At 39.1% G+C, this 53304-nt stretch overlaps 2 protein-coding genes and 1 non-coding gene across 5 annotated transcripts; 1 reads left to right on the top strand and 2 right to left on the bottom strand.

The window, feature by feature from the left end:
• Window positions 1-8846: 8846 nt before the first annotated feature.
• LOC131244591 (uncharacterized) lies at window positions 8847-10436 on the bottom strand. Its single transcript, XM_058244101.1, has one exon. The coding sequence runs from the start codon at window positions 10362-10364 to the stop codon at window positions 9795-9797; it is 570 nt and encodes a 189-aa protein (XP_058100084.1). The 5' UTR covers window positions 10365-10436; the 3' UTR covers window positions 8847-9794.
• An 8261-nt stretch (window positions 10437-18697) lies between these two features.
• Window positions 18698-18769, top strand: TRNAP-CGG (transfer RNA proline (anticodon CGG)). The gene has a single exon. It is a non-coding gene; the product is annotated as a tRNA-Pro (tRNA).
• A 3090-nt stretch (window positions 18770-21859) lies between these two features.
• LOC131243386 (coatomer subunit alpha-1-like) lies at window positions 21860-37816 on the bottom strand. Of its 3 annotated transcripts, XR_009170040.1 has the most exons (5): window positions 37629-37816; window positions 37231-37480; window positions 25522-26016; window positions 22180-25265; window positions 21860-22053 (listed from the first exon to the last, which is right to left on the bottom strand). XR_009170040.1 is itself a non-coding variant. In XM_058242716.1 (4 exons), exons 2-4 carry the CDS (start codon window positions 37436-37438, stop codon window positions 22315-22317), a joined length of 3654 nt encoding a protein of 1217 aa, XP_058098699.1. In that variant the 5' UTR covers window positions 37439-37480; window positions 37629-37816; the 3' UTR covers window positions 21860-22314. The 3 variants fall into 3 exon arrangements, 2 of the variants coding, with proteins under 2 accessions (XP_058098699.1, XP_058098700.1); XM_058242716.1 differs by having other exon boundaries at window positions 21860-25265; XM_058242717.1 differs by lacking the exons at window positions 37231-37480; window positions 37629-37816 and adding an exon at window positions 28244-28393 and having other exon boundaries at window positions 21860-25265.
• Between the last annotated feature and the right edge of the window lie 15488 nt (window positions 37817-53304).

Raw genomic sequence — 53304 nt, 5'->3', positions numbered from 1 at the left:
AGTGAACTTATTATTTATAATAAGTCATGTTTTTAGGGAATTTGAGTGTAAAGTTTCGTCTTACATTTGAGCTCATTATTTAAATGATTCTAATTTTGTTTTTTTTAATCATCAATCAATTTAATTTAAATTTATTAAAAATTATTTTTATTTTTATTTATCGTGAATTTGAGAAGCTCTGCGAGAAATGCAAAGAGCTCTATCGATTCGGAGTAGTTATTCATTGAGAAAGACAGTGATCAACCTCATCATATCCTTCCCTGCATAGACGTAAACCATTGGTTTCATTCTTCTAAGATGTCTATTTCTTTTGTGCATGTGTGGTCCACTTGATAAATGAATATATTAGTAAACTTCAAATGGCAAATAGGAATTTTATCAATAGGTAGGGTCAGGTCAGCCCAAGCCGAGGGGCAACTGATTGTTTTCCCAAGACCATAGCTCGGCTTGTTATGCTAGGCCCATGCCCGGCTCGGGTCGTAGCTCTGGAGTGTTGGGCAGGCCTTGGCGTATCCTTGGCTACCTCAAAATCAGTCCATTGACACCCCGACCTGTGAAGAAGCATGCCATGTCCTATACACATGCAATGGTGAATTATCCATTGGGTCCATCCTTCTACAATGCGAATAAAGACTACTATATTTTCGGAGCCTATCAGACAAATCGATCTACCCTTCTTCTGACCATAGGCTACTTTTATTTTCTTCCTTTGCTTTCGTAGGCATCCATGAGATGGATAATAAAATCTTTAAATCTGTAACTTTTAAACATATGGCATAATACCAGTGCCAACATATAGACGAACCAGGTTATTTAAATAATGCTACCGTACTAAAGATGGATGGCTTTAAAATATTCTCACCTGGCCGTGTGCTATTTCGTAATTCTTTTTTTTTGGGAATTTTAAAAAATAGTACCTCATTAGTATGGTATTTATTTCTTGGTATTAATTTTAATTAAGTTTTCATTAAACTACCTCATTAATCAAGTTTCCTTTCAAATGAGCACCTTCCGTTAGTTTTCTCTAACATCTGTTAGTTTAAGGAATGATTTTTCCTAAAATGATGAAAATGTGCATTAATTAATGAGATTGCTTAATAAGAATTAAAAGAAATCGGATTGCTTAGTGAGTAACTCAGTATGCTCTTATCATATTGAGTAAATTCAGTTGGGCCCACCTTAAAAGTATGTAGTTTATCCACACTGTACATTCATTTTTTCCATCTAATATAATGGATTGAGCCAAAAATTGAAGTATATCCAAAGATCAAGTGAATCATACCATAGGAAACAGTGGGGATAATGATTTCCACCGTTGAAACTTTGGCAGGCCCCATAGTGACATTTATTTGTCATCCAAACTTTTGATAAGATCATACAGACATGGATGAAGGTAAAAAACAAATATAGGCTTGATCCAAAACTTCTGTGGCCCCCAAGAAGTTTTCAACAGTAGATATTCAATTCACCTTTTTCCTGTGGTGTGGTCCATTTGAACATTGTATATGCTTCAATTTTGGTCTCAAGATCTAAAATTATCTGTTAAAATGGATGGACAGAGTGGATAAAATACATAAATCATGGTGGACCTCACAGAGTTTACTCAATACGCTAGGCCTAGTGGGCTATTACGCAATCCGCTTCCGAATTAAAAAGGTACGTGGATGTAAATATGTGTTACAATAAAAGAAAAAAATATTTTTCCTAAATTGATGAAAATGCTCACTAATTAATGTGATTACTTAATAAGAGTTAAACAGGTACCCAGATGTAAATATGTGTTATTATAGAAAAAAAAAAAAAATCATCCTTCCTAAAAGTGACAAAAATGCCCACTAATTAATGAGATTGCTTAATAGGAATTCAACAGGCACCTAGACATAAATATGTGTTAATATATGTAAAAAATTGCATAGTATTAGCGATGCAGTTGCTCATTTCCATGATGTATCCTGGCAGGTCATCCATTTCCCTAGCATATTCAAAATCTCAGGTGGACCACGTCATAGGAAACACTTCCTATGACATACCTTAGTGCCCATCATAATGTTTATTTTCCATCTAACCCATTGATTACGACGCAAACCTGGACAAAAGGAAAAAAGAAGAAAAAAACAAATATCAGCTTGATCCAAAACTTTTGTAGCCTGCAAGAGGTTTTTAATGATGGGTGTTGCCTCATTTTTTGGATCATACCCTAAAATGATCTTGGAAATAGATAGACAGTGTGGATCAAACCCATACATGCCCATAGAGTACCGTATGCAATTTAGGTTGAAGGCATCACTATTAGGCAAATCTTTGCAAATCACGGAATCTTTATATATTAAGAAATATTTTTTACTCACACTGTAACTCCTTTGTTAATGATTTGATAAGGGGATTTGATTCCCTCTCCTCTCTTTATGTACATCACAATGTAAAGAATTTAGATATATAAAAAGTTAAATTTTTTCCTCAAAATACGCCTCTAGCCTTGATTTTGTCATGGTATTAGAGTAGAATGTTGTGTTCGAATTTCGGGAGCAGCAAATATACCTCCCTTATATATTCTCTCACAAGGGGCGTTTATGGTGTTAGTTATGAGTGTCCCTTTACCCTTACATAGTATGTTCATGTGTGGAGTTTCACCCCGCGTGTGCGAGGGAGTGTTAAAGTCCCTTGATATACATTGATACACTATCCTGTAAACAATTTGAGCTTTTTGAGCAAGCAATTATTTGGCACGGTATCAGATTATCCCTCCACATGTATTCTTTATCCCTTATCAAAGTATCCTTCATACAGTCGTTTCTCCACTAATTACCTTACTTTACTTTCTGCCTTATCATTTCATGATGAGCCATCTTCTTTCTCCCAAGCTGTTAAATTTCTCCATTGGCATGAAGCAATGGCAGCAGAAATTTGTGCCTTAGAAGAGAACAACAGTTGTACATTGTAATCTTTGCCACTGGATATACGACTGATTGGCTGCAAATGGGTATATAAAGTCAAACATCATTCAAATGGTACCGTGGAATGCTGCAAAAGGCTACAATCAAAGTGAGAGATTAGATTACCATAAGAATTTGCACCTGTTGCAAAGCTTGTCACTGTTCATTGTCTCTTAACTATGGCAGTTATTCGCCAATGGCCCATCCATCAATTTGACGTACATAATGGCATTCTCCATGGCGATCTTCATGAAGAAGTGTTCATGTCCATTCCTCTTAGTTTTGCTAAACAGGAGGAGAATCATGTTTATCACCTCAACAAATCCCTTTATGGTATCAAACAAGCCTCCATAAATTAGTTTGACAAGTTTCCCCACGAGAAGGTGGATATCATTTATTCAAGGCAGATTATTCTCTTTTCATTCTCTTCGACGATGGTATCTATACTCAGTTCTTGTCTACATTGACGATATCATTTTAACTGGAAATGATACATCTATCATTACTACCTTGAAAATTTTTCTTTATGCCAAGTTTTACATCAAATATCTTAACCCTTTAAAATATTTTTTTGGCATTGAAGTGGTCCGTTCACCTTCTGGAATTTTTCTAAGTCAACGCAAATATACTCTAAACATTATGAATGACAACAGCCATCTTAGAACTCGATCCACGTCTTTCTCTATTGAACAAAATTTGCATTTGACTGATAGTCAGAAGAGATTGTTTCTCAACGACTTGTTGGTTGTCTCATATATTTAATCATCATTAGACCCGACATTGTTTAATCAATTAATATTCTCAATTAATTCATGCACCAGCATAGTCAACTTCATTACGATGTTGCTATTCGAGTATTGCGTTATCTCAAGTCTTCTCCCATCAAAAGCATTCTCCTATCTTCTACTAGTTCTCTTGAATTGTCAGCATACTTCGACTCTAATTGAGCTACTTGTCTTAAAACACGATGATCCATTACAGGTTATTTCACCATGCTTGGCCATATCCTTTTGTATTGGAAAATAAAGAAATAATCAATAACCATGCTTTGCTATATCCTTTTGTATTGGAAAATAAAGAAATAATTCACTGCTTCATGGTCATCCGCTAATGTTGAATACCGCGTAATAACCAATGCTACTTGTGAACTCATTTAGTTAAAAATCTTTCATAATCTGGGAGTGCTACACCTTCAACCCATATGGCTTTATTGTGAGAATAAAGGATTCTTAGTCTTGCTCAGGTGTTAGAGTACTCCCGGGAGTTTCAACACCCGGTAAAGGGTTCGAGTATCCATAGGTGGTGAAATTCCACTAGCGTGAGTGTATGGGGGTGTGTGTATGTGCGCGTGATTTTAAAAAAAAAAAAAAGCTGCTCTCCACATTTTTACAAAGGCTCTTGGCGGAGATCGGTTTCATCTTCGCCTCGACAAGTTAGGCGTTATTGATCCTCAGGCACCAGTATTAGGCAAATCTTTACAAATCACGGAATCCTTGTATATTAGGAAAATATATTTTATTCACACCATAAATTCCTTTGTTAAGGATTTAATTAGGGGAGTTGATTCTAACTCCTCTGTTTATATGCATCACATCCTAAAGATTTTAGATACATAAAAAAATCAAGGAATTTTCCAAAATACGCCTCTGGCCTTGATTTTGTCAATGACCTTGGTGTTTTGACGGCGGATTGCCTGTACCGTGGCATAGTAAGTTCATGTAATTGGAAATGATGTGGGGGCCATGTGGGGCTCATAGAGATTCCCGTTACAAATCCACTCCGTCCATCAGTTTTGCAGGACTACGATAGGACATTATTCTAAAGATGGGGCAGAACGAAAGCTCATGTGGGCCACACACCATTAAAGAGTGGTAACGCAAATGTCCACGTTGAAACCTGCCTGGAGAAAACCAAGATGTTTATATCCAAACAGTTGATAAATCCAGATACAGAACTTCTGTGTCCCCACAAAGTGTCCATTGGTGGGCATACGATCCCTGCTCTTTCGTGTGAGGTAGCCCACATGAGTTTTGGATCTGCTTGATTTTTCGGTTCCTGCCCTTTTGTTATCTTGCAAAACTGATGAACGGAGTGGATTTGTTACGAAAATCTATGTGGGCCCCACACAGCTTCCCACTACCCGAAGTCTCGGGAGCACAGGCAATCTATGTCCTTCGCCACAGCCCACGGGTTAAAGGTTCCCGGAATAGATGCGGCCTAGGCTTTATCCAACAGGGTGCGGCCTTGACTGTGGGGCCCACCTTGATGTATGTATTGTATATCCATTCCGTCTATCCGTTTTATACGTTCGTTTTAGGCCATGAACCCAAAAATTAAGCAATCCAAATCTCAGCTCGACCATATGATAGGAAACGGTGTTGATTGAACGCCCACCGTTAAAAAGTTCCTGGGGCCCAATGCCCACCACAATCTTTGTTTGTCATCCAACTGATTAGGACACACAGATCTGGATGAAGGTAAAAGAAAATATCAGCTTGTTCCAGCCCACACGAAGTTTTAATGGTGACCGTTCATCACCACTGTTTCCTGTGGTGTGGTCCATTTGGGACTTGGATCTGCCTTAGTTTTTGGATTCACCCCTAAAATGATTCGGCAAATTGGATGGACGACGTGGATTAAACACATACATCATAATGGGCCCACGTTGCGTCTAAGTTAAATGGTCCATGGGCATTTTTGTTATTTTTAAAAAAATCTTTAGACGTACGGACGTTAGAGAAAACTAAATGAAGATAAAGTTATCTGCTTTATAGTAACTTGAAAAAAAATATTGCATTACAGTAACTTAATTAAAAAGGTACTTAGGCCGTGTTTGTTAACGCTGAATTTTTGCACTTAACAGGGAATGGGGAAAATTTTTCATGTTTAATGGTGTTTGTTAACGCGGAAGACGGAAAGCGCTAAGTGGTTTTTCACTGAATTCTTTCAGTGATAGGAGTCTAGCTTAATGGTGAACGCGGAATGCGCTCCGTGATTTTTCATTAAACAAAATTTTTTTGCTTCCAAAAGTACCCCTTTTCAAATTACTATGGAAATTTTTTCTTTTAAATTGTTTGCGCAATACAAATTCAACTTTTAACTTGTGAAACTTCTTTATGCCCCACCATGATTTATGTGTTTGATCCACACCATCCATCAACTTTTTCAGATAATTTAAGGTGTGATCCAATAAAAGAAGCAGGTCCAATGATTAATTGGACCATAAGGTGGGGATTGAACATCCACCGTTAAAAACTTCTTGAGAGCTGGAGAAGTTTCAGATCAAGTCGATATTTGTGTTTTCACTTCATCCACGTCTACATGACCTGATGAATAGGTTTGATGGTAAAAAAAAACATCACAGTGGCCCTTAGAAATGTTTCAACGATGGATGTCATTATCACTGTAGCATCCTTTTAATGTGGCTCACTAAAGCTGTGGACTTGCTTCATCTTTCATATCATATATTAAAATAATATAAAAATAATAATAAACGGCTTACATAAAACACTTACATCATGGTGGGCCATACAGATCTCTGCCCGGACCGTCCAGGCGGGGGTAGGACGCGTTCCGTGTTTGAAGCGGATCTGGGAGCCCGCAAAGGATTGAGATTTGGGTCCCATCATGACTTATTTGTTATATCCAAAACGTCCATCCATTTTTCAAGCTCATTGTAAGGCTTGAGCCGAAAAATAAGACAGATCTAAAGAAAAACTGGACCACACTGCAAAAAGCAGAGGGGGATTGAACGTCTACCATTGAAACCCTTTTGGGGTCACAGAAGTTTCAGATCAATATGAAATTTGTTTTTTCTCTTCATATAGATATTTTTGACCTTATGAATAGATTAGATGGAAAATAAACGTTACAGTGGGACCTGTGAATTTTTTAATGGTGAAAATCATTATCCCGCTGCTATTTTTGGTAAGTCCATTTAAGCGTTGGATCTGCCTCGTTTTTGGGGTCATGCCTTAGAATAATTTGAGAAAAGGGATTGATGGTTTGGATGTACAAATACATCACGGTGGGCCACCCATGGAACTACCCATTCGGAGCTAGGGACGGGCGGGGGTAGTACGCAACCCGCATCCTCGTAGAACACTGCAGCCTGCGAAAGCCTTTCGCAGGAAGTTCCTGCGCAAGTATGCTGGCTGGGTGGGGCTCACTACAATGTATGATAGAAATTCATTCCGTCCATCGGTTTTGAGAGCCCATTTTAATACATGGGACCAAAAATTAGGTGAATACAAAACTCAAGTGGGTCACACCAGATGGAAAACTAGGGAAAGAAATTCCCATCGTTGAAACCTTCCTGGACTCCATCTTAATGTTTATACGCGATCCAAACTGTTTATAATGTCATTCCAAATGGGATGAAGTGAAAACACTAAAAATATAGCGTGATACAGAACTTTTATGGACAAAAGAGTTATTCAACGGTTCTCACTAAAAACCTAATGTTTCCTCTCGTGTGGCCCACATGAGTGTTATATACACCTATTGTTTGATCTCACGTCCTAAAATGAGCTTTCAAAACATCTCAGTGGGTCCCACTCAGCATCCTTGCGGAGGAACTTTCTGCGAAAGGCTTTGGCAGGAAATCCGCGTGCGAACTCTGCACTCGTCCAAGACGGTAATGGATTGGCTACTCCCGTTGCCACCGGCTAATGGCCGGTGGTTGATGCTCTGTGAGCCCTACCATGATGTATGTGTTTCATCCATGCCATCCATCTATTTTTTCAGATCATTTCATATATGAAATAAAAAATTAGGTACATCAAAATCTCAAGTGGGCCACATTACAGGAAATAGTGTTGAATGAGCATCGACCATTAAAAACCTTTTGGGGGCCATAAAAGTTGTGGATCAAGCTGATCTTTGTTTTTTCCCTTCTTCTGGGCCTGTATGACCTAATAAAAAGATTGGATTTCAAATAAACAGTACAGTGGGCCTTAGGAGGATTTTAATGATGCATATCCAATCATTATTATTTTCCTATGGTGTGGTCCACTTGAGATTTATATCCCTCTAATTTTTGGTGTGAAGCAGTAAAATGATCTGTAAAAATGGATGAACGGAATGGATGAAACACATACATCATGGAGGAGCTAACAGAGCACCGACCACGGTGGCTGGGGAGTAGCCAATCCGTCTCCGTCTTGGACGGATCTCCTGCGATAGCCTTTCGCGGGAAGTTCCTGCGCTGGGAACGCAGTTGGGGCCATTGGGATGTTTGTGAGAAATCCTCACCGTCCATCTGTTTTGTGAGTTCATTTTAACACATGAGGCCAAAGATGAACCATATTCAATGCTCAGGTGGGCCTAAAACGTGAGTTCTTTCTAGTATGCCTATCTATTTCCTTTCACTCTTTCCATGCCCAAAATCTGTTATCATTAAAATAGACAAGCTCAAAAGAAATTTCCTCTAGCAAGGTGGTTCTAATGGGGAAAAGTTCCCTCTTTTAAAATGGAGGGACGTTTGTACTTTGAAGGGGGCGGGTGGGGGGGGGGGGGGGGGGTGGCGTGGGGAGCATATTAAAGACCTCTAGAAAGTTAATGAAGCCCTTCTGGGAAAGTGGATCTGGGGGTTTGGTAGTGAGAAAGACAGTCTATGGCGCCAAATTGTAGCTGCCAAGTATGGTACCACACCCTCTAGGTGGTGGACAAAAAGCTTTTCTCTTTACCGTGCCTCCTTGCGGAAAAGAATCGTCTCCACGGCCCCAGATATGCATGAAAAAATCGCCTTCAACTTGGGAAATGGTACTAGAATCAGATTCTGGCTTGATTTGTGGTGCGGAGATTGCTTGTTAGTTGAATCATATCCAGTGTTGTTTGCCATTACCTCCGACCCCAACATAGTGGTCAGAGACTGTTTTTCTTCTGATGGGAACCAACGAACCTGGATGCCTCCCTTTCGTAGGAACCTTTCAAATTCATAATTAGAGGAGTTCCTAATGTTGTTATCTTTCCTGCAGGATACTCGCTTCCATCCTTCTTTGACCTCGGATGACTCTCCTTGCTGGAAGTTAGCTTCCTCCAGAAAGTTCACAGTCCAATCCATCTACAGATATCTTTCAAACTCCTCTTGCTTGCATACTGGATCCATTTGGAATTACGGAGTGCCACCAAAAGTTGCAGCGTTTGGTTGGCTCCTAGGAAGGAATATAGTACTCACTATCAACAACCTTAGGACGAGAGGCATGCAACTCCCAAATGTTAGCCTTCTATGCCTAAATGCAAAAGAAACAGTGGATCATCTTTTCTTGCACTATACCTTCACTACAGATATTTGGTGGAGTGTCCTGAGGTTGGCAGGGATTAAGTGGGTCTTCCCTAAATACGTGGACGATATGTTTTGCACTTGGCACCAAGGCACTGGAGGAGCCCTTGGAAAAAAGAAGTGGAGAACTATCCATATGGCTGTTCTTTGGGCAGTTTGGGCAGAAAGAAACAACCGTTGCCAACCATAGTGTCTCCAAGGAGGGGCTTTTCCGAGGGTTTTGGTTTTGTTAGAGATTGTGCTCCTTAGCTCCTCTTTTCTTTGGGGCTTTCTACCTGCTAAGGAGGGGCTTTCTTCTTCTTTTTTTTAAGGTTGTGTTTCATGCCCTTTGGTGGCCTTCAATAAAATTCTCATCTTCAAAAAAAAAAAAAAAAACAATACATGGTAAACGAAATTTCCAGGCCATCCAAATTCCCCCAATCCAAACAGCCCCTAAACGAGTTTTTCAGTAACCATGATGGAAGCATGCCCCATTCCATATGGGACCCATCATACCAAGATAACCAAAAACCCACTTGTACAACAACGAAAACTCGAGGGCACTATCGATATCCACCACTAGAAATTCACATAAATCCTCAAATACATGAATGCATGACACTCAAATTAGTGAGAGGGTTTACCTTCAAGAGCTCGTTGGACTCAAGGTTCTCGACGAAAGCCGCTGCAACTGACGGAGTGATGCCGGACTTGCCGACCTGTTGGCATTTGAGCTTCTTCCCGAGGCTGTGGGCGTACGAGGCCAGTTCTTTCTTTTCCTTAATGCTAAGGTTCGGCAGTGGCAACGACGAAGAAGAAGAAGAAGAAGCGGCAACGGGCACTACTATAGTTCTTCTGATGGAATCTGTGATCGCTGCTGCTGCTGCTGCTGTTGTTTCCTCTTCTTGTGGTTGTGGTTGTTCGGTGTCCGCGTCCTCGTACTCGGCCTCGACTTGAAAGTCATCAACGACGGAAGAAGAGATGTGAGGGTGAGTGAGAGAAGAGCGAGTGCAGAAGAAACGGCGACGGAATGAGGTGGGGAGAGTAAGTAAGAAAGAGGAAGACTGATGGAGAAGCTTGGGAAGGAAGGGAAATGCAGGTCTCAGGAGATGATGATGGTGGTGGTGGGCCATCATCAGAGCTGCTGCTGTTGCTGCTGCTGCTGCCATTGACGAATGGGTGTGGTGATGGATGGATGAAGATGACGCCCAACCCTTCGCTTGTTTATCAATTCATCGATGAAGAAAAGACGGGGATTTCTATTTTTATTTGTTTTTTTTTGACGAAGGGGGACAATGGGCTGGGTAGCCCGACCCGACTTTTGGTGGGCTTGGGCCCACATGAATTGCCCGATTAAGCATCCTACAAGTATCCATCTTAAATGTATGATGTAGAGCGGGCCAAAGACACTTTCACGGCAAGGATGGACAATAGAAGGCCCATTCAGATGCAGAAATATTCTGAATAGTCAGAACCTTCAAACAATTGCAGCTCCCAAATTGAGATGAGTTTTTTGAGATATCATATATAATTTTGGGTAGAAGAAAGTACTTCCCCTTACATCAGGTTACCCATGCGATTTGTAAGATTCCATGGCATTGAGGTCAAAAGTTCTTTTTATTTTCATTTTTATTATAAATAGTAAGTTTTAGTTTAATTTTTAATCCTTTGAGTCGCAAGGGTCCTGTCTAACATGAAACATTACTTGGAAAATTTAGAAAAATAACATAGTTTGGCTAAAGTGGACATTTACTATTTTTGGCCGAAAACCATGAAGTCTAGTAGGAATGGAGATCAATTATAAATAGTGAACTTATTATTTATAGTAAGTCATGTCTTTAGGGAGTTTGAGTGTAAAGTTTTGTCTTACATTTGAGCTCATTATTTAAATGATTCTAATTTTGTTTTTTTTTAATCATCAATCAATTTAATTTGAATTTATTAAAAATTATTTTTATTTTTATTTATCGTGAATTTGAGAAGCTCTACAAGGAATGGAAAGAGCTCTATCAATTCGGAGTAGTTATTCCTTGAGAAAGAAAGTGATCAACCTCATCATATCCTTCTCTGCATCGATGTAAACCGTTGGTTTCATTCTTCAAAGATGCCTATTTCTTTTGTGCATGTGTGGTTGAGAAAGAAAGTGATCAACCTCATCATATCCTTCCCTGCATCGACATAAACTGTTGGTTTCATTCTTCTAAGATGCCTATTTCTTTTGTGCATGTGTGGTTGAGAAAGAAAGTGATCAACCTCATCATATCCTTCCCTCCATTGACGTAAACCGTTGGTTTCATTCTTCTAAGATGCCTATTTCTTTTGTGCATGTGTGGTCCACTTGATAAATGAATATATTAGTAAACTTCAAATGGCAAATAGGGATTTTATCAATAGGTAGGGTCAGGTCAGCCCAAGCCGAGGGGCAACTGATTGTTTTCCCAAGACCATAGCTCGGCTTGTTATGCTAGGCCCATGCCGGGCTCGGGTCGTAGCTCTGGAGTGTTGGGCAGACCTTGGCGTATCCTTGGCTACCTCAAAATCAGTCCATTGACACCCCGACCTGTGAAGAAGCATGCCATGTCCTATACACATGCAATGGTGAATTATCCATTGGGTCCATCCTTCTACAATGCGAATAAAGACTACTATATTTTCGGAGCCTATCAGACAAATCGATCTACCCTTCTTCTGACCATAGGCTACTTTTATTTTCTTCCTTTGCTTTCGTAGGCATCCATAAGATGGATAATAAAATCTTTATATCTGTAACTTTTAAACATATGGCATAATACCAGTGCCAACATATAGACGAACCAGGTTTATTTAAATAATGCTACCGTACTAAAGATGGATGGCTTTAAAATTTTCTCACCTGGCCGTGTGCTATTTCGTAATTCTTTTTTTTTTGGGAATTTTAAAAAATAGTACCTCATTAGTATGGTATTTATTTCTTGGTATCATTTTTAATTAAGTTTTCATTAAGCTACCTCATTAATCAAGTTTCCTTTCAAATGAGCACCTTCCGTTAGTTTTCTCTAACATCTGTTAGTTTAAGGAATGATTTTTCCTAAAATGATGAAAATGTGCATTAATTAATGAGATTGCTTAATAAGAATTAAAAGAAATCGGATTGCATACTGAGTTACTGACGCTCTTCCCGTATTGAGTAAATTCAGTTGGGCCCACCTTGAAAGTATGTAGTCTATCCACACCGTACATTCATTTTTTCCATCTAATTTAATGGGTTGAGCCAAAAATTGAAGTATATCCAAAGATCAAGTGGATCATACCATAGGAAACAGTGGGAATAATGATTTCCACCGTTGAAACTTTGCTAGGCCCCATAGTGACGTTTATTTGTCATCCAAACTTTTGATAAGATCATACAGACATGGATGAAGGGAAAAAACAAATATAGGCTTGATCCAAAACTTCTGTGGCCCCCAAGAAGTTTTCAACAGTAGACATTCAATTCACCTTTTTCCTGTGGTGTGGTCCATTTGAACATTGCATATGCTTCAATTTTGGTCTCAAGATCTAAAATTATCTGTTAAAATGGATGGACAGAGTGGATAAAATACATAAATCATGGTGGACCTCACAGAGTTTACTCAGTACGCTAGGCCTAGTGAGTTATTAAGCAATTCGCTTCCGAATTAAAAAGGTACGTGGATGTAAATATGTGTTACAATAAAAGAAAAAAATATTTTTCCTAAATTGATGAAAATGCTCACTAATTAATGTGATTACTTAATAAGAGTTAAACAGGTACCTAGATGTAAATATGTGTTATTATAGAAAAAAAAAAAAAAAAAAATCATTCTTCCTAAAAGTGATAAAAATGCCCACTAATTAATGAGATTGCTTAATAGGAATTCAACAGGCACCTAGACATAAATATGTGTTATTATATATAAAAAATTGCATAGTATTAGGGACGCAATTGCTCATTTCCATGATGTATCCTGGCAGGTCATCCATTTCCCTAGCATATTCAAAATCTCAGGTGGACCACGTCATAGGAAACACTTCCCATGACATACCTTAGTGCCCACCATAATGTTTATTTTCCATCTAACCCGTTGATTAGGACGCTAAACCTGGACAAAAGGAAAAAAAGAAGAAAAAAGCAAATATCAGCTTGATCCAAAACTTTTGTAGCCCGCAAGAAGTTTTTAATGATGGGTGTTGTCTCATTTTTTGGATCATACCCTAAAATGATCTTGGAAATAGATAGACGGTGTGGATCAAACCCATACATGCCCATAGAGCACCGTATGCAATTTAGGTTGAAGGCATCGCTATTAGGCAAATCTTTGCAAATCACGGAATCTTCATATATTAAGAAATATTTTTTACTCACACTGTAAACTCCTTTGTTAATGATTTGATCAGGGGATTTGATTCCCTCTCCTCTCTTTATATACATCACATTGTAAAGAATTTAGATATATAAAAAATTAAATTTTTTCCTCAAAATACACCTCTAGCCTTTGATTTTGTCATGGTATTAGAGTAGAATGTCGTGTTCGAATTTCGAGAGCAGCAAATATACCTTCCTTATATATTCTCTCACAAGGGGCGTCTATGGTGTTAGTTATGAGTGTCCCTTTACCCTTACATAGTATGTTCATGTGTGGAGTTTCACCCCGCGCGTGCGAGGGAGTGTTAAAGTCCCTTGATATACATTGATACACTATCCTGTAAACAGTTTGAGCTTTTAGAGCAAGCGATTATTTGGCACGGTATCAGATTATCCCTCCACTTGTATTCTTTATCCCTTATCAAAGTATCTTTCATACAGTTGTTTCTCCACTAATTCCCTTACTTTCTGCCTTATCATTTCATGATGAGCCATCTTCTTTCTCCCAAGCTGTTAAATTTCTCCATTGGCATGAAGCAATGGCAGCAGAAATTTGTGCCTTAGAAGAGAACAACAGTTGTACATTGTAATCTTTGCCACTGGATATACGACTGATTGGCTGCAAATGGGTATATAAAGTCAAACATCATTCAAATGGTACCGTGGAATGCTGCAAAAGGCTACAATCAAAGTGAGAGATTAGATTACCATAAGAATTTGCACCTGTTGCAAAGCTTGTCACTGTTCATTGTCTCCTAACTATGGCGGTTATTCACCAATGGCCCATCCATCAATTTGATGTACATAACGGCATTCTCCATGGCGATCTGCATGAAGAAGTGTTCATGTCCATTCCTCTTAGTTTTGCTAAACAGGAGGAGAATCATGTTTATCACCTCAACAAATCCCTTTATGGTATCAAACAAGCCTCCATAAATTAGTTTGACAAGTTTCCCTGTGAGAAGCTGGATATCATTTATCCAAGGCAGATTATTTTCTTTTCATTCTCTTCGACAATGGTATCTATACTCGGTTCTTGTCTACATTGATGATATCATTTTAACTGGAAATGATACATCTATCATTACTACCTTGAAAATTTTTCTTTATGCCAAGTTTCATATCAAATATCTTAACCCTTTAAAATATTTTTTTGGCATTGAAGTGGTCCGTTCACCTTCTGGAATTTTTCTAAGTCAACGCAAATATACTCTGAACATTATGAATGACAACGGCCATCTTAGAACTCGATCCACGTCTTTCTCTATTGAACAAAATTTGCATTTGACTGATAGTCAGAAGAGATTGTTTCTCGATGACTTGTGGGTTGTCTCGTATATTTAATCATCATTAGACCCGACATTGTTTAATCAATTAATATTCTCAATTAGTTCATGCACCAGCATAGTCAACTTCATTACGATGTTGCTATTCAAGTATTGCGTTATCTCGAGTCTTCTCCCATCAAAGGCATTCTCCTATCTTCTACTAGTTCTCTTGAATTGTCAGCATACTTGGACTCTAATTGAGCTACTTGTCTTAGAACACGATGATCCATTACAGGTTATTTCACAATGCTTGGCCATATCCTTTTGTATTGGAAAATAAAGAAATAATCAATAACCATGCTTTGCTATATCCTTTTGTATTGGAAAATAAAGAAATAATTCACTGCTTCATGGTCATCCGCTAATGTTGAATACCAGTAATAACCAATGTTACTTGTGAACTCATTTAGTTAAAAATCTTTCATAATCTGGGAATGCTACACCTTCAACCCATATGGCTTTATTGTGAAAATAAAGGATCCTTACTCTTGCTCGGGTGGTAGAGTACTCTCGGGAGTTTCAACACCCGGTAAAGGGTTCGAGTATCATTTGGGGAAGTTGTGTGTGCGCGTGTTTAAAAAAAAAAAAAAAAAAAAAAAGCTGCTCTCCACATTTTTACAAAGGCTCTTGGCAGAGATCGGTTTCATCTTCGCCTCGACGAGTTAGGCGTTATTGATCCTCAGGCACCACTAAAAGTAGAGTATTAGGCAAATCTTTACAAATCACGGAATCCTCGTATATTAGGAAAATATTTTTTATTCACACCATAAATTCCTTTGTTAAGGATTTAATTAGGGGAGTTGATTCTATCTCCTCTATTTACATACATCACATCCTAAAGATTTTAGATATATAAAAAAATCAAGGAATTTTCCAAAATATGCCTCTGGCCTTGATTTTGTCAATGGCCTTGGTGTTTTCAAGGGACGCGGATTGCCTGTACCGTGGCATAGTAAGTTCATGTAATTGGAAATGATGTGGGGGCCATGTGGGGCTCATAGAGATTCCCGTCACAAATCCACTCCGTCCATCAGTTTTGCATGACTACGATAGGACATTATTCTAAAGATCGGGCAGAACGAAAGCTCATGTGTACCACACTCCATTAAAGAGTGGTAACGGAAATGTCCACGTTGAAACCTTCCTGGAGAAAACAAGATGTTTATATCCAAACAGTTGATAAATCCAGATACAGAACTTCTGTGTCCCCACAAAGTTTCCATTGGTGGGCATGCGATCCCCGCTCTTTCGAGTGAGGTAGCCCACATGAGTTTTGGATCTGCTTGATTTTTCGGTTCCTGTCCTTTTGTTATCTTGCAAAACTGATGAACGGAGTGGATTTGTTACGAAAAGCTCTTTGGGCCCCACACAGCTTCCCACTACCCGAAGTCTCGGGAGCACAGGCAATCTATGACCGTCTTCGCCGCGGCCCACACGGGTTAAAGGTTCCCGGGATAGATGCGGCCTAGGCTTTATCCAACAGGGTGCGGCCTTGACTGTGGGGCCCACTGTGATGTATGTATTGTATATCCATTCCGTCTATCCGTTTTATCCGTTCCTTTTAGGCCATGAACCCAAAAATTAAGCAATCCAAATCTCAGCTCGACCATATGATAGGAAACGGTGTTGATTGAACGCCCACCGTTAAAAAGTTCCTGGGGCCCAATGCCCACCACAATCTTTGTTTGTCATCCAATTGATTAGGACACACAGACCTGGATGAAGGTAAAAGCAAATATCAGCTTGATCCAGCCCACACGAAGTTTTAATGGTGACCGTTCATCACCACTGTTTCCTGTGGTGTGGTTCACTTGGGATTTGGATCTGCCTTAGTTTTTGGACTCACGCCCTAAAATGATTCGGCAAATTGGATGGACGACGTGGATTAAACACATACATCATAATGGGCCCACGTTGCGTTTAGGTTAAATGCTCCGTGGGCATTTTTGTCATTTAAAAAAATCATTCCTTAGACGTACGGACGTTAGAGAAAACTAAATGAAGATAAAGTTATCTGCTTTATAATAACTTGAAAAAAAATACTGCCTTACAGTAACTTAATTAAAAAGGTACTTAGTATATAAATATTATATTAATGAGATATTATTTTGTAAAATTTTCTCTCTCCTTTAGTAAGGGATGCAAATGGAATAAAATCCTCTACCATAATGTTGCAGTACCATATTGTAGCACATAAGTCCGACGCCGTAAAGGAATTGTCATTTGAAGTGAGAATTGTAAATTAATTATAACTTTTGATTCCATTATTGTTTTGGGACACTGGATCTATCTATCAATCCATATCATAACGGGCCATCGAGGTTAATTGACATTCATCCATTTGATGAGAAACACATGCTTTCAATTCAACAAAGAAATTTTAGTAAAAATTTACTATTTTTAGTCATTTCAATCTTTGTTTTATTTTCTTATTTCTAGGGTTTTAGGATTCTCTCATTTTTATTTTTTTTTAATAAAAATTACTTGTAATCAAGCTATAACTCACCTCGTAAATTTTGTCTACTTAACAAATTACACTTTAAATAGTTTTAATATTTTGAGTTACTTCTATTAGGTTAGAATTTTACTATTTTTTATGATTACGAATTAAGGTTTGTTTTTTTTACTTTTATTTATTAATGGTGTAATCGAAATATCATTAGACATTGTTTAATAAAAACTATCCGACTTTTATTTATTTATTCTTATGAATTCAATATTTCAATCACTTGAGGAAGACGGTAATCATCATTTTCACTTTTTCATACTCTTCCCTGCATAAGTAAGGCATTATGAAGCCAGCCATGTTGTGCGTATGACATCCATACTGTTAATCATGAGATGAGATCCTCATTTCTATGACATCGAGAAAAAAAGTCATTCAAATCCATAACTCAGGTGGGCAACCATATTTAACAGTGGGAATGGTGAATACACCATAGAAATTTTCTAGATGTTGTGTTAGGCTGGAGCTGTCAACCTAATAGGCTTGGGCCAGGATTTTGTAGTGTTCAGGGCAATGTAGGGCCTACCATAGAGTGTATACTTCATCCAACCTGTTAATTAGGTGAAATACCATGGAATGAAGGGACACTTAAAACATTAGCCTAGCTTGATACGCTGGTGAGTTAAATTCAGGTCAGAATTTTGAGCCTAGACCTGCTCAACCAGTTCAAATTTTAAAACCAAACCCACTTATTATTTGGTCAGAATTTTGGACCTAGACCTGCTCAATGAGTTCAAATTTTAGACCCAGACCCACTTATGGTTGGGTCAGATCAGACCCACTTTTAATCATTGGAATATTTTCTTTTAAATATGAACTATCTGTGAATAATTCAAGGGTTGAAACAGTCTCATTTTAGAGTTTTTTTTTTTTTACCTGCAGTTACTGCACAGGACCATCACATAACGGTTTTTGGCTCAATGAAAAGATCTTGATCAAATGGCTAATGTCTCAAGGTATCGGATTGGAATACGTTGAGACATGTTCTAGCAAACCTCCTCATCTAAAATTTTGTAGGGCCCCACATAGCTTCACATTTGCAGGATAAGATGTGCAGAGTGGCACATAAGCATCAGATCCAAGCCACACATCAGGTGGGTCACATTGTTTTGATGGTCCAGCACAAAAACTGGGTTATCCAGATTAACAGGCGTCCCACAATTCGCAAAAGAAATAAGAAAATGAGAAAACGTTTCTAAATCTAGCAACTGACGAGTGGGACGGCCTGATTTCTGGAAAGAGGAATAATTTGGTGGGGCCCACAATTACAAGATATAGTAATTTAATCGCATACAAGATCCTCCAGGGCGTTTGGTCTAGTGGTACGATTCTCGCTTCGGGTGCGAGAGGTCGCGAGTTCGATTCTCGCAACGCCCCTTCGAGTTCCCTTTTAATCATCTTTTTGTTCTCTCAACAAGATCATGCTCATCAGGTGGGCCCCACATATATCCTCAGCAATAACAACGATAATCTTGCATGGGCTTTTTGAAGAGAGGTTTTTCCGACCGTTCATTGGAAACAATCACCAAGGCCACACAAGCACTCTAAATAATAGACCGTCCATCATTCATATTTGATCCTGCATCCCTTCAAACCAGAAGATCCAGAAATTGATGCATGCTAGCCCCACGATACACCTCAACATGTGGACCTTGCATAAGGTATGCCCCGATGTGAAGAAGATCATATGCTAAAATAATGCCCATCCATTTATGAGTGGGGCTGTTATACGTTGAAAGTGGTCCATAGGCAACTCGTAGAAACAGTCCATTTTTTGGGTGCATATGAAGACTATAGTCCCCCGTTGATACCTTGATGTACCTTAGTGTGTAATATTATCCCAAACTCTCACACATATAAGGATTTTTTTGGGTGCATATGAAGACTACAGTCCCTCATGGATACCTTGATGTACCTTAGTGTGTAATATCATCCCGAACTCTCACACATTTGAGGGTTGGTTGAGGATCGAATCCTCTATAATCTTTCGGAACTAGAGATTAGTCATGATGGTCGTTAACTGGGAAAATTGTGGACTATGAATTTCAATATCCGGTATATGCCATGACTATCACAAATACATAGAACACATGTGTGGACATTCTATTTTGAGATATATAGTCATTTTGTATGGGAAAATTAGTTTCTATCAAGATGGACAGTCTCCACCATTAGAGATTTGATTTGGTGTCGATGTGCCTTGCCTTCTCCCTTAACCCCACATAGGAGTATGTGTCATGGATATAGGATGCAGGGTTTGGAAATCTTTGAGACATGTACATTGATTAAATCGAGATTAAGTTATTAATATAGGGGCCAATTAGTTCTAATCAAATAATCATTGTGATTGTGACTTAATATTGCATGAATTTACTTAATCATTGGATTGGAGAATGTGTTGGAGTCACAACCCTGACTAGTAGGTTTTGGCTCTTATTATGAGACTATCTAGAAGTTATTGAAAGTAAACGGGGCTCAATACTTTCAAAAAGAAGTGTTGATTCTTGCACTAGCCAATAAAAAACCACTGAATTTTACCTATGAATTGTTTAATGGCTAGATTTATTAGACTAGGGACTCATCAAGTGTTTTATCCATCGGGCTCAGCTGTTGAAATGTTTTAATTGCTCAAAGGTTTTCGACCGTTAAAACTACTTTAATTGCACTGGATAATGATCTAATGGTGCAGATCGGATGATCAATTATATGATTAGCATGAGATATGGATGTCTGGTAAATAAGCATGACAATTAGAGAATTAGATCATATTTACACGTACAAGGCATATTAACACGCTTCCCTCACAGTAGATTACAATGTTCTGCATAAGGTAGCGAAGCACCATACTAGATACTCCCATGAAACTAAGCCCCTCATTTATATGATTTTATCTTAAAGGAGATGAAGTAAAGAACTAGCCCTGGACATCCCCACCACTTCGAACAGGTCAGGAGGAGAAAAAAGAGAGATTTTGAGAGGAGAGGAGATCCACTTCATTTCCTCATGCATCCTCACATGAGGTCCATCTTTATGGACCATGTAGGTCCACGTATCAAAGGATTAGATATTGGGCTACCTCAACTCTCTAGTAGTAGAATAGATGGGAAAGACCTTGAAATGGAGGACCTACATCAACTCTAAACATTCTACACCTTTGTTTTGTCTTCACAGGTAAGATAGTAAATCCGATATGATTGTCAATGAAAGGTCCTAAATGGGCAGGCTTTAATTCGTATGGGGTAAAGAAAAATAAACACATCAGACCATAGGAAACACTGGTCATTGAATCTGGGACCCACTTGAGCTTTAAATCTGCCTCATTTTTGGCATACATCCTAACATGAGCCAGCAGCCAGCACAAGAGAGACGGTTAGGATGTTGCATATTCATTGCGGTGAGCTCCATTGGGCGTTTACTGCACAGGCCCCAAATGCTACCCTTACGTAGGAGCACATAAAAGTTATATATATATATATATATATATATATATATATAGAGAGAGAGAGAGAGAGAGAGAGAGAGAGAGAGGGAGAGAGAGAGAGAGAGTAATGGTCTCCTGTGCACACTACCACAAAGAGTTTATATGCAAGCCTTCTTGTAAGCCCTGAGATGAGGAAAATGGCTGGGATTCAGCTTCATTGAGAGAGAGAGAGAGAGAGAGAGAGAGAGAGAGAGAGTCTTCCCATGAGGTCGCTGTTTAAGCACCCACCGTGATGTATGTCGACCATCAAGACCATGCATTTGATGGGTCCCCTTTAAATTATGGGATATCCCAAAAATCAGCCGTATACAGAACTCAGGTGGGCCATACCATCTAAAATCATGTTAAGACATGCCTAAAACACATAAAAGCATTTGGTGGGGCCCATCTGAAATTTGGATAGGTCTGAAACTTGGTATTACCCTTCATCCAAGTGGGACACACATAATGGATAGGCTGGATTTGTGAATCACATCTCGGTGGGCCCAAAAAATGATTATGAATGTTTTAATGGAAGGCTAACCCCTCTCAACTTTTGTATGTGGTGTGGCCCACACAAGTCATGGATGCCCACCATGGAATGGTGCATCTGACTGACGGTGTCAATGTTCAACACGCATCACAGTGGTGCCCACCTAATTGCACGGGCAAAATGTTGAAAATTTGCTCAGCATTATACATAGTCGCATAAATTCACCCTTCATATTTCCGCAAGGCATCCATTTGCATTAGGTGACTGAGGCAGCGACTCACAGCAGATGTGGCTGGTGTGTGAGAGAACCAGGCCACAAGTCAGATTGCCCCCACTGAACCACCAGGATAGGTTCAACGCTGGCTCCATGATGAATGACCATCCAATCTCTCCTCATCCAGATAACCTAGTGATCATCGACAACACCCAAAATCTACCCACATTTGTTTCCATTAGATTGACTACCAATAACAGGATGATGGAAATGCAAATTAGGACCAGATGCACAGATACAAAATAAAAAGCGAGAGTACAATCTCTACTAAGATAACCAACATAGACAGAGTTTCAGGGTATCTACTACCATATTGAAATGCATCCGAGGTTTTACATACAAGCTGTCTTTTTTACTTATCACCTGACTGGAAATGGTGCTTTCCATTCTTGTCCACAACAATAACTAAAACAAGAACAGGCGGCCAAAATTCTCTGCCAGAAACAAGTTGTTTATTACGAGAGACGAACCCAAAAATCATAATCAAAATTAAAAGCACGAAGAAGAAACCAAGAAAGTACCCAACAATTCAACCAAACTGAAAGCATGGAAACTCCTACCTGGTCTGCAAAGGCCAAACCAGCAGCAGCGTCTCTGGAAAGCTTGAATTTGTCCGGACAGCTCTCACCTTTTCCACAGTTTCAAGTACACCTTCCTCTACACAGCCCACAAGGCATTAGAAGATTCTTTTTCGATCATCTCATCTGGGCCTGGGAACAGAGGAGACCCGATGCATCTGCTCCAACTACTGCAAGATCACAAATGGTACAAAGCTGGCCCTCAATGGCTGGCACAAAACGTGCACCGCAATATGGGCATGAGACATCTTTCTGCCCACGGTATATTGGCACAAATGTCGACCCACAGACCACAAATGGGTTCCTGAAGTCGTAATTCAGTTGAGTTGCATCTTTCATGTTTTTCTCACAAGCCTGCAACACTTTCCTGGCCACCGCTGCCTGGGCCTCCTTAGGTGGGTCCGTATCCAGAAGCCGCCTAGCGAAATTGGCTGCTGTAATATAGTTTCCTCCCCTGTAGCAAATGTTCATGGCACTTGCCAGCGCAAGCCTCAGATGGATCCTCTGAAGGTTGCAGTGTGTGAAGTAGGCTGCCAACTCCTGTTGATGCACTGTATCATCTTTGATTTCCTTTCTTCTGACCTCCATACGCAAGCCCAGCACGTACTCTTTTGCAATGCTGATCAGCTCCTTGACCTCATCCACGTCTCTCCTTGACCCGACAACAATCAGAGGAATTGTGTGCAAGATATTGAGGAAGAGCTTCAAAGCATCACCGAACTTCCCCTCAGTGGTGGCCTTGTAAGCAGTTTTGAGTTTCTCATCCAGCTGATAAAACTGGTAGATGAGTGCCGGTGGGCACCTCACATTTGGGCTAGCAGAATCGCTCCACCCTCTCTCAATTGCCAGAGGGATCACAGGCGCTGAAGGTAAGGCCCGCAGATAGGTATGGCTGCCTATGTGTAGATCAAGAAACATGGGCTTCAAAGGAATGAAGTTCTTTATACCCAACTGACGGCTCAGTAGGCGCATGGCAGTATCGAAATTGCCTGCCGCTGCATGCTCGGCAGCAAGAGATGATTTCTGTGTCCAGATTTGGCTCACAGGAATACCTGGGGTTGGGGCAACGAAAACTGAGCGTGCGTTAGCAGCAGCTCTTGGAGTATCAACCTCAGGGGGTAGCTCTAGATCTTCAAGGTCCCATCCTCCCTCCTCATCATCATTGCCTTCATTAACGTCCCCATCCTCAACTACTACAACATCTCCATTCTGCATGGCATCTACATCAACAATATCCAAGTCCTCACCCCAATCAGCGGCAGCAGCCTCTTCATCTTCCTCCTGCCCCGCCCTGCCCACACTATCCAACCCGCCTTCAAGTATTCCTTTCATGACCCTCAGCAAGGGCCAATCCCCACCGCAGAGGATGGGGGCAGGGGGCATCAGAAGTGAAGGCGATTTGCCCTCGGGCAGAGCAGGTACATTGTCTCCCAACTCGGCTGCAAGCCTATCAGTGACTTCCGTAAGCCCATGAACAGAAGCCGTGACATACGCAAGAGGCAAATGACCACAATTCTCCAAGATCTTGACACGCTCACGGATGTCACCCAGATACATGGAATTATGGAACTGACCCATTACATCGTTTTTAATCTCGGCGATCCTCAACATTTTGGACAGCTTCTCCATATTCCCCGTTATAAGATACAGAAAGGAGAGCCTCTCAAAGTTCTTTGTCCTCTGGTAGGCATATTCTACAATGCTCGCATTGCCTTGCCGAAGGGCCTCAATGCCCAACCTATACCAGTGATCTTTCTCATCAATCTCCTTAGCTGAAGCAACCGCAATCTGGATGTTACCACTCTCTAGCGCCAAGTTGAAGCGGGTCCGCTCATCTTTGACAAAATGCAGAGCAACTTCTGGGAAGCCTTTCTGTTGCAGATAGGCAATCATAGCCTGCCCACAAAGCTGTGAGCTTCGGATCATGCTCATGACATGGTCATATCTCTTCTTTATAAGGGCAAGTTTGAAAAGATACTCTGTTGCATCAATAGCAATTGCACGGTTCTTTCCATCCCGATCCAAGCAATAGATGATATTCCCAGAAACCTTTGTGATGTATATTGGGACATCAAGGGTCTTGATAATCCCGTTGTCCCCGTTTGGAAGGCAGTACTTGATGTGGTTCAAGGTTGTATATATGAAGACACCATTGTCGTCCCAGGCACCGCTCTTAACACGAATTGTCTCATGAAGTGTGCATCGGTGCACAAGTTTCTTACTTGCAATGATAATCGCATGTTTGCTGAGCAAAGCTACCGACTCCATATCATTCGACCAAACCACATATTTAATGAAAGGGGTCTGGAGATCTCCGAGGATGGTCCTCTGCTGGAGATCAAAGATGACCACCCTATCCTCAGCCCTGCATAGCAAATTGCCTGTCCCAGCGTAGAATATTGCATCAGCAGCAACAGGGAGGCTGCTTTTCTTAACAATCTCATTCTTAAGGTTTTTGACCAACACTTGATTGCTACTCTTGTCAAGCACAGCAAATCTATTGCGGGCAACAAAAACCGCCGATCCACCTACTCCTCTCTTTGCTTCTTGCACTGTATCACTCCTGCTAGCACTGTCCTTGGGCACAATATACAGTTCATAGGCTCCTCCATCCACATCAGAACAAATCAAGATAGCATTCTCTGTAGGGCTATAAGACAGTGTTCTTGGTCCCTGATTCAAGTTAGTGGAACCGGGTCGACGAATTGAGATCACTTGGTTGTCTTTTTGAGATGAGAACTCATAGAAGCGTAGAAAACGGTCTTTGACATAGTATAGTGAATCACTGCTAACGGAAAAGGCTGGCCGTTCCCTCTCCAACTTGAAGACAATCATGCCACTATCATGACCAGCTGCCAGAAGGTTCATTTCTGGATGTGCTGCCAGAATCCAGAAACGATCGTGCTCCCTACGGAATGTCTGAATACCAGTCCGTTTTGTGACATCCCATACACGGATGCTTTTGTCCTCTGAGTTGGACACAATGATGTCCTGTCTTGCATGGAACATTACACAAGACACATTATTCATGTGTCCTCTCAATGTGTCAACTTCCCAAGCCTTTGTATCTGAAAACAAAAGGCATTGGCTGGTGTTAGCTGTCGCTGCTAAAATTCCATAAAACTGAGGAAGAATTTTTTAAAAAAAAACTGACAGGTATTAACTGATCACCTATAGCTGGTTGTATGTCACGACCTGTTTTTAATCTTTTGAAATTTTTGCTTCCACTAAAATCATCATATATTTACAAGGGAAGATGCTTGTAAAAATGGGATGTATGGTTAGTTAAATTACAGAAGGTTATAGCATATCAGTCTAGCTTACCATTCATTCGCCACAGTTTTACTTGGCGATCGTCTGCTCCCGACACGATCAGAGGCAAGCTGGGATGAAATGCAGCCCAGTTGACTCCACGATCATGACCTTCCAAGACATACTTGACAACAGCATCGACTCCCCCAAATAAGTCCGTGTTCATCTGACTGAGTCGCAGAATGTCTTCTGCAGGAGACACAGTCTTCTTCCTCAGAGCACCTATATCCCAGACACGCACTGTCTGATCCAAAGATGCTGATACAACCAGGTCTTCTTTAGGATGAAAAGAAGCACACATGACATAATGGTTATGTCCAGTTAAAACAGAGATACAAGTCCGGGACTGCCAGTTCCATATTCTAATAGTTTGATCATCGCTAGCACTCACAATCCATGGGTACTCATTGTGGAACTGAACTGTGCGGATGTAATCAAGGTGACCAAGAAGTGTAAATAGGCACCGGTGCATCTTATAATTCCAGACTTTGATCTTGTAATCATCTCCTGCAAAACCCAGTGTTATCATGAAACAAGTACCATTAACACCAGATCTCTATATGATTCATGTTATTTGGCATTTGGAATATGACAACCATATACAATAATATAATGATGATTCATGCCATGCATGGCAATATGTGAAACAGCATTCGAAAGTAGCACCAAGAATTTTCTAGGTCATATTAAGCATAAATTCAGTCTTAGTACTTGGATCTTTGACCTGGAAATTGGTTCCCCCATCTTACGACCATAAAAGATGCAGCAGTTGAACATCCAAGAGTTAATCTTTATCTCTCTGAAAAAAACCCATAACAAATAAAACCCCATTTCATGGCCGCAACCAATGATGAACCTGATGCAACCAACTTGGTGAAGTACATTGTGGGGAAAAAAAGCCACACAAGCATGCATGAGCACACTAGGAAGGATTCCCAGTCCATGTATTATAAACCACCAAAGTGGTAAGCAAAACTTTTCCTTGACACTTAGTTAAGATTAAACCAATACTTGGGCACTACATCCAACAGAACAGATGCAAGTTCTAGGGAATATCCCCAATTCTATACAAACCATGGACTTGAGGTTAGCACCCAAATTCTTATCACCCTCAACTTTATAATGAAAAAAAAAAAAAAAACCAAGTGTTCCTTTTGAGGGGCCACACACACACACACAAAAAGTGTGTATTAAAGTGAAACCCAAGTCACAGCAGAATTTATCCAGTCATGTCAAAAGTTTTTTCTGTCTGTAGGTCTGTCCTTGGTACCCATCAATCTAACAACTTTTTTCTTGGTACATGTACATAATATGTTCATCTGGTGGCCCACCATGGATGGGTAGCATAGCACCAAAATCGTTGCAAATGGTCACATTAACTGCCCAACAGAGGTCTGCAAGGGATGGCTACAAGACTGAGAAAGGTTCAACATTCAACATGAAACATTCCTTTGACTGGATGGTGAGGATCATCCAGTTGGTATGGCCCACTAAAGGCAGGGCCTGCCAGAAGAATGGTCTATGTCACATACTCATGGACACAATGTGTGGTTTTAGATTGATGATACCAATTGGGCCCAACTTCAGTGTACGTGGTCTGAGATTCTTCATTTGGTGGACCACCATGGGCGGGCATCATAGCACAAAAATTGTTGCAAATGGTCATCCAGTCAGGATGAAGGCCTATGAAATATTTTCCAGTTAGAGCTCACACAATAATCCTTTCTCCAGTCCTCCCACTACTCTTTTGCACTATGTTCGTAAGCTGCAAGAAACTCTCTGCTCAAATTAGAGTGTGCCTTGGGGATTAAGAAATCAACTCCCTATTATGGTGCAATGCATTGCCATCAAAGGATGTCCTCACACTAAAAAACACCGGTGTCAGGTTGCCAAACATTGCTTGATGGATGATCAAGTCAAACTTGCATTAAACAATCTTGAACAGAAAACAATCAAACAGGGACATCATTACAAAAATTGCACAAGAGTGGAAACTAAGGAAATAGGGTACTTTGGGACTTTAGACTTTGATTGTGTGGTCATGCACACGCATTGCATTTACATATACATTCACATTCCCTACAATACATGCATAAGTGCATATGTTCAAATTGCTTAAAACAACTAGAGTTCTATTTAAAAATTAAAAAAATCATATGAATATTAATCAGAGTTCTATACATCCCCAAAAAAAAAAGCCTGAAATTTTCAAAAATATTTCAAATTGATGGCTTAGATGCTAGATCTATGTCGACACACTTTGAACAACCATTCCCCCAAATTGATTTGACAAAAAAATAAATAAATAAATAAAATTAAAAATTAGACACATAGTAATCCATCTAAAAAAATGGCCCGAAATGGCCAAAAACACCAAATAGTTCAAAAAAGTATAAAACAGCCAATTGCATGCATGAATCTATATATCAAGACTACACACATGTTATTCGTGCATCACTGCAAGAAACACGGGGGAAAAAAAAAAAAAAATCTTTGAAAAAAAATCAAAACGAGAAAAATGCTGGAAATTTTATGAAAAATGGTAAAACACGGCAAAAAAAAAAAAAGAAAAAGATGCAAACATGCCCAAATTGAACATAATGAAGCGGTCAACTTAGTCATATTATGTTCAAATGACACAAACTCAGCAACAAAAAGTAACAAAATGATTTTTTTAATGTATTTTTCAATTTTCTCCAAAACCAGCACCAGAGCTATGATTCGTCAAATTTACCTCAAATATTGTGCTGTGATCCTGCAAATCCCCCTAGATGTGGTTTGAAATGGCTTAGAAATCATCCCCAAGCTCCAACACTCGAAAGAAACAGAAGAAAAGTGGAAGAAATGAAAAAAGGACTAAGGGAAATCTTGTGATGACCATATCAGTGCTAATATGCATATGAGCCAATATCGTAATTTTCTTAACTGAGGCGAATAAAACCTGCATCACTCATCGTATCAAGCTGATACGGATATAATACACCTGTGACGGCCAATATAGTACAGATATTCAATCCCATGCTCACTATAATTTGATTTATACAATAGTTGACATATAATATGATACTCTCCATGCAGTGACATTCATTTATAAATTGAAATGTCATTTTGAGTATACAACTCCATTTCACATACCGTGTATTTGGCTCACATTTTTTTTGCTGTAATTCTATCTTAACCAAACACCCTGAAAAGATGGCTCATTTACTTTGAATTACATCACCAGAAATTGGAAAACCAAACAGGCCCTTAGTAAAATGTACTGGAGCAACCCACATGATCCTACTTAGTAAAATGTACTGGAGCAACCCACATGATCCTACTTAGTAAAATGTACTGGAGCAACCCGCAAGATCCTACCACTAGCGTACCGCATTTCAAAGAAAGTATCATACCATGTACTCATCAAGCTTACCTAGATCACTGGTCACTCTGGTTCGTGGTGTGAGAACAGTATGCAGTAGGCTACTTTCTCCAACATTCAGTATGCCATGGTAGGATCATGTGGGTAGAGCTCCACTTCATACACCATGTACATGCAATATGCAGTCTTACATATGAATTAGTAATTAACTTTAGGTGCGCTCCAGTGGTACTGGTACCACTGTGAGCTTCGGTGGTGATATCCAATCTGTCCAGTAGATGAGTTAGCATATATTACCTCCAAGGTCCAAAATTCAAGTTGATGAATCAGGTGGGCCACGCTATAGCAAACAAGTTAAGAGGGGATGCCCAACCTTGATTAATGTGAGGGTCCGCTGTACTGTTTAAATGCAGTCTTACATATGAATTAGTAATTAAATTTAGGTGTGCTCCAGTGGTACTGGTACCACTGTAAGCTTCAGTTGTGGTATCCAATCTGTCCAGAAGATGAGTTGGCACATATTACCTCCAAGGTCCAAAATTCAAGCTGATGAATCAGGTGGGCCACAGCACAGCAAACAAGTTAATAGGGATGCCCACCCTTGATTAATGTGATGGTCCGCTGTACTGTTTAAATGGAATTGAGGCCATTCGCATCCTTCATCTGGTATGGATGAAGGGTTTTTTTTTTTTTTAATGGCCTCCTTCATCTGGTATGGATGAAGGGTTTTTTTTATTTTATATTTTATTTTTAAGGTTGCTTTACAACTCAAGTGGCCTCAATGAAAATCAAGTGTGGACGTTCCCTCCAAACTCATTCCCTTTGTTTTGGCCCACCCGAGTCTTGAATCGGTCTGATTCTCGGGGCCTGGGTGTAGCATGACGTCACGCATCTAATGGACAGGTTGGATGCTCTGCATACATTGCATGGGGCCCACATCAGCTGGTACCACCATAAGCTTACAGTCACTGATACCACTACAACGCACCCCTTAAGTTTATATACCAAATGATTTTTTTTTTTGAAAGGTGCCGATAATTTTATCCATAAGAGAGCCAAAGCTCAAAGAATTACAAACTAAAGCCCAAATAGAAAAGGCCAAACATCTTGGCCAAAGTCCCTAAAACAAGATGCCCAACTAATCACATCAATCCGGGATCTATTATATACATCAATTTCCCACCCACACTTGTCCCGGAAGTTACAGTTGTTCCCTTCCCCAAATTACCGCCAATAAGGCTAATCTCCATACCACTTTCTCCCTCTTTCAGGAATTGTCCCCCATGCCATGAAAGGAAGAGATTATCAATGGTTCCTAGCACCACCCAAGACGATCCAAAGGAGCCTAAAATTTTCTCCAACACCTTCCGAGAGAAGGGGCAATGAATAAATAAATGATCCACCGTCTCCATGCTCCGCATGCACATCAGACAACAATCAGAAAGCACCATTGATCTCTTATGGAGATTGTTGATTGTTTATATATGAAAATGAGGAAATGTTACTATTATAGACCTCACATTTTATAATAGTACTTTTTTCTTTTTCTTTTTTTTTTTTCGAGAATTAACAAAGACTTTTATTAAAAGAGCACCAAAATGCTCAAAATAGCATACAACCACTTTGGTCCAAAGAAAAATGACCGATCACTTATTAAAGGAAAACCACCTCGTCACATCCAACTTAGCCTCATAATAGACCACCCCTATCCTGCTTCTACTTTGAAAGCTTTGATTGTCTCTCCCCTCAAATAGACCAAATTACAGCCATCAAAACTAACCTCCACACAACATTTTTCTTTCTTCCCACTCCCTCCCCTGAGCCAAGCCAAAAAAAAAAAAAATGCCCTCAATGGACCCTGGCATTACCAAAGACATTATAAAGAATGCGAGAAATTTCTCCCACACCATCCGAATAAACAGAAAATGGATAAACAAATTATATAATGACTCTGCATCCCTCAAACACATCACACAACAATTGGGGATTGCTAGAAATCTTTGCTGGAGGTGATCAATTGTAAGAATCTTGTTCCAACCCACCAACCAAGCAAAAGTTGCAACCAGTGGGGGGCAAGGAGTGCTGGCAAACAACCTTTACTCTCTTCCAAAGGGAGAGGGCTCAAAACTCATAGAAGGAGCGGATCGAGAAACAACTCGACGTCTCCAACAACCATACCATAGAATCCCTCTCACCCAAGGAAGGTTTGAGACAATGGAGCCACTGCAAAAGTCAATCAAAATCATCCACTTCCACGTCCAACAAATTCCTTCGACATGAGGGGGGACCAACAAAGCATCACCAGGGAACGAGAATCTATAGTCAATAGTCACATCCAAATTCGAAGCAATTCTAGCTAACCTTGGAAAAATGATATGGAGCTTACTCTCCCAGATTCACAAATCCTTCCGGAATCGAATCCTCTTCCCATCACCTCATGAGAACCGGATCCCTTAAACTTATTTGCCAAACTAAGAACACCCTCTCCACAACCCTGACGCCTTGTAAAGAGACATTCTTCACCCACCATACCCCTTCCCAAAAACCATATTTGCTAACAATTACCTCTCTCTTCTTTCCTCCAAGACAAACCTCCACAACCATTTACCTAGCAACATGAGATCCATTTGCTCTAGATTCCTTATGCTAGCCCTCCTTTCCTATACTGCTTGCACACACTTGTTCCCATTTTAAGAGGTAAAGCTTATGCTTCACCTCAGCACCTCACCATAGGAAATTCTATCTCAGCCTTTCCAACTTGTCCACCACCGATGTCGGAGATTTCAAAAGCGACATGAAATATATTGGGAAATTCGACATAGCTGCTTTGATCAATGGCCAGCCTTCCACCTAGCAAGAGATGTCCATTCAAACAGATTCCTTTCGACCCTTTCAATTACCTTATCCCACAAGGGTTTGGCAGGCTTGCCAATACACAAGGGGAGAGCCCAAGGTACATCGATAGGAGTGACCCAGCCCAACACCCAAAGACCTCTAACAAGGCGGCTACCTCCTCACCAGTAAAACAAACACCAAGTATTTCACTCTTAAATATGTTGACTTTTAGGCATAACACACCTTCAAAGCATCTCACCAATTTCCTTAGATTATCCATCATTTCAACATCTGCATCACAAACCACCCCCCCCCCCGGAAGCATCCAATTAACATCTATCCAGCATCTTGCTCAGCACTTCAGCCACTACCACAAAGGAGAGGAAAAAAGCAAACCCCCCTGCTTAAGGCCTTCTTATTCCTCGAAAAAGCCTTTGGGAAAGCCATTAACTATCAGCAAGAATCTCACCAAGTGGCTACACTCTTACATCCACCTCCTCCACCTTTGCCCGCATCCCAATCTCTCCAACATACAATCAAGGAATCCCCAATTAGTGATCATACACCTTTTTGTACTCCTAGCTTGTAAACGACACCCTTCTTCCCTTCCCTATGCCTCAAATCGAGGCACTCGTCAGCAATAAGAGCACAATCCAAGATTTGCCCACTAGCCACAAACACACCTTGAGCTTTAGAGAAAACCTTCTCTAATATGGCATGAAACCTAGTAACAAATATTTTTGCAAGAATCTTGTTTGGACTCCCAATCAAACTAATAGGCAAAAGTCATGTAGGCATTCCACTGAATCCACTCCTTCAACTTTCGGAATGATAAATATGAATAATACCCTTAATTTTGATGATAAGAGACCCCACTCCTAAAATTCAGCTTAAAAACTTAGCAAGTCACCTTTAAGTAGATCCCAAAAGACCTAGAGAAAAGCTAAAGGAAAGCCATCTAGACTTGGGGCCCTATCCCCAACCAAATAATCCACTACCACTTTAATATCCTCCTCTTCTCCTTTAGCACCTCCGCCTTCCAAGAGTTGATCTTGCCTTTGAGAAGCTTCGTCTTCTTGTGTAATTTAAAACCTGCATATCCCTTAGCTTGGAAGGAATTCAACCATTGCTTTACAAGATTTGAAAAATAATCAACTTTAAGCCACATCCACTCGAATCTAAACAACTAAGGCCCTAATTCTCCTACTCCATTTCCAAGACAATCGAATAGTGGTCAAAGACAAGCCTAGGGAGACCTCTTTGTCGCATAAGAGGGTAGTCATCAAGGTATTCCGTATCGGTAATGGTGGTCATAATGGTCACCACCATTACCGATACGGGGGCGTAACGGTTGAAAATTTAGATTTGTCCAAAAAATTCTGAAAAAATATCTTAAAAATCTAGGATAATGTAAACATTCCAAATATGTATTCAATTTTTGTTTTGAACATGTTTATGGTAGTGTAACAGTCCACTCTTTGGTGGGAGTGTTGAATCGAGCTGTCTAGTGAATTTATGGACATGATTATAAGTCTCTAATATTCACACATCACAATCAAGCACTAGAACTAGAAACCAGAAAAGGCATAAATACTACTTTTTCAATTATTTTTTTTTTTAAAAATGGCCCTTAGAGGTTCTATTCACTCAAATCACTTCAATCTACAGTTTTAATATTAAAAACTATAGTAATAGTAGTCGAAATCAGTTGTAAAATGACCTAGGAGAGTTTTTGGAATGAGAAAAGTGAAAAACTAAAAGAAAAAAAAATTATTTAAATAGGAAAAAAAAAGTGGTCGTTTTTCGACCTTTACAGGAGTAATGGTCATTATGCCCCGTAACAGCTGATACAATTTTTTAAAAAACAATTGTCCCGTTTCACCCTTGTATCGCGTAACGATCATGGCTGTTACCTATACCTATCGGCCTTTACGGGTGTATCGTAACGGATACAAAACACATTGGTAGTCATCAATCCCAATTTAAAAAAAACCAAGAACCTATCGAGCTTTCAACATCATAGGACTTTCCAACCTATTAGACCCCCCGAGTAGAGTTGACAGAGCCCATTAGAATATCCACCCAACTCATTCCTCTCCACCCAATTTGAAAAATCCCACAAACTTATGAAATACGACCACCATTCAACTTTTTTAACATGAATTTGGCCGCATTGAAGTGGCCACCGACACACCACGAGATGCCACCTACACCAAACAGAGCTTTCTCCCAAACCGTTGACCACTGCGTTGTGCTGCATAATTTGACCCATAAATAGTATCACGACACAATGCTTGCCAACAACACTGAAAGCTCATGTCCATGACTGAAATGCCAGAGAGAGCACGAAAAATTCTTGCTCCATGACTCCATCCAAACCTTAGGATCCCAGATAATCACAAACCCCCCAACAACACCCACAGCATCCAGCACCACCCACTCTTTCTCCTTTCCACCCCAGACATAGTCAACCATCTTCCTATCAACAACTTGAAGCTTTGTCTCCCGCCCCACTAATTGAACTTTGGCTTGATTGTACAAGTCTCTAATATGAATCCGCTTCTCTCGACACCCCAGTCCCCTTGAGTTCCAACTGAGGATTTTCATTTATGCATCGATCAAACACTTTTGCCCTTTTTCCCACTTCTAAAGGAAGCACCAGAGTTGCAGTTAATTAAAGACTCGAGTCTCGCCAACTCTCCCCTTCCCTTGGGAGATTTATAAAATTTCCCCTAATTCTTAGCATGAGATTTCTGAGTTTGTCATTCGTCTATGAACTAGAAAAAAAGCTATAAAGTCCTCTTCACAGCACAAAACGACACTTTGACCATCTTTCCAACATGGTCGATCACCTCCTTGATCCACCTCATCCCCCTCGCCATGGGCAAATGCCCCCCCCCCCCCCCCCCCCCATCTCTCTCTGCAAGAGGGATGTCACAGTACCAAGGTATTCCGTAATGGTAACGATGGTCATAACGGTCACCATTGTTACCTTTATAATACGGGTTGTAATGACTGCTACAGTCCCCATAACGGTAGTTATGGTCTCTTTTTTATTTGAAAAAAACAAAACAAAACAAAGAACCTATATTGACCCCGTAATGGACCATTATAGCCTTTACAGGTCTTTTTTTCGTAACGGTCGTTACGGCCTTTATGACCCCGTAACATGTAACAGTTGCTACTATTATTTTTACATAACAGCCTTACAATCCCATAACACCCTTTACAACACACCATGCGTCACACTCCAATAGACATTGACGGTCATATAGAACCACATCATTGCTCCTAGCCTCTTGAATCGGAGGAATGTCCAAGGCAACAAGAAGAGGTCCACATGTCACTCTAACCATCCCCTACCCTCTGTTCTTTAAAGCTTGAAACCTCTAGGAGCCTTTCTTCACGAAGCACTATCACCATTGCTTGCTCTATCAGCTCAACTTTAAATAATGACCCTTCAGCAAATACACGACCAGGAGGCAAGACCATCTCCATTGCGAAGATAAAACAAATCCATAGCCACCAGAGGAAGAAGCCAGAAGAGTGATCACGAATGGAGGAGAGAGTGAAGGAGCTTCGATGATTCAACCTCCCCCAATCCACGTCCTCCGCCTACAAACAGAAAACGGGCCAAAGCTCAAAAGTCACCCGATTAAAACATGAGCCCTCACATGAACAAGGAGAGGAGAGTAATATCACATGCATGATGCACCCTGACTTGAAATTTCCACAAGCACAGGAAGACTCGCATGCATCAGTGACTCAAAACATGCCCATTCAGGGCACGTGGGTGATCCTCCATCATTGGCTTGCCACTTAATCCACTATCACTTTCCTCTCTCTCTCTCTCTCTCTCTCTCTCTCTCTCTCTCTCTCTCTCTCTCTCCATATGCTCTCTCTTGATCCTCCTTTCCCTTGCACCCACCTTTGCAAGATCCAAGAATATGCTCCCACACACCTCTCTTCTCCCTTCGCAAGCTCTTCCTCTTAATCTTCTCCTCAGTCCTCCTCTCGATTTTCCTCTCATTCCTACTCACCTCCAAGTGCATTATATAATGCATAACATTGCACAAATCAAAGTATAAATCCCTACATTATAAATATAAATTTAGACTACCATTTTGTCAACACCAAGGGTATAGAACCACAATTTCGCGGTAGTGAAAATGGTGATTTGGATCATATTGACCCAAAATCTAGATCATTGGATTCAGATTGGAAAATGTAGAAGGTTTGGCAATTGAGGCAACATTGGTACTCATTCCTATCCTTTATACCAAAGCGACCGTAATCCAAGTAACCTTGATCCAAACCGTTGATATTATGTACCCATAGTTTAAAATATTGGTTTCATGCCCCAATTACCAATACAATACAGGCCAATATGGCCTCATAAAGGCATGTTTCGGTCCCTCGTATTGCATATGAAGGTGGCCCAATATGGCAAATACGTAAGAAACATTTAAAACCATGGATGAACCTAACAATGGATTGTCCATGCACAAAACATCCACCATGTTAGAAGATCGTAACCATAGATAATTTGGCCCTTCTATTGGTTGAAAGCAAACCATAGCTGTATTTCCTTTCTTAACCTTCCTGGCCAGCTGTTGAAGGGTCAGGAGTCTTCCAATCCAGTTTTTTTTTCCCTTCCTTTTGTGTGCGCGTGCATGGGCATCCACAGTCAGGGCTTGAGTACCATTGATTGAATTATCATGGTATAGGCACTAGCAATACAAACTGCAAACACTGACAGTACTTTACAACATTTTTGCCCAAGCATTGTGTAATAACTTTCCCAGGATAGATCGATCACTCCACAAAAGATGTTAGCAGGTTTTATCACCACTTAGAACCTACCCTTCTTATTATGCCCAGGGAACAAGCAGATCAACCTCCTGAACCTTGAATCAAGCTCAAGAGAGTATTGATTTGAGAGATACCAGGAAAAAATTAAAAAAATTAAAAATTAAAACACTTGGAAATGAAAAGTAAAACATATACATTATTAGCCACCACACATGATAGCATCATCATTGCTTGGATATAAACATTTTAGATCAAATTATAAGAGAGAAAGAGGAGTTCTAAGGCAACAATCTGTGCAAGGGATTGAAAAGGCACTTTGCAGGCAATGCTCTAAAATGCACATGAGTGCGAAATAGGGGCCATTCATCAGGTGGAACATGCACCGGCCCAAAAATTATGGTGACCAATTCATCAGGAGGGACCAGAAATGTACAAGAAAGCAAATGGATAGAAAAATAATAATTACAACAAGATGACCAATGGTCTACATTTAGTATACTTATGGTCCACATGAAAGGTGGACCATCTAGGTCTCTGGTCCAGGGAACGTCCACGTGATCATGACATGACGGTGGCCCAAATATCCCATCTGTGCCACAAATTCTCTTAGCATTGTTCATCAGGAAATGACCTCCAGAAAACATGAAATGAAGCGCTGAGTAAAAAGGAAAAGAGCAGCACAGAGAGAGTGCAAGAGGGGATTGATATACCTCCGGAGACGAATAGTGGCTGAGATTTGTGGAAGTGGACCCCACGTACAGGGCCATCGTGCTCGTCGAATCTGTCGATGAGGGTCCCCATCCTGTAATCCCAGAGCTGGATGACACCACTGTGGAGGCTCGCTAGGATCCATGGCCTCTTGCTGTGGAAGCTCAGCCCTTTTACCCTATTACTCTTTGTCTCGAATTTCGTCAGCATTCTTCGTCTCTCTCGCTCTCTCAAACCCTAACAAATTGCAAACTGCATCCAAACATCAAAAACCGATTATCCCATTTCACGAACCAGCGAATTCCAATTACGAAGCGTAGAATCGGCTCTAGGGTTCTGATCTAGAGATCCAAGGACACGGATCTGTAGAGATCAAGGGTCGACAGAGAGAGAGACTTACTACAGATCTGAGAAGTAGAAGGGCAGATCAGACAGATTCCATCGTCTTCGTTGTCTGTGTAAGAGCCAACATCAACAGAGAGAGAAAGAGAGAGAGAGAGAGAGAGAGAGAGAGAGGGTTTTGGGCTGTGCAGATCTGAGCCCGTGACGCGACGACTGCGTGTATCGACGAAAGAGAGTGGGGAAATGCGACACGAATTTTTCACACCAGTAACAGGGAAACCATGCAACCGAAAAAAAAGGCTCCGTGGGTCCCACTGTAACGTGTCTGTGGCATCTACTCCGTCCATCGTCTGCGTCAGCGCCTGTTAGGACGTGAGCCGATCCAAAACTAACTGGGAAGCGGATTGGGCTCTGTGGGGCCCATAGAAATGTCAGTGACAAATCCACTCCGTCCATCTGTTTTGAAAGACGACAATAGGACAGTATTCTAAAATCAGGCAATCCAAAACTCATGTGGGCCATACCACGCGAAACACTGGGGATTGAATGCTTGGCGGTGACAGAAGTTTTGTATCTTGATGATATTTGTTCCTGCAGTTTGTCTGAGTGGTAATAATTCTATGAACGGTTTGGATGGCACATAAACATCATGGTCAGCTCCATAGGTTCCAACGGTGGACGTTGCTGTTTCCAATGTTTTGTTGGTGTGGACCACCTGAGTTTTGGATCTGCCTGATTTTTACGATCCTGTACTATCGTGGTCTTTCAAAAAAGATGGACTGAGTGGATTTACTGCGGACATCTCTGTAGACCCCACATAGCCCCGGTTACAGGTATATCTCTATGGCAGGGTCACAGGCAATCCGCGAAATTGGATTGCGTACTGATTTGCTAAGTACGCTCTTATCGTACTGAGTAAACTCTGTTGTACCCACCGTTGAATGCATGTGGTTCATCCACGCCGTTCATCCGTTTTTAAAGTTTATTGTAAGCGTTGAGACCAAAATTGAAGTATATCCGCACCTCAAATGGACAACATCACATGAAACAGTGGAAATATTGATTTCCACCGTTGAACCCTTTCTCAGGCACGCAGTGATGTTTATTTTTCATCCAACCTGTTCATAAGATCAAACAGATATGGATGAAGAGAAAAAAACAAATATCAGCTTGATCTAAAACTTCTGTGGCCCCCAAAAACTTTTCAACGGTAGAAGTTCAATTCACACTTTTTACGTTGGTGTGGTCCATTGATCTTTTATAGGCTTTATTGTTTGGTTAAAGCACTAAAATTATCTGTTAAAATAGATGAACGGGTTGGATGAAATGTATGAATGAAGGTGGCCCCACAGAGTTTACTCAGTACGCAATCCGAATCCGCAATCCGCTCCCGGCGTGGCCCACATTAGTGGACCGGAATCATCTACACCTGTTTTAAACACCCAAGCTCTCGGAGTCATATCAAGTTGTATGTGTAAAATCCACTCCGTCCATCATGTTCTACTCTCAAGTCTAGCCACTGGATCAAACATTCATCCAGAATTAGGACTCAGGTGGGCCACACTAATAAGGGATGGGATTTCAATCATAGGTTTATGTGTGGGGCCACCATGGTGAGTATCTTTCATCAAACCCGTTAATCAGGTGTAGCTCAACGGGATGAAGCTGAGATAGAAAAGTCATAAAGTGATTAAAAACTCATGCAGCCCACACCACTTAAACTTTGTTCCCATTGGTGTGGCCCATCAGATTTTCTTTTTTATCGGGCTGACCTTTTGTCTGTACGGTTCAGATAAGGGTTCTCGCCTGATGATCGATCGGTCTGATTTACAAATACAACATGGTGATCCCCACGGAACTGTGATGTGTTTACCTGCTGCCTAAAGCGGGTGTTGTAGACAACACGGGTCCCACATGAGTTTTTGATCGGCATGGTTTTGGGTTCAGTAGGTGGCATCAATGATGACTGGAGTAGATATCACGCACATTACGGTGGGCCACACATCCTTTTGCCCAACCGGCTCGTGGGACAACCGATATGGAAACGTCATTTCGTCCGAGTAAATGGAGTGGTATTATTAACTTAGTTATCAGCGGTTTAAAAAATGGTGGTGATTCTTCAAACATACACATGGCTTGTTTGTGTCCAATCCTAGCCGCCTAAAGCACTGACAGAGCTGTTGATGTATGATCGCACAAAGTTTGCATGGAGAAGATTGTTTGGGCGTTGTTTTTTGCACTAGGTTGCCAAAACTGAAATTGCGCTTCAATTCAAACCGAACAACAAATGACACAAGCGTCAAGATAGGCAGACACGTAGACTTAAAGACATTCTTCACTTATTTAGCCACTCGTTCAATATATAAAATTAGATTAGCTGATATTCAGAGGGTTGGGTTCATCCTTTGATGATGAGTTGTGCATTTGTCTTCCATACAAAAGGACTTTTCGATACAAACAATATAGAATGGAAAAGATATTCTTATACTCGTTCGTGAATAACAGTTGCAGAACACTCTTTCGATTGAAGAACTGAGTCCAATATGCATGCATAAACTCAAATTACAGCTAAAGATTATCAGTTACTTAGCTATCACTATGGATTACAGTATAAAATGTGAAATATAGCAGGCTTGGAAAGTAAATATTACACTAGAGAATATAATTTGCTCAAAAAGATTACACTATGGAATGTAAATTGACATAATAATTGAAAGATAAGTTTCGTTTGGTTGAATTGGTATGATACGATTTTACTTATTGCTTTGCTTTATTATTTATAACTTTGATCCAACTATTATGGATTCTTCTCACGCCTCGATGGTTACCATAATTGTTTTCCATTATTACTCTCTGGATGTTTCCCACGTTCTTTGTTTTCTTTGCTTTTACTCTTGCTCCCCGTCATGTAATCATTCGACTATGATCGCTTCTTCATTAACTGCTTAAGCAGCACACGGCATTCCCTAATACATCCTAGCTACACTCATCGAGAAATTTCCTTCGTATATATCTGCATATATCTAAGTGCACCATACGTATCCGTACAGATCACACGCAACTCCCTTTGATTGGTCGTGACAAGGTATGATGATAATGGGGATGAACATCTGCCCCCCATGGAACATCTGCCCCCCATGTCACATTGCCTTTGGCTGAAAGGCGATAGTGACATACGACCCTTCATTAATTACACATTTATTGCGTATAGAGGTGGGCATTGAGCCGAGTCGAGTTGAGGTGGGCCAAGCTTGGCTTGGCTTGTCCATGATGTACTCAAGTTCGAGCTCGAGCTCGAGCTTGGCCTCGAGCTCAACATTGAAGCTTGGCTTGTTTGCCAAAGCTGTCGAGTCGAGTTCGAGTTAAGCTAGTGGTTCGAGTCGAGTCAAGTTTACCTCGAGTCGAGCTCGAGCTTGTTGGGTGAGAGAGTAATAGATTCTGTTCTTGATCCTCCTCCATTGATGAAAAATTCAAAAATCTTAAGAGAATCAAAGCAAAACCCGATGAAAAAACCAAACAAAGCTTCGAATTGGATGAGGAAACTTATAAGAATCGATCTGTTCTTAATCTTCTTCCACCAGCAAAAATCCAAGTACTAGAAAAGAAACAAGGCAGAACACAGATCAAAAATCCAAGTAAATAGCTCTAGCCAATCAGATCATTAGATTTCCTTGAAGCTCTAATAAATCTGAGAAGAACTCATCTCGAATTTCTTAAGTTTTTCGCCTAAGAAGTAAATCTCAAGAGATTGAAATCATACTACTATGGAGCCGAAATGAAAAGTGGTGGTGGTGGTTGGGGCGGGCGTGCGGTTGGCAGTGGGTAGAGAAAGAAAAAAAAGGGAAAGGGAAGGGGGTGCGTGCGGTCGAGTAAAGATTCTAAGGTTTGTTTTTTATTTTTTTATTTTTAAGTTTAAACTTAAAACTTATATTAATATAATATTATATAATATAATATAATATATAATATATAATATATTTATTAATCGAGCCGAGTCAAGCTCGAGTTCGAGCTTCGAGTCGAGTCGAGTTGAAATGCCCCCTGGTCGAACTTGGCTTGAACTCAACTCGAGCTTCAAATAATTAGCTTGGCTTGGCTCGAATCGGCCATTCAAGCCGAGTCAATCTGAACTAACTCGAGCCGAGTCGAGCGAGCTTTTCGAGCTAGCTTGACTCATGAACAGCCCTAATTGCGTACATGTATCGTTCGGAGATCAACCCCCTTTCATTGACTCGTTGCAACGCATCAGTGACATGCCATTTTGAATTTCATTCTCACACTCTCACTTCGTCTTCCTCTTCTTTGAAAATCTTGCTTCCTTATTCTGAAATCTTACAATTTATCGTTGTAGACAATGATCGATTCACAAGATAATAAGTCGTGTTAAGGGCATCTGTTCATAATTTATTGCCCAAGGCAGCATTACTTAGCATGCTTCAGCTTTTCTCCGATAGAGTTTGATTCATCCATTATGTCACACTATTCTACTTAGGTGTGTGTCTCACTATATTATATCTTCCAATCCCCTCATCTTTGCAAAGTTAGGTGAATTTCTTTGAAATGAATTCACCGCCATTGTCTGTCATTCTTTCTACTTCTCAAGCACCATCTTCTACACCTTGAATATGACGAATACATCAAATTTATTTTTCAAAAAATAAATACATACTTTCTTGAAGTGGTCATCTATGAACTAGATAAAAAATGATGACCCTCAACAAAAATAATGGATGATGGGCCGTATACATCTAAATGCACATACTCTAGTACACACATACATGCTTTCTAGTCTTAAAAGTTAATTGTGATTATTTACCATATATATGATGTTCACATACATTAAAATCAACATTTTGACAGTTATGAATCAAGCAACGATTAGAAAGTACCTTCATACTATGGTCGCTCATGTGGCTTAGGCACACATGCACAATCATGCCAATGTAGATTTAACTACAGATGATACAGCTCCACCCGATACGTTATTCCCGATCAACTTGTAAAGGTTACTACTTCACTGTGCCTTCATAACTATGATTGCCCACTTTGAAACTTTAAAGACGTGATCAAACCTAGTAAACTTGCACCCAGGTGCCTCTAGTGCTCCTAGAGAGACCAGATTTTTCCTAAGGTCAGAAACGTGTCTCACCTCTGTCAAGATACACTCTACCACATCAAATATCTTGATGCACACCAAACCGACACCAACAACCTTTTAGGCAATATCATTGCCCATAAATACCCATTCACCATCACACTCAATATAACTAGTAAACCAATCTCACTAAAAAGTCATGTAGTATGAGGCCCTTGTATCCAAAACCCATTTGTTATTAGGATACCCGGATTTGGATGCAATCGAAACATCACCACCATCAACTTCTTCGTTGGAATCCATTGTATTGGCTTCCTTCAATGTATTATCATATTTCTCTCCCTTTTGAGTTTTATGATTCTAACAATCATTCTTTATGTCCTGTCATCCCACAATTTCAACACTTCATCTTGCATTTCCCATTCGACTTAGACCTTAATTGAGAATTTATTTCCCGCGCAACCAAAGCATCAGTAAAATACCCCTCGCCACTCTCCTTCTTTCTCAACTACTTCACATGAAGGGCTGAGATAACAGTTTCGACGTCTATGGTCTCTCTACATAACACATAGTGTCTACGAGATTCTCGTAAGATAGTGGAAGAGAATTCAACAGAACTAGGGCTTGATCTTCCTCTTCGATCTTCACATCTGCATTCATCAGTTTGTAAAACAATTCACTAAATGTACTAATGAGTTCATTGATATCAAACCATTTTGTTATCTTAAGATTGTAAAACTGTTTCTTAAGATATATGTTATTTCCCGTGAATTTTTTCAAGTACAAACTATTAAATTTTGTCCATACCATTGAGGCGGTCTTTTCAACCAAGATATTATGGAGAACATTATCCACTAGACATAATTGGGTTGAGGTAGTAACCTTCTCATTAAGTTCATCTCACTATTCGTTGTACATAGATGCAGAACGCTTCGCCTTACTAAGGAGAGCGCGTTGCAATCCTTATTGAACTATAAAGCCTTTCATGGTTTAAAGTTATTTTTACCGGTGAATTTTGAAAAAGGCAAGCTTAACAGTCCTAGAGGGGGGGATGAATAGGACAATGCTAAATAAAAATTAAAATGCTGAAATAATAAATAAATCAAAAAACTCAATCATACTAGTATTAAAAAATTGATTCAAACTAGTTCGTAGGACAACCTACACCCAAAATAAAGTTTAGGTAGGACAACTTTATTTCACAAATGATCGTAAGAATCAAGATCTCAAACTAAGCAAGAGAAAATAAAGTTATTTATTACAAACATTCACCACTTTTGTATAAATAAAATTATAGCCATCCTCCACAAATGCAAAAAGTAAACATTCACCACAACACTAAGAGTTATAATAGTTCGATGTGTACAATAACTGTTCTCAAATAGCCACACCTACTCCACTCCCAACAATCACTATCCACGTGATATTGGCTTTCACTATAAACGAGGTTTTCACAAGGTCACCTTAAAACCTGATGCAGTTGTAATTTTAAAGGGCCATCACAAACAAAAACCCCCTCATTGAGATTTTTTGGCTATCTCAGAAAAACCAACAAATGAGATTTTCTAGTTATCTCAATAAAACCAAAAAACAAAAGACAGAATATACTTATCTTCACCTTGAAGACGTATCTGTTGATATAGCCTGTAGAACCGCTTCTCTTGTAGTAGATTGTTCAATGTCCGGTCATATAAACAAGGGTTCTAGATTCTATATTGATTTTAAATAGATTCAAACCAATGGCTACTTGTTTGAATTCCTCAAGATATCAAAGGAGCGTATCTACTCTTTTTATAGAATAAGATTCATAAAATAGGAGATCTAGGAATTAAAACAAAAAAGCTATTAAAGAAATATTAAAAATACCATGCAATAGCTTGACAATAATGAGGACTTCTCTCTCTTAATGAAAGCCTTTATCAGCTTGAATTGGTAATTTCGGATTGAGAGAAAGCCTTTATTTATAGGCAGAAAAGTTGTTGCTTTAACTCATGTAAGACATTCTTCGATTCGTCTAAGGTCTAACAAATTTTTAACTTTTGATTACAATCGGACAAAACAGAACTTCGACTGGTCGAAGGCCCTGCTCGACTAGTCGAGGGCCCTATTCGACTGGTCGAGCATGAGCTTCGACTGGTCGAGGGTATCAAAATTCAGTTGTTGGACTTCGAGTCGAGCAACCCTCGACTGGTCGAAGAAGTAACAGAAAAATTTATTTTTCTGAGTTTAAAGTTGGACTAGTCAAAGATTTCTTAAACCGGTCAAGCCATAACTTAGCCTAGTCAAACCTTAGCCTAGACTAATCGAAATATAGCCTAACATAAGTATAAAAACCCATATAAGTTTGTATTTATAAAGAACCTAAGCCTAAGGTCTTTCTAGGGTCTGTTATACTTGAAAAGACTGAACATTGAAGTAGATGAGATGTTTGAACTTCATGGAACTTGTTCATCTACTTGATTCTTTGATAGAGCTTCTAGTTGAAGATGGAACTTGATCTTTTATTCAAAGTGTAGTAGAACTTGAACTCACTCATCTTAAATTTAGTAAAGCTTGAACTTTCCATCTTGATCTACTTCTTGACCTGAACTTTAGTAGAGTCTTGAACTTAGTAGATTTTGAACTTTCTTAACTTGAAGTAAAGACTTGAACTTTCCATCTTGATCCACATTAGATGGACCACTTCATAAGCTGTTTTGTCTAAACGAAATTTGACAAACAAAGGCGTTCTTTATACAATATAGCACTTACAAATTTTTTTATTTATTTCATACTTCACGTTTAATCATTTAGATGATACGTTTAACATTAGGACTCAAATCCCAACGTTAGCTCTAATACTACTTGTCATGGATAGCGCAGAAGCAAACCTGAATCTAATCAAACAAGCGAAAGACAAATATAATAAAAACATGTACAAGTATACATCAATTTTACATAAAAACCCCTCATGAAAAAAAAACGCAGCACAAAGCGAAAACAAATTCATTATGAAATATGATTTATAAGAGATAAATTCACTTACACTAATGAGAACCCATTCAAATCTCTCCAGAACCCTAACTTTTCCTTTTTAAAACCCTTAATGATGTCTTTCAATGCCCCAATCCTAATTATACTCGATATATATAGTATTACAATTGAAATAAGAAATAAATCTACAATTATGTAAAATTGTGCGCGTTGTCGATCAATCAACATCGATCGAACCGATATGTTTGATCAATCAAACATGCGAAAAATTGTCCAAATAGTTAATTGATTTTTTCCTTTTGAATTATATCGATAAATCAACCCGATAGTTCGATAAATTAAGACTATCGAAAACTGTCAAAAGACCAAGATGTATAATTCGAGGTTCACTCGATTGATCGAATACGGTGGTTGATTGATTAAGCCCATGTTTTATGTACAGATTGAAGATATTTCATATCATAGAGGAAGTCAGGAGATGGGAGAGAATTGCTTATTAGTGTGTGTAGGTTTGAGAGCCTGGTATTTATTTTATAGATGTGGGATGGAGAAGTTTAAAACCCATTAAAATTGCTCCTCTTTTAAGACTCCACACATTAATAGGTTTCTAAATCCATCCAATTATTGTATGTGTATCACACCATGATCATAACTTTAGTGGGGCCCACTAGTATGCTCGATTATAGTAGTATCCAACCTTTAAGTAAATCCAAACCATTAACTATGTAAGGCCACCATATAAAAGTCTTACCTTCTCTCACGTAGGCCACATTGATCAACGTCAATGATTTATTTTAAATTTTTTTTTTTTGTAAAGCATGCATTATATTTATATAAAAAACCATCATAATTATTAACGAATGTATCTTTGTTGGACAATACAAGCAGTTATTATTTGATATGGTCTACCAAGACTACTAATATTGGATCATGGTAGTCATTATAATAGTTAATCTTCATGAAGTGAGACGGATCACGGTCACGAATACCAATAACTTAATGACATAGATCAAGGACACATGTCATGTGATCAAATGTGGTCATATGTGGTATAAAGATTGCACATGTAATGTGATCGTATGTGCCTCTTCGAGAGGTCCTGGAGCTAACGAGACAAAGCTCAAATTCCACTTACTCAAACAAAAATGTGCATACTTAAGGAGAAACAAAAATACACATAATAAAAAATTCATCAAGACTATATAACCAAGATCTTTTATGAATGTCTAAGCAAAATGGATCATACTAAACTCTCACTAATTGAATATATTTGTGGGATCAATAACTCTTATAGAAGTAACATGCTTTTAAAATAATGTGATGGCGGAGCCCTTTAGTGAGCGGATATGCTAGCATTTTCTTAGTGCGATGAGCTCCATAAATACCTAGTGTTTTTTAACTCTTTTAATTACAACAAGATGCTTACTATTGTCATGTCTCGACCTTAATAAATGCTTGTTATTCTAGAAGTTTACAACAATGGAGTTGTCATAAAAAAATCTCAATGGTTTCAGGATTGGCTCCAGTACCTACAAATTAGAGAAGAAGCTTTATGGCCATAACGCCTAATTTATAACTTCATAATAAGCAACATACTCAATTTTCATAGTGAATAAGGTTGTTGTTATTTGCTTCATGCTCTTCCAAGACACAACTCTACTAACTATTAAAAAGACTAGCTAAAAGTGTCATTCCTAGTGTCGATGTAACTAGTAAAATATGTGTTAGAATATTCAACCAACTCCAAGTGGACGGACCTTCCAAATGTGGGCGCGAAGTCCTTTTTCGTCGCAGGTAACACAACACCCTCTTTACAACTATATAATGTTAAATTTTATTACTTCATGAAATTTTAGGTTCTACTATCATGACACCCGTTTCAACTCGTAAATGGATTTCTTAAGTTTACAAACCATATATTTTGAGATATCAGCTAAAAAATCTTCTAGTAGCATCATATATTAATTCTCTTTCATATCTTAAGAGAGATGCAGTTTTGATATCTATTAGGTGCAACTTCAAATCTATATGAGCCATAAGAGCCTCTATAATTCTGAATGAGTCTTTCTTGGATACTAATGAGAAAGTTTCTTTAAAGTCAACACATTTACATTTAATAAATCCCTTAGCAACTAGTATGGCTTTATATATTTCAATATTATTTTTAGAGTCTCATTTAATTTTAGACACTCATTTACAACTAATTGTCTTAATCCCTTTGAGTATTTATATAAGATCTTAGACTCTGCTGTCCTTCTTGAGTTTTAACTCATTATTTATGACATTAAACTATCAAAAAGAGTTGGCACTATATTTGGCTTTTGTAAAGGATTCAGAATCCTTTTCTATTCCTATGTCAAACTCGTGCTTATACAAGTAGAAAATGTAATCGTAAGGAATTGTAAACATCAACTCTCTTTACGATCTTCTTAATAGTTTATTGTCTTAAATTAGCTTTTGATTTCCCTTTTCAGTGAGTTGTATAAGGGATTTATCATGGTTCCCTTTTCAGTGAGTTGTATAAGGGATTTATCATGGTGATATACAATGATTATGGGCTCAATTGCAAAATGCATACCGACGTTATTGGAAATGATCATGATGAAAAACACAATATAATTTTTCTTAAATATAATATTTCTAATATTCAAACTCCTACTATTATTAGTATCTTTAATGAACCTGGCATTCCCAGACTCTATAATCCTCATGGAGTAGGAAGGACAGTAGAATTTAAAACTTGTTGACCTTTCTGAATATCCAATAAAAAAAATTAATGATTATGAGATCAAGTTCTCTCTCAAATGGTTTATTGGGTTTGGCCACTATAGGACAACCTTAAATGTGAAAGTATCAGAGATTGATTTATTTATTTTTTTCATTTCATAACTCATAAGGATTTTTTGATACAACATTACTAGGAACCTTATTAAGGATATGTATAACGGTTTTGATTGCATCACCCCACAAAGATTTAGGCAATGTAGAATTACTAATCATACCACACACCATTTCCATTAGGGTGAGATTGTACCTTTTCGCCACACCATTTTGTTATTAAGTTCCAAGCAAAGTGTATTGGATGACAATGTCACGATTCTACAGGTATTTAACGAAGGGCATAAATTAAGTCTTAATTCTTCATATCGACCATAATACTCACCATCATAGTTAAATATGATGACTTTAATATTTATGTTAAGTTGATTTTCTACTTTAACTTTATGAATTTTAAAGGTGTATAGTGCATCTGATCTTTCATTCATAAGGTATAGGTACCCAAAGTAAGAGTAATCATTTATGAAGGTGATAAAATATCTTTATCTACTCCAAGATGTAATAAGAAATGGTTTACAAATGTATATATGTATCACTTCTTAAAGTTCTATACTCATAATTGTACTTTTCATCCTTACTTAAGTTAATTTACCATTTATATAATATGTGCAGATTTTATAATCAGTAGAGTCTAAAGAATGAAGAATTCCTTCTTGTACAAGTCATTCCAATCTTTCTTGAGATACGTGACCTAATCACCTGTGCCACAACATGGAAGAATTTCATAATTTTTTTCTTCTCTTATTTTTTTTATCTTGTTTACATTCAAAGAATTTACATTATAAATATGTGAAGCAATCAAGTCTACTTGGTATAGGTTATTAATTATAGCTTTAATGATAATCACATTCTAATAATACTAAATATTAAAATTTTTATTTTCAAATTTAAACATATATCTAAATTTTTCTAAACAAAAAATATAAAATAAACTAAGCATTTTAGAAGGCACATGAACTATATCTAACAGATCTAATATATGACTCAACTTTAAGCTATGACTGTAGACTCCAATTGCCTTTACATCCACTCTAATATTGTTGACTATGTAGATTGATCGCTCTACATTAGTTGGTAACCAGTTATGTAGCATATCTTACATGGAATTATATATGTGAATAGTTGTAATATAATCAATCGACATGTCAACGAGGTTAAATTTAAATAGATGTTCGAATATGTCCGAACGAAAAATAGAAACTAAATTATACCTTATATGAGGCATACAAAATATATTTACTAGATCTAATATATGACATGATTTTAACCTATGGTTACAAACATCAATTGCCTTCATGTTAATTGCCTATTATAGAACCTAGAGGTTAATTTTTAAAATCTTATTTTCTTTTCCTTTTCTCATTGTGTGTCTGTCCTAAGCTTACAATGTGGGTATTATATGCCTTACCCTGCTTATCGAGCCTTTCCTCCTCTTAGAGGCACTGAGAGATTAATTCGTTTAACGTACATTTTTCCTTTTGGATGTAATAGTTGACTTGTAACGTATTTGAAGGTCCAATGAGCGAATCTTGCAGACCACTTCAGTTAACTCTACAATGTATTCTCATATGTTTCCATGAACATAATAAGATGCACAAGTCAATTTATTCATTAATGAACTTACTTCAACCTTGTCTGATTTTTTAAATCTATTTCCTATTTCGGTTAGGAAAGCCTTGGCCTTTACTGTTTCAGGCAAGACACCCTTCATTGGCTCAAAAATTGAGTGATTCATGATTTTGAGATACATCTTATTGGATTTGTCCCATGCCTTATGATGAGTAATTTCTGACTCAATGCTCATGTCAGATAGTTTAGGAGGTTCAACCTCTTCCAATGAAAGGTCCATTTCATGCATCTCAGGACTATCTTTATAGATTCCTTCTATTTAGGATAATTAGACCTAAAAAAGGGGGCACAAAATTGAATTAAGTTTAAATATTAACTAATTGTAATTATATTCACATTATTAAACACATTTAGCTTAATTTAAATAGTTCATAAATATAATTAAGTATCATGTAAATTTATACCCTTAAAAAAACTAAATATCAAGTAAAAATTATGATCAACATTCAATTGATTGGGGCCTTTAATTTCATTATCCAGGATTGTTGAGGTGTGGAACCGGCACACCAATTGCGCCCATTGAAAAATGGAGGCCTTTCACCGCGCTGCTCGATCGGTCAAGTAGACTACTCGACTCAAAGTCCAGTGAGTTAATGTTTTGGAATTCCGCGATGCTAGACCAGTCGAGTCTACGCAGATCCTAGTCCGGATTTAGTGCGGACAGCATAAATTTGAGGCAGTTTTTGCCAAGGTGCAGAAGGGAGTTGTCTAAACTATAAATAGGGGTCCTAGGGTTATCTTAGGGGTATGAAAAAGGGTTTTCTAAAGCAAGGCTAAGGGTTTTCTATACGTCTAAGGTGAGTACATTGCTTGTAATCTCGTTTTTCTTCATAGTAGAAGTTTGCACCCGTGATTTTTTTTACTCTTGTTGGGGTTTTTCCACGTATATTCTGTCTTGTAGTTTGTTGGATTCTACTTCTAGATTATTTTTCTTCATGTTTATTGTTTTGTGGGTGAGACTGGAGATTGGATCTCGGTTCACTTGCATTGTTAGCGTGCTGTGTAACAACTGGTATCAGAGCTACTAGTTTAGTTCAAGTGAGAGCGATGACGGAAGAAGAGAAGACTATAATTGAGAAGTTTGATAGTTCAAACTTTGCCTTCTGAAAGATACAGATGGAGGATTATCTATATCAGAAGGACCTCTATATTCCTCTAGGAGGAAAAGAGAAGAAAGCAGAGAAGATAAATGATAAATGGTCTTTATTGGTTTGGAAGACTTTAGGAATGATCCGACTCTCTTTGTTTAAGAGTGTTGCCTTCAATATATCTAAGGTGAAGACCACAAAAGAATTAATGCAAGCTCTAGCTACAATGTAGGAGAAACCCTCAGTGTCGAACAAGGTTCATCTTATAAAACGACTATTCAACATAAAGATGCCAGATAGTGGAAGCATGACTGATCATTTAAACGAGTTCAATATAGTCACGAGTCAATTGGAATCTGTTGGCATCACTTTTGAGAACGAGGTCATGGCGTTATTGATCTTGTGCAGTTTGTCAGACAGTTGAGATGGTTTGGTGATTGCCATGAGCAATTTTTCAGGGTCGACAAAGCTGAAATTCGATGATGTGGCCGGTCTAATTCTCAACGAAGAATTTAGAAGAAAGACATCGGGAGTTTCAAGGGATTCGGGGAATACTCTAAACGTTGAAGGAAGAGGAAGATCGCTAAACAAATAAGGCAATAAACACGGACGTTCTAGGTCAAGGAAGAAGTCTAAGGGATCGAAAGACAAGAACGGGTGTTGGCATTGCGAAAAGAAGGGGCACATGAAACGTGATTGCAAAGTACTTAAAAAATAATAAGGAAGCTCTCAAGGTGGGAAGGATTCGGTGAATCTATCTGAGGGGAGTGACACAGAGGCGTTGATCTTGTGTCTTAATGCGAGGAATGAGTCTTGGGTCATAGACTTGGGTGCTTCATTTGATGCCAGTTCCTGTAAGGAAGTTTTGTGTGATTATGTATCAGGTGACTTCGGGAGAGTCTACCTGGGTGATGATGAGCTATGCAATATTGTTAGAAAGGGAGATATTTATATAAGTCAAAAGGATAAAACAGTTTTGAAATTGAAGGATGTTAGACATGTACCAAGTTTGAAACGAAACTTGATCTAAGTAGGGCAGTTGGATGATACCGGATATGTGAAGACATTCACTAGTGATTCCTGAAAGATCACAAAAGGTGTCTTGGTGATATCTCGAGGTAAGAAGGAAGGTACTTTGTACGTGACTTTAGGATCGTATAGTTCACTCGCAGTCGCACCAACTGGAGTGAATGGACAGTTATGGCATCAGAGGTTGGGACATGTGAGTGAGAAATGGATGAAAGTACTATTATCAAAAGGGAAGCTACCAGGGCTAAAATCTATTGATTTGGAATTCTGCGAGGACTGTGTGTATGACAAACAGAAGACACATCTGTTGGTGGTTGTACACACTGATGTGTGGGGACGGACACAGGTATCATCTCTTGGTGGTTCACGTTATTTTGTTTCTTTTATTGATGATGCTAGTAGAAAACTGTGGGTCTATTTCTTAAAGCACAAATCTGATGTATTTGATATATTTAAGAAGTGGAAAGTAATGGTAAAAAATGATATAGGAAAAACAGTAAAATATGTTAGATCAGATAATGGGGGAGAATACCGTGATAAGAGGTTTGAGGAGTATTGTGTAGCAAATGGAATTAAACATTAGAAAACGATTCTAGAGACACCACGGCAGAACGGTGTAGCTGAGCGCATTAATAGGACTATCCTTGAGCGCGCCAGGAGCATGAGGTTATATGCAGGATTGCCTAAGATGTTTTGGACAGATGCTGTGAATAAGTGAACCTTACACATCTCAAAGTGTTCGGTTGCACTTCATATGTTCATATTGATGCAAAGCACAGAAACAAGCTGGATGCGAAGTCCAGGAAGTGCACATTTATATGTTACGGGTAGTATGATTTTGGTTACCATTTTTCGGATACAAAAAACTAGAAAATCATCAGAAGCAACGACGTAGTCTTCAATGAAAAAGTGATGCATAAGGACAGTTTGTAGCAAAATAAGGCCGATGAGAAAGAATTCGTAAAATTAGAAGAGTTACCAGACACGGGTGTTATAGTGCCACAGGATGAGCATGTATGGGAGCATAATGAGGCATAGCTGCAGACACTAGTTGTGAGGAGGTCTACTCAGGAGAGGAGACC

Source organism: Magnolia sinica, chromosome 4 (assembly GCF_029962835.1).
Source record: "Magnolia sinica isolate HGM2019 chromosome 4, MsV1, whole genome shotgun sequence".
In the NCBI taxonomy this organism is placed as follows: domain Eukaryota; kingdom Viridiplantae; phylum Streptophyta; class Magnoliopsida; order Magnoliales; family Magnoliaceae; genus Magnolia; species Magnolia sinica.
Note: the sequence above shows the minus strand (reverse complement) of the source record. Positions and strands in the feature narration are given on the sequence as shown.

Excerpts from the sequence above, each read along its gene's own strand:
- LOC131244591 (XM_058244101.1), bottom strand. The coding sequence starts at position 10,364 with ATGGCAGCAGCAGCAGCAACAGCAGCAGCTCTGATGATGGCCCACCAC.
- LOC131243386 (XM_058242716.1), bottom strand. The coding sequence starts at position 37,438 with ATGCTGACGAAATTCGAGACAAAGAGTAATAGGGTAAAAGGGCTGAGC. Across the intron at positions 26,017-37,230 it reads GCCACTATTCGTCTCCGGAG|GAGATGATTACAAGATCAAA; the intron begins GTATATCAATCC and ends TGGGTTTTGCAG. Across the intron at positions 25,266-25,521 it reads AAAACTGTGGCGAATGAATG|ATACAAAGGCTTGGGAAGTT; the intron begins GTAAGCTAGACT and ends TTTTGTTTTCAG.